At 46.7% G+C, this 60,948-nt stretch overlaps 2 protein-coding genes across 3 annotated transcripts; both read left to right on the top strand.

Moving 5' to 3' along the window:
- The first annotated feature begins 2,525 nt into the window (after window positions 1–2,525).
- Window positions 2,526–24,911, top strand: LOC137676464 (tetraspanin-36-like). Of its 2 annotated transcripts, XM_068423301.1 has the most exons (7): window positions 2,526–2,638; window positions 17,880–18,071; window positions 18,890–18,964; window positions 19,437–19,532; window positions 20,891–21,043; window positions 21,756–21,839; window positions 23,261–24,911. In XM_068423301.1, exons 1-7 carry the CDS (start codon window positions 2,579–2,581, stop codon window positions 23,345–23,347), a joined length of 747 nt encoding a protein of 248 aa, XP_068279402.1. In that variant the 5' UTR covers window positions 2,526–2,578; the 3' UTR covers window positions 23,348–24,911. The 2 variants fall into 2 exon arrangements, with proteins under 2 accessions (XP_068279402.1, XP_068279403.1); XM_068423302.1 differs by lacking the exon at window positions 18,890–18,964.
- A 1,156-nt stretch (window positions 24,912–26,067) lies between these two features.
- On the top strand, window positions 26,068–39,533 carry SKA1 (spindle and kinetochore associated complex subunit 1). The gene is made up of 6 exons (XM_068423735.1): window positions 26,068–26,161; window positions 27,129–27,253; window positions 27,974–28,065; window positions 30,999–31,136; window positions 35,508–35,677; window positions 39,385–39,533. Exons 1-6 carry the CDS (start codon window positions 26,074–26,076, stop codon window positions 39,531–39,533), a joined length of 762 nt encoding a protein of 253 aa, XP_068279836.1. The 5' UTR covers window positions 26,068–26,073.
- Window positions 39,534–60,948: the final 21,415 nt, after the last annotated feature.

Below are 60,948 nucleotides of genomic sequence, written 5' to 3'. Positions count from 1 at the left end.
CCAATTCATCCAGGGCAAAAGGTCCCAAGGCAGCAAGCAGCTCTGGAAACCGAGCCTCCTTCTAAGCTAACTTTCTGTTATTGTGAAATAATAATTTCCTTTATTCCCCACTCCTTTCCAACATTGACTGTGAAATTTCCAGCTTATTGCTTTTTTAAAAATCCCATGTTCAACAGGAATCTCTTGATTTTTAGACTAATTTGGTGGAGAATGGTGCAGAATATCATAACCGGGGCTGTCTGAGACGGTTGGGATACATCTCCACGGTCACATCCTTGTTCTGGCAAGTTACTTTCTAGGCCAACTTTAATAAAAAAACAGCCGTCGTTGATTTTAATAACATTTTGCTTTGAGAGAAACAGCGTACAGCTGGTAACATTTTGATTAACAGCTCTATTTCGTTCTCATTGTGAAACTACCTTTATTTTTAAATAAAATAAAGAAGTAACAAGCAACAGAAATGGAAACAATATTTTGATATTAAAGAAAGTTGGGGGTTGGTTGAAAAGGTGGTTTCTTTGTTTTTTTTTATTCCTTTAGATTTCATTTCAAATGAAACTTCAGAATTTGCCCTTTAATTCTAATTTAAAGCATTTCCCCCAGATTACCAGTCATTCCCATAAAATTCTGAAGATAAATGGTTTCCAGGCGATTTCCTTGCTTCATTAACACCTCAGCCTGTCACACTGCGAGGAAAAGTGAAAATGCTGACTTTTAAAAATTAAATACTCCATAATTATACACTCTGTTAATATTTATTGCCATAATAGAAATTATCACAGCAGAGACGGGCTTGCTGGCAGGAGGAGCTCTGTCAGCAGTCATTGGGCTCTGACTTAGCGCTGATCTTTGCTCTTAAAGGAATTTCATTGCGGAGATGGGCTTCACCCCGCTTTCTGCGTGGGGATTTTTGTGATTTCGGCACCCGGCACCGACCCTAGGGCTGCCTTTCAAAGCCGCAGTGGCTGTGCCTGGCTTAAATTCACAGGCTGCAGGCAGAGACTGTCTGTGATCTCCCTTTCCGTGATTTCCCACTGGAAATCTCGCTCAGCACAACCCCTCCGAAATCCGTATCTCCCAAAGGAAACTGGCTCATCTGTTTTTGCTGGGAAGGGGCAAAGACGGGAAAGTTGTTATTGCTGCATCCGAGAGGAGAGTTGGGTTCAGCTCAGTTCAGGTTTTGCAAAACAAACCTCTGGCTGCCGGCCCTACACCTTCGGCTTGTTTTCAACAGCGCAAGGCTCGACGGATGGCAATAAAGCAATGTTTTCATGCCCTTTGCAGTCACCAAATTCAAATCCCTCTCTCTGTGGCTGCTCAGCCTCACATTTCAGTGGTCAGGACGTGCTGTTGAGCATCCAAACCCGCGTTGTAGCTGTGTTCTCGCTATTCATGGTGTGTGTGTAGGGAAGATCGGCATGAGATGGTGCCAAACCAGAAGGGCTGAGAAGTGTTGGATGAAGGGAGACGCTCAGCTGTGGGTTAGCAATCCTGGAAGGCAGATTGGGTGGAAACCTTTTAGCCACAGCGATACCAGAGGGTTTAGTAAGAGTAGGCCTCAGTGTAGGCCCTAAAAGGCCTGCTCTGTGTTGCCTTTAGACAGAATCAACTCTCCTTTTAGTGATTTTCCTTTCAGCTAAAATAACTGCACTTTCTGAAGCTAACAGCATGTTTTGCAGACAGGGTCTGCTTCTGGGACTGATAACACTGAGTTATAGTTGTCACTGGCTCTTGCTTGTGCTTAGTCTTAGAGAATACAAGGTCTCTGTTAAATTCCTCACTAATTACAAAGAAGGGCCAAAGATAAACAAAACTGTGAACAACTTTATAGTGTCTAAATTAACTTGATTCACAAACTCTGGTGCCAGGAGCAAGAGATAAATCCTGTAACAGCCAGAACAGGATCTTTTCCTCGGAGCCACCTGCGTGTGCCAGCAGAAAGGCCTCGACCGCGCTCACGCAGAAGCAGGGTTATACAGCAGAACTATGGGGGATTACAACCCCCAGAGGCCCTTTCCCCAATTTAGTAAGCATACACAAAGACATTTACATAATATATTAACATATGCATAAGGTTTCTTGGAATAGACGGGCTTTTCGTGGGAATTGTATGAATATTCATCTTTCTGTAATGTATATAATGAGTGTGCTGTGCCTCGGTGGACATGTTAGGAGGAGAGATCCCCCATGCACCCAGCTGCAATAAACTGATGTCAGCTTTCTAAACTGTCTTTTGATTTGGATAGTTTTCTTGGGTACTATTTTCCGCTAACAACAGTGCGAGCTGTTCACAAAATCTCTGTTTAACCGAGCTTGAAAGTTGCAGAAGTTAAAAAAAAAAAATAAAAATAAACCACGCCGGAGTTAACGCTAATTTGCTTTGACGTTTGTTCCCGGCTCTTTTCAACCTCCTGCTTGGGAAACTGCTTTGTTGGCTACGGGGAAACAACTGCCCGCCCCGGCCGGGGGTGGGAAGGGACGGGGCGGGCTCGGGGGGCGGCTCCGGGGGCGGCCCCGGGCGGGACCCAAAGCCGGTCCCGGCTCAGCCACCCCAGAGCAGCTCCCTCCACCCTACGACATGGACTGTGGCGTGATCACCTCCAAAACCGTGCTGCTGCTGCTGAGCCTCGCCTTCTGGGTATCGCGATAGGGTGCTGGGACCTCGGGGGGTGCGGGTCGGGGGACGGGATCCCCCCGGAGCCGGGGGTTGCGGTCCCGGGTGTTGGGTACGATAAAGGGCTGTGGGAGAGCGAGGTGGTGCCGTGGGACATGGCCACGCTCTGTTTAAGTCTCATTTCCAGGGTTAAGCTGGCGTGTAGTTTGGGGTGTGTGACTGTCGTGTGTGCAGGTGACTCTCATGCATGTCCATAGCAAACCCTACATGTATATTTTTAAAGAACAAGAAGTTTGGTGTTTTTAAATTTCTGAGGAAAAAAAAAATGGTTGCTGGAGGTTTTTTTTTTTTCAGCGTTTTTAGTGTTGTAGCTTTTTTTAGTCGTGTTTTTAAAGGTGTGTCGCTAAAGTAGTGGGCGGCTGTTTGGCTGCAGTGGGGTGAGGGCATTACGCAGGGGCTGCCCTCCCAGTCTGGGCTGAGGAGTGTTTGGGGGGAGGAAAGCAGCGGAGAACTTCATTCCAACTATGTTTTGCTACAATTACGGCTTCCCAAATCGCTTCCTTAATAATTACATACAAGCAAGCAAAAAACCAAGGGTGGGGCTGTGTACTTTTTAGCCTAACCCCTGTTGGTTTGGGGTCTGGGCAGCTGGTGGCACGGCCACCTCGTGACAGCGGGGCCTGGGTTGCGTGGCCGCGCAGAAGACGTGGTGGTTATTCTGGTAACCAGTTTCGGGCTTTTCCTCTGCGTGGGGAAGTTTGTATAACACACACCCTCCACCCCCCCTTGTCATCAGCCAGGGACTTGTGTGCTGCCCTCAGAGAAGGGGCCCAGGTAAACCTTGTGTGTGATTTGTAGCGTGATGTGTGTAGCGTGATTTGGGCGTTCACGTCCACGTTGTAGCACTTGAGTATGTTCAAAGTAGTGTCTTACACAGGATGCTTTCAACGTGCCAGTGACAGCCCAGGTTAGGGCTCAGCACAGTGGCACCCCTCTGCTCTGCTCTTCTCCTAAAGCAAGGAAGAATTGAAGAGAAGGACCAGAGGTTTCCCAAAGAGAGAAGCTACGTGGGGGGAAAAAAAAATAGTTGAAATACTGCTTGAATTAAACCCTGAGATCTCGTGGGGTGTTGTGCCCTGTTTGGTAAATACGGGACTTGCTGCTGGTTGTAGTGAGGAGCTCGCCCCGCTCGTGCTGTGCCCCCTTTATGGGGGCTCTGCACAATTTATTGGTGTGAGTCACAATTTCAAGGTGACTTGTTATCGCTCTCCTGAACAGCGCAGGAGGCCAGGTTTGCTGCTGCGCGTTGAGTAACGTGATCTTGCCTTGTATGTTTGTCGTGGGGTGGTTTTTGGAAATACCTGCAGAGAAACACTGGAGACTCCCACTGTGTGTGTGGAAATCCCCTGAGCTTTGGCTCAGGTGTACCTCACATGAGCATCATTGCTTGGCTTTTTTAAAAATCAAACAACAGCCTTGTGTCCTCCTCGAAGGGCCTCTGGTACCTTTTCTTCTGCTGTAGGGGAACTCTCTAATTGTGATTGAAGCTATAGGGTCAGCTGGCTCCAGGGGTGATCAGTAATTATCCTTCTGCTTGTCTGCAGCCTCTGAATTTCAGGTGACCCAGACCAGCCCTTTGGGGTTTTCAATGCAGCCCCAAAGCCTGTGGCATTTCGACGCTGCCGCCACCATTTGAGTGTGGTAATCGCATTCCTGCAGCAGAACTGCAGAACCTGGAATTCAGGTTTTAGGAGGGTGGGGAAGGAGGAACTGGCTCTTTTATGCTCTTTCAGAACATTTCTAACAGTTGGGGCTCTACCAAGTACAAGGTTCTGATTGTTATTAAGACACGAGATTTGCAAAGAGCATTAGATTTCTTCGCTGAGGAGTAATTTGTGCTCAGACGTTGCATGCTGCAAATCTTGCCCAGCTTGGAAATGATTATGGAAAATAATTCACCACCTGCATATTCAGCAGCCGGTGCAGTTATGGTGCTTTGACAAAGGTTATTGCTTAGAAATGTCCTAAAAAGGCGATGAATTCTCTTTTGGATCTCTTGATGGTTATCGTTGTGCAGGAGTTGAAGACAGTCAGATTTTCCAGGATGACAAATAGGGGCTTCCTAAATGAGGTGAAAAAGCAACTTCTCTCTTACCCCTCAGGCTCAGCATTGTATCTGCAGGTCATTCTGCTGGGGAGGGCTGTAGGTGTGCAGAACCCCCTCAAACAAGACATTAATTGAAGCTGTTTTAACTACACGGTTACCAAGGGTGGTGCGTCAAGCTGTGGGAGATCTGCCCACCTCCAATTTTGCTTTTTAGCACCTACTAATTAGGTCCAAGTGTGTGGTTATTTTGGTAAGTGGGTGTTGGCCTGTTCTAGGAGAAGATGGGATGATGGTTTAACTCAGGTCACCTAAAAGAGGGAGAGGAAGGGTTAGAGGAGACTCTGATGTTCTTCGCAATGTCTTGTGAGGGGACTTGGCTGGGTGGGATGTGATGATGCTCCTGGGAGAGGTGAGATGCTGGCATTTACTTGCTGGTCTAAAGAAAGAAACTGGGAATCTTAAAACTAGATGGAAGTTTCATGCTCTGATATTTCTGTATAGTGGGATCTGCACACCCTCCCATGTTGCTTTTCTTCTAACCCCCCTTCTTTAACCCCAAAGCCGTGCTGCTGAATTCAGCCATTAGCACCTTGTCCCTGCTCACCTTCTCCAGCTTCCTTGTCGCTAAACAGACCCTTGCTTCCAGAGAGGGTTTGGCATCCACCAGGAATCCTGGGGCCTTCGTCACCGAAAGGCTACCTTCTGTGTTGCTGCAGTGAAAGCCCCGTTTTCCCAGGTTTCCCATTTGCTTTCTCTCAGAGGTGGGTACTTCCCCAGTGTTGCTTTGCTTACCCAACAGTAGAGAGAAGGATAAAGATACGTTATTGCCTGGGTGGTTTTAGCAGGACCAAGGGATTTGAGAGAGCAGAATTGGATCTGTTGACAGCAACAGGACTGTCCAAGGAGAAGCCCAGGAGAGTGATCCCAGTACTGGTCCCTGGCAGGGCGTGCTCTATCTGCAAGTGATGAAGCCAGAGTCAAGATTTCCCCAGCTGATCGCTGTCTCCCTCTGCACCCACACACACTCAGGGTGCATTTGAGCTGATTACAGGTTGTTCAGGAGCTTCGTTGACTCTTCAGAAAACCCAGCTGGGTTCTGCCTCTTTGCTAACAAGAGGTGTGAACTGCAGTTTCTGGGTTGGGATTTGACTCCACATGGTTGTGAGAGTCATCCATTGACTGGAAAATAGAGAGGGGCTTTGTATTCTCGTCTAGTCCATGTTGAGAATGACTTAGCACTGCAAAGCTCACATGGCTGGTTGTCCCCCATCTCCCTTCTCCACCCTACATCAGGTGGTTTTTACAAATATCTTTGTATTTGTGAGCCAGGAGTTTCCAAGGAGCATGAATCAAATGTGTTTTGGGGTAGTAGTGTCATCTCTTCTTTCAGGAGATACTCAAACTAGTCTGGGCATCCTGGAGTATTTGTTTGCTCTGTACTTAATCTATCTCCTTTGCCCTTGGTGCATCCAAGACTAAATCTCCTTGTTTTCAACCTTACAGTAGTTTGCTGAGTGATGTGGGAGGGTGCACTGGAAGCTCAAGCAATCACAATATTGCTGTGGTATCACTTTTAAATATTTTTTTAGTAATTGGAAGGGATAAACTCATCTGTTAAAAAAAGTTTCTGCATCTATGAATGGTTTGAAATTGCTCATGCCAGTGATGAGTGGTTTGGGAATACTTGCTCTGAGGCCTCAGTCAGAGAGAAATCAGGATAATTAAAAGAGAAATTAAAAAAAACAGTAAGGAGGAGAATTTTTAATCCCTCAATGAGATTAAAAATGTAGCGAGTAGCAAAGGTTACGTTGGAGATTATTGGTCCTAGAAACACATTTATTTTTGAGGATGGAGGTGTTCTCCAAAGAGTCATTAGAGGTCTGGGTGTCAGCAGCCCTGTGACCTGTTTCTCGCCTTTCCTCCATCTGTTCTTAGGCAAATCCTTAATCCTGCCTGTAGCTGCCTGCTGTGCGTGACAGTGGGGGACAGGCAGCTCGGCCGGGTTTTAACGCCCTGCGTGATACTTGACAGGAAGATGGGAGAGCGGCGGAAGCTCTCCTCCCCGCTCCGGGGCAGGGAAACGATGCTGGTCAGCCACGGGGTCAGTCTGACTCACAGCAGTGTCCGTGGTGGAAAAAGCTGCTTAACCAAGAGCTTTATTTAGAGGGGCTTCTTGTTTCTGCCCCTCTGATGGAGCCCTGGGACTGGCTGGGGTCCCCTGGGACCAACGGGGCGATGAGCCAGGGAGGACGGGGTGACATCTTGATGCAGGGTGAGGAGTGTTGGGTGGGAAGTGGGAAGTGGTGGGTTCATTTCTAGCTCTGCTGTGAACTCGTTGCTAAGCTATCCAGGGGGAAAACAGCTACGTGAGCTAGAGTGGTCACTGGTCAGGGCTGATGCCAGGGCTTGGTACAGGACTTGGGCACTTTGTCGTGATCCAGTTGAGCGTGCCTTGAAAGGGCAAAGTTCCTCCTCAGGAAGCAGAACTGACCTGACTTTCAGGAGGGGAGATTTAGATGAGATATTAGGAAGAAATTCTTCCCTGTGAGGGTGGTGAGACCCTGGCCCAGGTTGCCCAGAGAAGCTGTGGCTGCCCCCTCCCTGGCAGCGTTCAAGGCCAGGTTGGATGGGGCTTGGAGCAACCTGGTCTAGTGGAAAGGTGTCCCTGCCTCTGGCAGGGGGGTTGGAACTAGATGATCTTTAAGGTCCCTTCCAACCCAAACCATTCCGTGATTCTATGAAAATGCACTTTGCTGTACACGTAGGGGCCTCACAGACAAAACTAAAACTAAGATGTCGGTGCTGTGTGGTCAGGAAAGGGGAAGCATTCAGATGGTGATGCAGATATGGTGTGAGAAACTTTACCCTTTCCTGTGTTCTTCTAGGGAACAATCTTAATCTGGTTGTCCCCACTGGTCCCTAAGGCTGTGACAAGGCTGCTGTTGGATGGCCAGGCTATGGATCTGGCCCTAAACACCTTGGTCTCTTCACAGGTCTCAGTTTATAATAACTCTCTGAAACCAGAGGTCTGGTGTAGAATTGCCCCTGATAATTACAGCTGCTGAAGAGGTCCTATTTTGTTACCACTCTCCAAGAACTTCAGAGCTTGGGGACACTTTATCCAGGGGGAGCAGAAAGCGGCTCTTTCATGTAGTTGATGTATGAACTGGGCATTTCCTCCATTTTCCCCAAAAGTGTGGCACCGCCACGCTGCGTTTGCTTTACCGTGGAGCTGGCAGGATCCCTTTGCAGCAGGAGGATCCCATCCTGCGCCCTTCCTGACGGGAAGGGGCACACACCAGCTACGTGGCCCCGCCGCCCTGCCTCTCCCTTGCAGCTGGTGACACTTCAGGACAGATTAAAGAGGCATCTGCCCTGTTACCAGCTCCGAGAAGTTTCCCCAGGCTTTAGGATTAGCTCTGCTGTGGTTCAGGTGCACTTCTTTGCTGTTTGGTTTGTAGCTCATGAGATGGAAGTTGCTGAGCCAGGAACAGCATATTAAGGAACTAGGGTGGTTGTGAAGGCAAATATTGAACTAGAGGGTGTTTTGTGTCTGGCTGGCTGCTCAGATCAAAAACGGCTTGGCAGCAGCTGATAAATCCATCCGTGCTCAGCTGAAGTTGTACTCGCAGAAAGCTCTTGCCCTGCAGTCTGTGTAGCTGGGGAGAAGAAGAGTGAAAAGGGTGGTGCTGCTTTCTCCTAATAGTGGTCCTCTTGTCCTCAGAGGTGCGTGATACTCTGGGATTTTGATTAGCAGCAGCACACTGACCCCCTGGCAGAGGTTTAAGCACTAGAAGTTGGAGAGTTAGGCTGGGGAACAGAAGAAGACATGCTTGGACAACTCTAAGGAGAATATTTATCTAATCTAACTTGAAAACAAACCCACTAAACCCATAATCCCCTCTTGTGTGGGTTTGCAGCATGTAAAACTGTAAGTAGATGTTGGTCTAGGCTGGTTGTTTTTTTTTCTCTGTGAAAGAAAGCCACAGGTTTTCAGAGCCTTTTGGCTGCTGCTCATCGTTTTTTTCTGAGGAAGAAAATGAAAAAGCAAGCAATTCCCACCATACCCGCTGAGCAGCCCTGCGGTGTGTCCTGAAGGCAAGCTGAAACATGCCCCGTAGTTGTACGTTGCAGCTGAATATCTAGATCTAACGCACTTTGAAGAGTCTCCCATGGCTTTGTGTAAGTAGGCTCGGTTTTATTGGTTCAGTCCCAGCTCTGTACCTCGCAATGAGGAGACTGTGATTTACAGGTTTTAAAATTGTGGCTAATGACTGGCACGAGATCAGTGGTAAGTCTCTGCTGGGGCTATCGGTGCTGCTGGCAGTCGAGGACAACTTGATAGGGGCTCCTGTCCAAAGCCAGCTTGCTGCATTCAGTATTTTTTATTATTTTGTGAATCAGTGTTTTCACAACTTGAGAGTCTGAGGGAACACAGAAACATGTGGTGAGGTTTTTAAATTGCTGATTGCTTTTTTTTTTCCCCAGTAGAAAAAAAGTGAGGAAAAACTTGCAGCTATGGGCTTCCAAGTCCTCAGCAACTAAAGGAGCTGTGGGACGGGGGGGAGCAGAGCAGACCCATGTGTGTCCTGGAAAGCAGTGGCAGAAAAGGTCATGTGGGTCCTGGTGGGCACCAGGCTGACCATGAGCCAGCAATGTGCCCTTGCTGCAAGAAGGTGGAGGGTACGTTGGGCTGCAGCAGGAGAAGCATTGCCAGCAGCTGGAGGGAGGTGGTCCTTCCTCTGCTCAGCACTGGTGAGGCCACGTCTGGGGTGCTGGGCTCCCCAGTAGAAGAGATACAGACATATTGGAGAGAGGGCAATGAAGATGGTGAAAGGATTGGAGCATCTCTCCTGCGAGGAAAGGCTGAGAGAGCTGGGACTGTTCAGCCTGGAGAAGAGAAGGCTCAGGGGGATCTTACTGATGTCCATAAATACCTGAAGGGAGGGTGCCAAGAGGACGGGGACAGGCTTTTCTCAGTGGTGCTCAGTGACAGGACAACAGGCCATGGGCACAAACTGGAACACGGGAAATTCCTTCTGAACATCAGGAAACACTTTTTCACCATGAGAGTGACGGAGCACTGGCACAGGCTGTCCAGAAAGGTGTTGGACTCTCCATCCTTGGAGATATTCAAAAGCCATCTGGATGTGGTCCTGGGCAACCAGGTCTAGGTGGCCCTGCTAGAGCAGGTGGTTGGACCAGATGACTTCCAGAGGTTCCTTCCCACCTCAACCCTTCTGTGCTTCTGTCACCTCATACTGCATAGGTGCATGGCCAGCCTGTCCAGTAGTGGCCGTGAGCTATGCATGGCCTGGAGCTGCAGCAGATGGTGGGTACACCCCCTACGTAGCAGTCATTGCCTGTGTGGCTGTCTGATGGACATGCCAGAGCCTGCCCACTGCTCTGTGCTGCAGGTGGAGGCTCACAGCCTGTAAGGAGGGTCACACGCTGTCCTGGATGAAGCAGATCACACAAGTGCAGCAATAATTAGAATCACAGAATCGTTTTTGGTTGGAAAGGACCTTTAAGATCATCGAGTCCAACCATTAACCCAGCACTGCCAAGCCCACCACTAACCCATGTCCCTCAGCACCACATCTACACGGCTTTTAAATCCCTCCAGGGATGGTGACTCCACCACTGCCCTGGGCAGCCTGTGCCAGTGCTTGACAACCCTTTCCATAAAGAAATTGTTCCTGATCTCCAATCTAAACCTCCCCTGGCACAACTTGAGGCCGTTTCCTCTCATCCTATCGCTTGTTACCTGGGAGAAGAGACCGACCCCCACCTCGCTACACCCTCCTTTCAGGCAGTTGTAGAGAGCGAGAAGGTCTCCCCTCAGCCTCCTTTTCTCCAGACTAAACACCCCCAGGTCCCTCAGCCGCTCCTCATCACACTTGTGCTCCAGACCCTTCACCACCTTCGTTGCCCTTCTCTGGACTCGCTCCAGCACCTCAAGGTCTTTCTTGCAGTGAGGGGCCCAAAACTGCACACAGGATTCGAGGTGCGGCCTCACCAGTGCCCAGTACAGGGGGATGATCCCTGCCCTAGTCCTGCTGGCCACACTAGTGCTGGTACAAGCCAGGATGCTGGTGGCCTTCTTGGCCACCTGGGCACACTGATGGCTCATATCCAGCCGCCATCGACCAACACCCCCAGGTCCTTTTTCCACCAGGCACTTTCCAGCCACTCTTCCCCCAGCCTGTAGCGGTGCGTGGGGTTGTTGTGCCCCAAGTGCAGGACCCGGCACTGAGCCTTGCTGAACCTGAACTGGTTTATCGTTCAGAGAAATGAATACCCTAAGCTGGGTAAGAAATGGTAGCTGAAGCCTGGAGGTTCCTCCCAGCTGGTGGAGTTTTAAACCTGGGACAGGAAAAGGGAGAGGAACCTCTGCAAGTGGGATGGGAAGTGCTGAGCTAGGGTTGCCCTAATTGCTGGGGAAAAAACAGCTCTGCATGATCCATATGGGTTCAGTGGAGTTTTAAACAGGAGTTGTTGAGTCGTTCAAGCGAGCATAAAATGAAAAAGGCTTTCTTGGAAGTGCTCAGTGCTTTTTGTTTTTCCCTGAAGTCACTAGAAAACCTGTGGGCTCCATGGGAGTAACGCAGCAGCTAGGGAGGACTTGAAAATCTGGTGGCAAATGGGAAGAATAAAACTTGTAGTACAGTAAAGCAGCGAGGGAGCCAGGAAGAGTAATTCCCCTTGCCATGCATGCTGGCTGTTGGGTAATAAATTATTTATGGAGGAAGTGTTGTGCAAACCCTTTCAAGCAGAGGATTTACCTGTGAAGGTAAATCAAAAACCTTTTTTGTACACAAAAAAAACAAACCCCAAAGACAAGGAATGTCTTCTGCGTTAAGGAGGGGCTGTGCAGCTGTAATTAAGACCAGTGTTGCTGGGGCTTAATTCTAGATATGGGGGGCAGAGGGACAGTGCTGTAGTGGCAAACACCTGGCAAACTAATAATTGAAGATGATATCTTAATATATCCTCTGGCAAATTAAAACTGCTGAGAAGGTTTTAATCCCAGTGAACACGGTTGTTGGATGTGAAGGCAAGACATCGGCATCAGGTATTGTGTTCGGTGAGGTACTCTGACTTAAATCACTGCTGTGCAAAGATACCGGTGAAAAAAGTGCGTTTTAAACCTTAAAATTAACTAAAACACCTCTGTGAGCTGCTTGTCTGATGGAAGAACTAGAAGGGAATGGTTCAAAAAGTATTTGCGTGGGTAGTGGTAGATCTTCCAGTATGTGTTTGTAGTAGTCTGCTGCAGAAAACAAACACTATTACTCTTTAAAGATAAACAGTATTATTTACCGTATCTTTCTTTTTTTTTCCATAAAAAATTAAAGATATGGGACAAAAATCAGTCCAAGTATTGTGCTGTGGCAGATACTAGTGCAGGCCCTGGGAAGGCCCTGTCTGATGTGGGTGAAATGTGGTTTTTTAAGTCTGATTGTCTCAGCTCTTTTTCTCTGCTGAGGATGCATCTTGCTGAACACACTTGTTTGGTGAATTTGCAATTTACTCTGGTCTTACAGCTTTCCCTTTTAACACTATGGTTTTGTTACTCCGTATTTAACTGACCAGCCTTTTAAAAAGAAAATCCTATACTGGTCTACATTGACCAAATGATGAAATCAATACTCTGAAATGGGAGGATGCTGGGAAAAACCTTCAAAAAAAAAAAAAAACACCAAACCCCACAAACCCTCAAAACAACAAGCACCGCCTTTTAATTTCGTAGCTGGTAGTTTGGCTCTCTTACTGCATTGTAGTCAGATTTAGTGGGAGGAGGAGAGAAGCCTACTCTGATAAATGCAAATGAACACAAACTTCTCTTCCCAGCCATCACGTAAGGTCAACTTCTTAAATCAAAGAAAGGAAGGTGGAAAAGTATCTGTTCTGCCTGACTGATAGATGCAAATTGTCTGTATTTTTTTTTTCTTTTTCAGAGCAGTTTAGAGGGAAGTTTAAGGGGCCCCCTTCTATGGCTGTGACACTGATAGTGTCACAAAGTATTTGCATGGCCATAAGTCTCTCTAGAAGGGCAGGGGCTCATGGTCACCAGCATATTAAAAAAATCCCCTTCTGACAGTGGGACACAAGGTAAAAATCTTGCTGTATTTTAAAAAAAAAATACATAAAATCTACTGTTTTCCAACAGCAGTCCTCTCCTGCATCAGTGAGACAGCTCGGGCTCCTCGTAGCCATCCAGTCCTATCCCCTTCTGTTTCATGGGCAAGATTGAATATTCACGGTGCTGTGTGTGCATTATGTAGCTGGAGGGTTTCAGCTTGTTCCTACAGCAGAGCACCTCTGTATACCTGCCTCCCCGGCTCAGCCAGCTGGGCTAGGCATGGAAGAGGTAGGTGAAGTCAACTCAATGAGTAACCCTGCCCAGATCCTGCCCAAAGATCAGCCTAGGAAAACCCGGTTGTTACGGCTCAGCTTTTTTTCCCACTCAAGCCCAACAAGGAGTTTATTGTTCTCACTCCAGTTAAGATCTCTGCTTTCTGTCCAAGGCACAGGATATGAAAAAGCAAGTAATTCTGGCGTTAGGTCCTTGAACGACGCGAGCTGTGGTGGGTGAGACAGCAGAGACGGTCACGGCTTTGTCGCTCGGCTGTGAAAAGGGGCTTTCTCACAAAATTTCCATTTGCCTCATCTCTTCAGCTTGTCTTATGGGGATCATCAGCGTTGTAAGGAAATACCAGCAGCGTTTGAGTCAGCCGGGGATCTTTGGGGAGGCAGGGGTAAGGTTAGGGTGTTCTGCTTGCCGTGGCTGGTGGACCACAGCAACGTGCAGCCCCACGGACCAGGTGAGCTGGTTCTCCCGTATCAGCCTTGCGTCACTCCTTGGCTGCCTGCGCTGGGGTTTGTGCCAGCTGTGTTGGGCCAAGCCTCTCCGTGCATCGCGTGATCCTGTTCTGCGCTGAAGTTTTCTGAAAGCAAACTTCCAAGCAGGCGCCTAAAAAAAATGGTGAAGAAAAATAACAATTTCTAATATTAATTTCTCAGAATAATCTTGTGTATCATTTTGGACGTGTTTGAGAAGGTGTTTGACTAATCATGAAGAAGGAATTATTTGATCTCTTCCTCCCCAAAAGCAATTGCTTAAACTGGCCTTTGTTATTTGTGAAAGATTCTTCTTATTGAGATCCCAAAGAAACTTGTTTAATCAGGCGTACTTCACGCTTTTGACTTAAAGTCTGTCTTCAGCAGTGCAAAGGACATTTCTTGTACTTCTAGAGAAGTTTCATCTTGGATCTGGGAATGAGCTGAAGGTTTTGCAATGTTGAGAGAAAATCCCTCCACCTGATTTTGAACTTGCCTCAAGTACTGGGAAGGCTTAAGGGGAGAGCTCAGAGATTAATGTGCTGAAATATTTTTCATCTTCACTTTGGAAGTTTGGATCTGGGACTCATCTGCAAAAATAAAACAGGGAACAGATTGTTACCTGAAATGTCTTCTACTCACTGAGTGACTCTGCTCTTCAGGCTTCAAAGTCTTCACTTTGAATTAAAAACCATGGGTGAAATCGTGGCTGTTTCTCAGCTTGTGGGGAGAAATGTGAACTTCCTTTAAGCCAGATCTTTACCCAAGGTCTTTTATTTTTACTTCGTTATGCTTCCTTTTTCTGCTTGGAAGCAGAAGTTTGGACATTATAATAGGCCACTTGCTGGCTGGGTTTCGCCTCTGACCAGAACCCAGACAATCCTGAATGTCGCAACAAAACCTGCTATGAACATGCCAGTCTGTATTTGCATTGATAAACTTTGAGCAAGAATCTCCTTGAACTCAACACTGGACCCTCTGATGCTGGCTTACTGTCGTGGAGCTTTGCTAGTCCTGGCTTTATAGGGCTTCTGTGAGTTGGCTTCACAGTGGGTTTTTGAATTTGTGGTAGCCCTTTATTAGCAACAAGGTTTTTCGTGGTTTCCCCACAGTTGGTCCATCGTCAGCGTTTCCTGCGCGTGCTTCCTTGGCGTTGTGTGTTGAGCACGCTGAAAATAGGTAGAGAACTGGGCGTAGAGAGGAGAGACAAAGAACATGTCTGCTGTCTAAATCACCTGCAGAAGTATAGTGGAAATAGTGAGGGATTCTTCTGTGTAGAACATCCTATAGTAAGACTAAATTATGATGCAGATGGTCTTTTAGACTGTCTTTAGAGGTAAAGAACTGACAAAGGCTGGGACTAGAGTTATGCAAAAGAGCAGGGCTTTGCATTCCGTGAAGATGACAATTAACTTTGCACTTTGCACATTAACTTTTACACATTAACTAAGTCACAAGCCTGTTTTGTTGTGCACGTTTCGACATGATGTTGCTGCTGAATGCAGATGACTCATTTACTTGCCAAAAATATGGCTTACGCTTAATTTGTACCCTGGCTGTTCGCTCTCTGCTGCCTTTCCCATGGTGAAGTCACCCCTGCTCCGTTTCCCCAGGGATTGCCTTCCTCCATCACAAACCTTTCTGAGGTTCTTGCAGTCATTCTGGTTTTCTCTTGGAGCGGTGGACGCTCAGTTGCGGTGGGACACCCCAACCTGGGTGCTGAGCTGTACCAAAGGCTGATGGCCTCAGGAAAAACGTTCTCATGAGTTTTGAGAGATGCGAGTGCCTGGTTTAAAAGCGCACGTGGAGGAGGCTTCGTGCTGCTAGTGGCCGGCTCCACCTTTGGTTTGGAGTGACTACCTAGGGGTACTTTCTCTAGCCTAGAATTTGTAAAGCAATAACTCGTTTCTGCATTAGTTTTGGGGTGATGGCAGCAGCAGAGAGACCAAGGACGAGGTGATTTTTACAAGCATGCTGTCTGGGAGCATCGCAGTGTTGTGTCTGTATTCGTGACAGAGGATTGTGGCTTGGTACGTAGTGCACCTGCCTGAAATTTCCCCAAAACCTGAGAAACCAGAATACCGTTACTCTGCAGCCATATCTATGTTTACCAGGAAGGCTTTAAAACTCTGTTTTCCCTTGCAAACCTCTAAAGCCTTCCAGAGGGAGCTCTCCTGGAGGAAGGATACAGAAAGCTCCATCAGTTTGGCTTTGCTGCAGTAAGTTGCTTTTGCTTCTGGTTGTTCTAGGGATGGCAGTGGGAAGCAGAGTTTCCTTAGGGGTGTCTCTGAATCTCCCAAATTTCTCTGCTGTTCTAAAAACTGAACAAATAAAGCCTTGGCTGAAACTGACACTTTCAGGAAGATGCTACTGTATTGTGGAGTTTTTTTTCCTTAGAAATATTTTAACTTGAATGAATTCTCTCTATCTGGTTAACTCTTATAGGCATCTATTTCAAATAAACTACATCTTTTAGTCCAGCAAATGGAAAAGTGGCTTTTTCCTTCTTCCAGATGAAGAACATTGAGTTAAGATATGTATTTTAATGAGAAATTAAAAAGAAAAAACTAATTCTATTGTAGATTACCTTAAAACACTTTACAAACCCCATCTTAAACCTGGGAGCAGAGCTGTTTGTACTCTAGTGTTTTGAGCCTGGAAAAACCCCTTTAAAGTTCCTAGTAATTCTGCGCTGTTTTCATTGGGTTTGGGGCCAACGTGGCCAATCACAGTGCTTGGTAGTCCTAGAAAATATTAGAAATAAAGGCTGTATTGGGCAAATCCTGTCATCACATCCCATTTTCAGTACAAGAGCATAGTGTTGGAGGAGGAAGAGGTGATGTTCCTCACAGTGGTGAAGGGAAAAGGCAAGAAGTGGGCTACAGTGGTCTCATCCTTTCCCTGCATCCCTAAAAAGGGGTGGGAGGAAGAAGCCCTGATCATTGTGCACCTGCAGACAGGGAAATGGGAAAGAGATTTTTCTTCAATGAGAGGAAAAGTTAAAGGAAGTTTTAGGAACTGCTTTTAATCATTAGCACCACTTGAAAACCCAATGTGTGTGGAGAAGATATCTTGAGAATTGGTGATCCTATTCCTTTTCCTGGTATCTCACTTTGTAGAGGACCTGCCATATCAGAGCACCAGCACAGCAGGATCTTGCATGACGTGTGCTAAATGTCTGTAAGGGTTCATTTGATCCTGGTTTCATCACTTGGTGCATCTGACCCTGGTAATTTTGAGGTCCAGGCAGCATCCAGGAATGCGAGAGTGGTGTGGGCTGAGAGCTGTCTGAAATGAAGGATGTCCCTTGCACTTGGAGGTAATTGAAGGGCAGGCACCCAACCTGGCTGGAGGGGAAGGAGCCAAGCAAGGTAAAGGAATTAGCAAGTCCTAGCTCCGGTGTGAGGAGTGTTTGATTTAATTAAAATGTACAGCGTACAGCACTGGGGGAAGTAAACTGCTTATAAACTGCATGATGAAATCCAGCTGCAGTCTATTGAGAACAAACAGGCTGGTTTCCCTCGAGTTTCCAGAACGTGAGTACGGATGGTGCTTCGTTTTTAGAGGCGGATGAGCTGTTGTAACTCCTGAGAGAACTTTTTAATGCCATTGGTGAGGGATTGGCAGGGCATCGCTGAGTATTTCAGTGTTACTTCCAGGGCTGTACCCGGTTCTGTGGATGAAAGCCTTCGGTCTCCAGGGCTGCTAGTTGGGCAGCTGTCACTGGTGCACTGGATGTTGGCCTCAACTGGCAAAACATCCGTTTCGAGGAGAGTTTTATTTTAGAGGGTGCAGAAATGTGTTTCCTCCAGGAAAAGGAGGGACTGTGTTTTGCTGAGATTAGGAACGTTTGTGCCTTAGTGGTTAATGCTCTTGTGAGAGTGGAAAGGATGACTTTTTCTCAAAAAAAACCCAACAAACCCACCCCTGTGGTGATCGTCTTAGAAGTTATCCTTCCAGATGCAGCGTTGGGTGGGATGTAGGTGCTCTTGGGTAGGCAGCGTGAGCTTGGCCCTCTGCAGAGACAATGCCTGATGCACGTCAGTAGGCTCCAGTGTTTCAGCTCGGCTGAAGTGCTGCTTCGTTGGTAGAGGAGCGATTCATGGGAAGTGAATTCTGTCTTCTCTGTGTTAAAGTTTGAATGCGTAGCTAGTTTCAGATGCAGCATTTTTTGTTCTCTAGATCTTTGCAATCTGTACTCATTACTTCTAAAGTTGAAATGTTAATTGCACTGTTACAAAAAAGGTCCATATTTACTTTCCTGGGCAGATGCTTAATAAATAACTGCTAATAACTTTCTTGATTGCATTTCAGGCAGCAGCAGCTGGTCTCAGCTATGTTGGGGCCTACGTCATTAACACCTACAAGAGCTACGACAACTTTCTGCAGGACAAGTATGCTCTGTTGCCAGCCGTGATCATCATTTGCGTTGCTGTGGTAATGTTCATCATCGGGTTGATCGGCTGCTGTGCCACCTTCCGGGAGTCTCGAGTTGGTCTGGGGCTGGTGAGTGTCACACATTCTTGCGTGTCCTCTTCTTCACCCTGTTGCATGGTATGGGAGGTGCTGCACTAGACCTTCTCAGGATGCGCAGAACAGAAAGTAAAAGATTATTCTGAAATCTACTGCTGAAGCACTGATTGATAGTGAGTGAGGTGCAGGCTAAATTATTAGTTGCACTGCCTTGCACAGACAAATAGCCACAGCCATGGGCAGTCTTGTGGCTCTGCCTTGACTGGCTTGTTGGAGATGGGTGTGGAGAGTAGGAAGTTTTGAGAAGCAAGGTGGTGGTGAGGCAGCAGGAGGAGATGTGAATTTCCAAAGCAAGCACAAAAAAAAAAATTATATTTTTCTCCTGAATTTAGTTCTCTGAATCCTGAAATTACACCTCAACTTCTGGCATAACTTTTAAAGAGCCAGGAAGGTTCAAGTTGAGTAACTCTGGGCCCCCGTCTCATGCCTTGAAGGTGATGTGAGCTGAAGGAGCAGTGCCCAACATACATAACTCAGCTGCTGGCTTTTCTGTGCAGTGTCCTGTTTGACAGCCGCCTTGTGAAGTGTTTTGTGGGCTCTTCACACAGATCACATCATGGCAGTGTTCAGGAGACTGCCTACATTGGACACAGATCCTGTGGAACCACGGTCATAGTCCCAGCCATGCACAGTAATCTCCTATTCTAAGTTATTTTCTGGAAACTGTTTTGATTGGAGAGGCAATAACAGATAATGATAACTTAGCACTATAAATTAATGTGATGGGTAAGGTGCAATTGAATTCAAATGCTGTGGAATTCTTCCTTACAGTCTCTCCCTTTTAATTTCAGTTCTTGGCCATTATCCTGGTTATCTTTATTGCAGAAGTATCTGCTTTTGTCCTGGGATTTGTTTATAGGGAAAAGGTAAGCAAAGAATTAGCATCTCTGTAGTAACTTAAAAGTAAAGAATAGCTCTTGCACTGTTAGAGAATTCCAGTATATCCAGTCTTCTTGCACTTCATTCCCTTCCCTGCAATCTGCAGGGCAAGTGGGAATGGGGATGTCACCATCCGGTATGTGGATCAGTCTTTGTCGGGAGCATGGAGAACACGTAAAGTACCTGGCAGGCTTCGCAACAATCGTTAAATTGGATTAAATGGTTGTTGATGCTCACAAAAGAGGGCTCTTCCATCAGCAAGCTTCTATCCAGGAACGTGATTCTGGTTAAGTGCTACCTGCATTTTCTCTAAATCATCGCTTGATTTTTATTTTTTTGATTTTTAATTTTTTTTTCCCCCTGACTTAGTTGGGATACAGATCTTTTGCAGTTTTCACTACGTAAAACTCTTAGCTCTCACATTAAAACAATATGTATTTTATTTGCCTCTCTAAATAGGTAAAAACTGACGTGCAAGGCACAATGCGCTCGGTCTTTGAGAGGTATGATGGGAAAAATCCAGAGTCGACTGTTGTGGATTACTTGCAAGAACAGGTAAGAAAACATATAAATTGTCCTGACAATTATTTAGAAAAGAACGATTGGGTCCTAAACAAGGAATTTGGGAAGGGAGGGGGAGAGGGTCAGTATGGTTGTATCCTGGAACTCAGCTCTGCAGCAGTGTTTAGCATCTGCTTCTCCAAGGCAGTTGAGGGTGCTCCCCACTTTGCAGAGTTGGCCTTTTTGGTATGAAGTTCATGTAAATGAATGACCTTGTTGAGACGAGCGGCCTTTGGATCAGAGCAAATGAGTACATATGAATAACTGCTGCCAAGAATCTTGTACCGTAAAATTGAAAGATGACAGAAGAGGCTACCCTGCAGCCTGTCACTTTAACATTAGAGCTTTCACAAAGAATAAACCAATAAGGAAGTAATAATGTATGAAGGGAGCTTGATCTATTATATCTACGGCTGTTCTCCTGAAGTACTGCTGCTTGTAAATCCGCTGCATACTGAGGGCAGCTCATGCCCAAGAGAGATTTAACTCAACATAAGCATTCATGTTCATATATATTCATACATCCCTGTAATGGGATAGATGGGCTGAGACCAACGGCATGAAGTTCAACAAGAACAAGTGCTGGGTCTTACACTTGGGCCACAACAACCCCATGCAGCGCTCCAGGCTGGGGGAAGAGTGGTTAGAAAGCGGCCCGGCGGAAAGAGACCTGTGGGTGCTGATGGACAGGCAGCTAAACATGAGCCAGCAGCGTGCCCAGGTGGTCAAGAAGGCCAATGGCATCCTGACCTCTCTTAGGAATAGTGTAGCCAGCCAGTCTGGGGAAGTGATGGTCCCTCTGTACTGGGCACTGATGAGGCTGCACCTTGAATCCTGTGTCCAGTTGTGGGCCCCGCACTTCAAGAAAGATGTTGAGGTGTTGGAGCGAGTGCAGAGGAGGGCGACCAAGCTGGTGAAGGGTCTGGAGGGTCTGAGCTACGAGGAACAGCTGAGGGAGCTGGGGTTGTTTAGCCTGGAGAAGAGGAGGCTCAGAGGTGACCTTAGTGCAGTCTACCACTACCTGAAGGGAGGTTGTAGTGGAGTGGGAGTCGGCCTCTTCTCCCGGGCAACTAGCGATAGGACAAGAGGACACAGCCTCAAGCTTGGCCAGGGGAGGTTCAGGTTGGACATTAGGAAGCATTTCTTCTCAGCAAGGGTCATTAGCCATTGGAATGGGCTGCCCAGGGAGGTGGTGGAGTCCCCATCTCTGGAGGTGTTTAAGAAAAGCCTGGCCATGGCACTTAGTGCCCTGGTCTAGTTGCCATGGTGGTGTCAGGGCAATGGTTGGACTCGATGATCCCAGAGGTCTCTTCCAACCTGATTCATTCTGTGAACTGTCCTGTGTTTGGCAGCTTCATTGTTGCGGGGTAAGGAACTACAGTGACTGGACAACCACACAGTGGTTTAATTCCACCGGTAACAACAGTGTCCCTCTGAGCTGCTGCAGGGAAGAGATGAAGAACTGCACAGGACGTCTGGATCAGCCACAGGAACTGAATATGCGGGTGAGGATAAAGGACAGAGTTTCACAGCGGGGCCATGATTGTTCTCAGCCAGCCAGCACAAAGGAAAGCACTTCAGGCAGGGTTTAGGGATAACTTCATCCAATTCTTTTCAGCAATTTGTCCCCCAAACCGTTTTCTCCCCATGGTTTTCCTCTAGCTAACTTCCTTCTCATATAATTCTATAAAAGCTCCTAGATGACAAAGGAAGGGCACCAGTCTGGATGTTTCATCTTGTTTGTTTGCTGGTAACTCCACCATTTCGTGTTGCTACAGAAGCAACGTGACAAGGCCAAAGCACGTAGTTGTTCAAACAGATCTGGAGTAGGGGAAGAGACTCTTCTAGGATTGCCCATGAATCTGGAGAATTGCTTGCCAGCTCCTTCAGTCTGGGGCACAAGCCCTCAAGTTGAATTTTATAGATAGCACTGCTGGTCTTCCTGGCTCTGAGTTTTGGGCACCACTTTAAGTGACCTGAGCCAGAGGACATTCTGAGGAGCAGCGAATGTCAGTGCCTCTCCCCAAGCAAGAGGTGACCAACAAGGCATCAGGCTTGGAAGACAAGAATGGAAGCCCTCAGGTCTGCAGTGGTTGGTTAGACAGGCCTTAAAAGGTTCTGCTTCCTTTTAAGTGTTGGGGAGGGAAAAGAAAAGCCAAAAAACATCTAGCTGAATTACATCTTTTGACTTGTTTTCCCCTGTCTCTTTCATGGCAGGGCTGTGCACAGGAGCTGGAGTCTGGGCTGCAGAGTGTTATCAGCTATGCTATGCTTGTTATTCTGGGGTTTGCTATTGTAAAGGTAAATGTTTTCTCTCATCCCTCATGGAAAATAACACTGTTTATCCTTTGATCCCGAGGCTTTTTCTTCTACCATGGCTTATGAGCCTACAGCCTTTTTCTGGCTCTGAAGTAGACCCAGTCCTCTGTTCCTCGCTTGTTTTATTCCAACTTTCTCTGTTTTGTCTGCGTGATGATAAGGGGAGGGATCTGAAAAGGTAGTAGGGAATTTGGGATGGCAAGTCAGTGGAGAATCCATCTTGGTCCTTTGGTAGGAGGTACAAAAGCTGGGTGTGCTGAAGGGCCTGGATCTGTAAGTTTTTATTAAAACAACCAGCTTTTCTGTAATTAACTGGGATTTAAAAAATTGTTCATCGAGTTTGTTTTTAGATATAACCCCATGAATACTCCTCTGCCTGGAGACTTGGAATCAAAACGGACTAGAAATATGACTAGGAAGGAAAACAGCAAGGCTATTTATAGAATCATGAGATTTGAATTAAACAAAATGTGAAAACAGATCATCTTGTGGGTGAAAGCTAGATTTGAAAAGCCCTGACATAGAATTCCTTGCAGTTGGCGCGTCACAAAGTTGCGTAGGCATTTCTTCGAAGATTTGACCCGTAAATTTTAGCCTGGTGGTTTGTCATTGTTCCATGTACCTGTTCTCCGAGGTTAGTAGCCCATTCCTTGTTGACAGAGATTTGAACCATTTAAAAACAGCAAAGTATTTTTTCTTTGACTATTTGCTCTCTATAAAACAGTGCCTGTTAGGTGAGCTGTTGCAGAACACGTACTGTTTAATACCCAACTACTGAACTTCATGCAGAAGCAAAAGTCTGTCCAGATGTCATCTCAGGACTGGGGCTTGACTTAGTTCAACTTTGCTTTTCTTCATTTTGGCCCCAGCATTTGATCTTATGGGCTTAAATTGCTGAGCGAGGTAGTTTCCATCATTTCCCTTCCCTCTGTAAAAGTGATGAGTTCGACACTGCAATTACGTGTCCTGTTAGTGTTTGTGATGAACCCTCCCACCACGATCTCTCCTGTGATCATCTCCAAAGGTGGCCTTCGCATATTCTGCACTATCTGTATTTGTGTATTTTATATGCTTAAATATTTTGCAGAACTCATTTGAAGTCCGGAATAATCCCATTCTTTCACTGAAATTTTTCCCCACAGTAAGATAATTAGGAATTAATGTGGATTTTTAAATTAATGTGAGAAACCAGGCAGGAAAAAGTTGAGGTGGAACTATTATTGGAAATTGATATGCAAAAAGATCACTTTCTGTAGATGTATTTTCTAAGTGTTTTTTAATACAAAAAGAATGTCCTTACTATGATGAAAAAGTCTGAAGAACATATAGGTGTTGGGTCTGATGACTGTAACAAAATACAGCAGAACTAAATCTCTTGTGCATGCTCTCTCTCTCTTTTTCAGTTCTTTGGCATGCTGAGTGTCTGCGTGCTTACTTGCAAGAGAGAAGACAGCGGATATCAACCTCTTTACTCGGGGGTGTTTGCTTAATAAAATGCAAAGGTCACTTTTTTTTTTTTGCTTCCTGGTGATAAAATAGACTGGTAAAGCTGAACGCTAAAGGACAATCTATGACCTTCTTGATAAATATTTTATGTACATGAAACAGAACATTGTGTATTGACTTGGGAAAGTTTCTTGCGGGTGATGTGAAACAGCAATTTCGATATTCAGTGCCCTACAGTAATGTAGCCTGATCTTGCATACCACAGCTTTCTGTAAGGTTATTGTAGCTTTGGATTTGTGACTTTAGGTGGCACCAGATGTTGTAATAGACTCCAGAAAGAATCTTTCTTCTGCAGTTCTTTATCCTTGAAACTTGCAGAAGAAACATTATCTTTAATCACTAAACTGATTGAGACCGCAGGAGGGATTTCAGTTGTCTGCACAAACATCAGATCATTCCTGTGGTGTGGTTAAACAGCAGAAGAAACTTTTTGAATGCCAAGTTCAAATATTCTGCATAAGCACGGGGAGCTAGAATACATTTTCTCTATATCTGATGGTGTTTCTACTTTTCTTTTTTCCCTCCTTCTTACGGTCATATGTTGTAATTCAGTTTACTGCTGTGGTTATTAGTGCAAGACAACCCTGTGTTTAAAGACTAGAAAAGATATCTGAGTTGTTTTTTGAAGCAGCTAGCAAATGTGAACAATCCCAGGTGAGGAGGGGATGTGTCTTTTGAGCTTGGGACGTCTCTCTTTGGCTTGTTTTTTTTTTGTCTTTTTTTATTATTATTATTTGGCATTAAAAATTGCTTATGAAGCATGGCTTTTGAATTTTTTTTTTTCTCCTTTTACTGATGCTTTCATGGTTTGTCTAAAAGACAGACTATGTCTCGCCATTTAATGTAGAAGTTGCAAGAGTTACTGAGATGAATACAGGCTGGAAGATGGGAGTCACAGGACACGCTGGCTCGGTGTGGTTGTGCAGACAGGGCTGCTGGAGGGGTTAGTGCAGCCGTCCCTGCGTCACTAAAGGTCTGGCTGCTTTTCACCGCTAAAAATGTTAAGATGATGCATTTTTGTACCGAGCAATTTCAATAACCTATTGTCCAGCGGTGTCATGCGACTCCTTGTTTGCTAGTTTTCCTTTCTCCTTAAAGCTCTGCTGAATGCGGTCACTTCTTGGATGGCATCACTGCTTTAAAAGTGGTCCTTCCTGAACGCTTTTGTATGTTAATCTGTTAATAACTTCAGAGTTTTTGGTTGTTAGAGCTATGATGTGGCGAGGGAGGGAACTCCGAGCTCTTCTTTATTGGGGAATTGTGGAAAGGCAACTGTGTATTTGCTTAATTTTTTCTTGGGGGAGATAAGCACTCTAACTTTAGCAATAAACTTTTCTATCAGTAGCTAAGTAGAAGAAAAGGAGTTTGGGGGATATGTAAGTTGTTTATTTATCTCCCCCCCACCCCCGAGAAAAAAGCGGTGGGTGATGATGATGTTCTATAGGAGATATACCAGTATGAGTATGTACGTGTTGAAAAGCGACTTAATTTTTATTGAGGGCTTTGTCTTCTGTTGAATGCCGAAATAAACTGAATTTATATAACGAATTAACCAGTGCTGTGGGGTTGTTTTGTTGGCCGAATCGCGGTTCTTGCGGGGCGGCACCGGCGCGGGAGGCCCGTCCCCTCAGCACTTCCCGCCTTCCCCTCCCGCGCATGCGCCGCGCAGCCGCCTGCGCGCTCCAAGGGCCGCCCGAGCGCGGCGGGTTTGAACGGGCGCCGCCGCCCAGCACCGGGCCGGCGCCTTCCCCCCTCCCCGGGCAGCCGCTTTCCTCTTCACCGCCCCGAGAGAGCCGGCTCCGGTCATCGCTGCGGTGAGATGCGGGGCGCTGGGGGAGGAAATAGTCGTGTTGGGTCGGGACGTGAGGGGAAAGGGAGGGCGGGGGCTGCCGCGGCGGGTAACGGCCGCTCCTGAGGGACGGGAAGGGGGAATCGGCACATCTCTAGTAGCGAACCCGGCAGGCGTGCTAGCTCCTGGTGTTTTAAAACTAAGAGCGAAATAAAAGCTTCGTTTTCAGGGGTGAGGGAGCCGTGTGAGCGCTGTGAACACACGGACTGCCGGACAACAGCGTTACAGGGAGGTTTGTTACCCTGCCGCTGGGGAAGGGGCGTTGCAGCAGCGTCTTGTTTTCAATTCTTTTTTCTATAATACAGTTAATAAGTATGTTTACACAAGAGTAACCGATAAATAATGCTGCTTTTTGTGACTCTGTACTCTGCTAGCAAGCAAGTGCGCATTTTGTTTTGTTTAATTACTGTTATTTTTTAAAAAGAAAACCCTTTTTAAATCTTGATCATCTGATACAATCTCCCCGAGAGACCCTTATAGCACTGCTTTATATAAACCAGATATTTCTTCTTTGTTGCGTAAATTGCCATCTTCTTTAGTAGCAAACACCTTAATGTAATAAAGATTTATGCAGTTTAATGAGGAATCATTGTACTGATGTTACACTTCACTTATCTCCACAGTTCAGGGAAGTTGCTTTGTCTTGTCTAGTGTCAGTCACTTTGTGCTTCTTCTTCTGTTTCCAATTTAGTAAAATAAAAGGTAGTTACTACATTTACTGCTTCATTTAAGTTCCCTTTGCCTCTTTGACAGATCAGGGCCCTTTTTAAAATTCTACTTGCATGCTTAGTGTTTGCAACTTAGGTCTTTCTTGAATTACTGCGTTCTCTTTTATTTCCCCTCAGTATGATAACAGAGGATATGGCGTCCGCCGACCTGGAAGGTTTATGCTTTCACATCAACACAAAAATTTCAGCTATTAAAAAGACTCTTCAATTGAGAAACATAGGTAAAAGAAATTGAGAGGGTTTTGGTTTGCACCTCCTTGCGAGAAATGGGAATGCTCTAATTAGACATGGAAGGTAACATGAAGTGGAAATCAAGTAAAATGTAGAGAATAAGAACAATAACAAAAGTGAGCAAGGATGGCAAAATGGGAGCATTATCTGGGAACCAGGTGCCAAGCAGAGAACACAAGCTAAGTGAAAGTATATTCCTCTGAGGGACTTGGAGACTGGTGGTTAATGTACCCTATACTCTATATACTTTGACGGGGAAAGCTCCAGATGGGAGAAGAAAAAATATCTTGATGAATATGTTAGGCCTAATTACAAAAACATGCAAAGGCACAGATGGAGGTTTATACAGGTGTCTTGTCCTGGTGTTCCAGGAGTGCCTGGCTGTGAAGTAAACACACAGTGGGCAACAAACTTATTTAAACTGAGGTGCTGAAATTGATCTGAATGTTTTAGATTAATCCCTTATCCTTTCCTGGGTACAAATAGAGTTACACAGGATCATAGAAATGTTGGTTGGGAGGGTCACCTAGGCTAAGGTCCTGTTGGAAGAGGAACTATAACTGTTTCCAAAGAGGGCAGTAGCTTTCAAGCTCCCCTAAACGGAGATCATAAAGGAGAAGAGGGCGCTGCAGCCAAGCAGTTGTGAAAGCCAGGCTGTGTTTAGAAGCTGTGTCCTCCACCTGCAACCTGCAGTGGGAGTGGGTACAGCTTAGCGCTTTCCAGCATCGTGGTGGAGGGGGCCTTTGTTCATGCAGCAGCTTTGAGCTCTTGTTGGCTGTATGCAGTAGGAGGTTGTCTGTTTGACCAGCGAATATTGCTGCTTCTCCTGGGAAGATATGGTGGTCGGGGAGCGTAGAGTTAGTAGATAATCACTGCTTGTGAAGGGGAGGGAAATGGGATTTTGGTTTTGTGTCAAAGGTGTTTGGGCTTTTGGGCTTAATGTTCTCTCTTTGACAGGTCAGGAACCATCCCTCAAATCTATGCTCTGTAAAATAGGACATGAGATGGTTTTCTTGCATGATCTCCTGAATAAAATGGAAGCTGAAGTTCAAGAGCAAGAAAAACTGAAGAATTTGCTAAAAGTAATCTTTTTTTCCCTGTTCATAAAATACCAAAAGATTCAAAGGAATCTTTGAGTGCATAGTTGTTCTTTTCTAGATCCTCACTGATGTGTTTGGATGCGTGTGCTTACAAGAGAAACTGGGGCTTGGAACAGGCTTACTGATGGTTTATTAAGCAGCTCTCCAGTATAGTGCACATTAAAAATTTTAATTTTCAAGGTTTATATATTGAAAGCATGTCTTTTTCATAATAGATACTGTTGTCTAAAGAGCAGTTCTGTTTTTACATCCTTGCAATAGCTATGAAAAGTATTTAATTGGAATATTTATCTGTTGTTCTAATGTGTGTTTGCAGTGCTTTCACGTGTTAAGTCTTTTGTGAAAGTGTTGTTTGGGGAATGTAGGTGAGTTTCTTGTAGTATCTCTTCGTCACCACCAGCATTCCCCTGCTCAGACCTGCTAGGGTATATTGTTAAAGATTTACTTTTTGCCCATTCAAACTTCTGTGACATTTTGAGGGCAAGGACAGACCAGCTTATGTTTTCTCACTCTTAGCTTTGTTTTTCTGAGCTTTGCTAGTTGCTCTTGGGAAATTAGAGGGTAAAGAGGTAAGATGATGGGCAGAGAGCAAAGAATACCTCTTAAGTTAAGAATTATTTTAGCATCACCCTAATAATAAACTAATTTTACTTGCTTGACATTGAGTTTCAGATTTCTGATGAAGTCTAACGTTAATTTCAGGAGCTCCAGAAGTCTGCTGAGAGACAACAAAAGGAAGCACAGCACCTGCATGAAAACATTCCTCCCCATCTGCTGAAACGCACTCAGACCTGGTACGTGGTACAGGAGCCTGGAGGTGTCAGGCTGCTCCTGGCGGTATCAAGCTGCAGTATTGTACAGCTCTGCTCCTTTTACTGTATATTAACTGTGAACTTCTGGGAGCCAAAGTTGTTATATGTATTGATTCTGGAGTTTGCTCTTGACTGATCATTGCCAGGCCTGTGCTACCACCCTAATAAATCCCACAGGTAAAACTTATAAAATACCGAGTTGTTCAGATGGAAGCTCCCAGTGGCAGGTGTAACATTCTAGCAGAAAGGTAGTTCTTCAACAAATCTGAGCATTCCTTGCTTTAGAATTGCAAAAAACACTGACTTGATAGCTGCAGTGCCTCAGGATTGAAGGGTGGGTTAGTGATCCGAATGCTGGGTCACTAGAACTGCTGTTCAACACTGCTCTTCCAAATATAATTTAAAAGAAAATCCTCTAACTCAGTCATCCTTCTGCAGAGATTTGAATTATGGTTGTGGTATTTTTATTCTCCTTTTCCTGCCCTGAATCTATCAGCTTTACCTGGTCTTGCTCCTAATGCCAGACAAGCCCCAGGCTGAAAACATTACAGGCGTATTCCAGCAATGTAGAAGGTTAAGGATATGGAAACAGTGTTACAGGAGAGAAAAATGAACAGTAATTTCAGATAGTGTGTACCAATATTTTCACCTGTGTAGGGACTGCTTGTATTGAAACTTGGACTAGTCTTAGCTGGTAGAGAGATGACTTGTGCAGAAGCTTTTTTCTCAATGCAACCCTTTAGACACAACCCTTCAATTTAGGAAACAGCCTCCTAAAACATGCCTTGTTCCTTTTCAGTTTCCTATCCAGTTCGGATGTTGCAGAATTTTTTTGGGTGTGTGAAAGAATGGAAGTTCTTCAGAAATTGTCACTGGGGTTCTGCCTTCCTTTTGCAACTTAATTTAGGAAAAAGCTTTGTCTTAAGTTTACATTAGCTACTGGGAATTGTTTAGATGCAAATGAGGCTTGTTTAGGGATTGTGTCACCTCTGATATCAAAAAGATTCTTTGGGATGTTGGTTTCCCTGCCAGTCTTGTCCTGCTTTTGATCAAGAAGTTAATGGGTCTGTAGTCCTCTTCCCTAAACCCTCCTCCTCTGACCTACTGCATTTCTGTTCCTCTATGTCCAAAATGTTTGGGGAGCTGAGTACTAATTGTTGAGTGACTATCATGAGATAAGCAATGCAGAAAGCACGGCGAGCACTTGAACACAGGTGAGACAGGTCTTCGAAGCTCAGACAGAATGAAAACACCCACACAGATGGATTAAACAATTCATGGCTTTAGCTGTTGTTTCTCTCCTGTGTTCTTGGTTTTGGCGTTCGTATTTACCGGAGGATTCTCACTGAAATAAAAAGCAAGTTCAATGTATCTTAAGCCCTTTGTATTCCAGGTGTTTATTGAGAGAGCAGTTTCTTGCTACACCAAACCCGGATTTTGAGTACAAGCTTCAGTTCTCACTTGTGATGGTCCAGGTGGGCAGTGAGCTGTATGTGTACCATCTCACTGCAGCAATGTACGGGCGAGGTGGTGGGTGAGCACCCAAAGCAGAAGTACCTGGGGGTGAGGAATAACTTACAAAAGATTAGAGGTTTGTTGTGGTGAGGAGGATGGCAGGAGATGTACAGGAGGAGTGAAGTTTTGAGGTCTGCACTCACGCCTCCCTTGGTCCTTGTGTTTATCCCTCTCTTCCAAAGCCACCTGCAACACCACCAAAAATCCCCACCCTTCCCTTTCCCTCTTCCTTGCTGACATTCCCTGCGACTAGTGCTAGCTAGGATGCCAGGATTAGTTTTGTGCAGGGCCTCACCTTGTTTTTCAGATGTTTACATGTGAATCTGTTTAACTGGTGGTGTCCAGGATTTCAGAAGAGCTCTGTACTGTGGCGTGGCACAGAGCAGAGCTTCCCCTGTCACTGTGTCTCGGACCAGCCAGTTTGGAGTCCAGCAGGTGGCACTCGCTGTCCTCTGCACCGCAGTTTTCTCGGGGAAATGGGACACCGGGTTTGGGGATGTCACAGCAAGTGACACATCAAATCCCAGCCCTCAGGTCACCAGAGGCACTGCTGTGCGGTTCGCTGACTGTAGGGCCCCACGTCAACCAAAGATCTCTTCTTGTGGGAAGGTTAGATCAAAGAAGAGCATCCATTCTTTGTGACAGGTCAGCTTGGTGCTGCTTTAGTGATTTCTGTTGCCCATCACAGCCCAGTAATGTCCTTGTATTGAGATGACAGTGAATATGGCCAAGTGCATCCTCTCTGCTGTCCTCCTACCAACTAGTAGGAGAGCAGCTAGGTGGGTGGCTGGCAAATAACTCAGTGTTTGAGGCTCTAAGCTGAGGGTTTGGAGGAAGAGTGAATTTGTAAAAATAATGCTCTAATAATCATTCCTTGGCTTTGGGGATCTTGCCTAAAGAAAAAAAAAATATTTAAAAATCCCAGCCTGCTGGGTGGTGTTGAATTTCTTTGCCTCAAAAGATTAATGGATGAGTCAGGCTTCCCAAGGTTTGAACGTGTTTCAAAGAGCTGTGAAGTGTTTCACATCAGCCTGTTAGGCTGCAGCTCTGTGCTCTGGTTCATCTGATAGAAAAGGGAGGCCTCATGTTCTGTGAAATGTGATGGTACATGGAATTCGTAACTGCTCTGTGCTGCGTTTGGACTGCTTCCAATTCACCTGCTGGCAGCCTCTCTAGCAGAGAAATGAAGAGCTATAATGAAGTCAGCTGAAGTATGCAATTTGAAATGGAGTAGGCTTGCTTTATTTATTTTTCTTTCAGGGAAGATGGTGAATTATGTTCATCCAGCCTAACAGATGGGTTGGAGCTTAGGTCTGTGAGTAAGCAGACTTGACAATATAATGGTGTTCTCCTTACTACTGATCTGCTATTTATACACTTAATATTCATTCATTTTACAGCATCGCTGGGCTAGCTGCGAAATGTGAAGAACAAACAAAAGTTGTAGAACCCAAACGTGCAAAGAAACCTACCAAAGAGTCACAACCTATTAAAGAAGCACCCTTAATAACCGCAGAGGAATTTAAAAGTGTTCCTGCGTAAGTAAGCGTGGCTTTTCTTAGACCCTGTCGTACCAATTTGGGTGGCAAACGTGGGCTTGGGAAAGTGAGCTCGTGGAGAACTGAGGCTGACAGAGATGTTTTGACATTTTAAATGCTCCACGGGATGAAACATCATGATGATAGCTCCAAATAGTTTATATGCAATAGCAGCAAACCTGAAAATGAAATTAATAGAGCTAATTAGATTCTTTTTATTGGGAAGATCAGAGCTTATCGGTTAAAACCCAACCCTCTTATCTCAAAAGTCACTTTAATTGTATGAACAGAAATATATTAGCTAATAATTGGGTTCTTTTCTTGTTTTGAGAACTGACTTTAAAAAAGAAAAAGCTGCCATCTCATAAGATAAAGGCAAAAATAATGATAAATGCTGGTTTTATTTGACCCAACTATTGGTTTCTGAAAACAAGTCTTGAATTATCAATTTGTTTTGAGATGGGAAAAGAAAACAGACTTGTTAAATGCAAAAACGCCTCCCGCTGAAATATCCCAAATTTCTGGAATAAAAAGCGTGGGTTTTTCCCCCTGCTATCCCCCTAATCAGGACCTGATTAATGGATATCATTGTATGAAGTCTGTCATGTAAGAATAACTTTTCTTAAATGTCATTTTGGGGCCAATGGCAAATATTTCTGCAAAAAGGAGAAAATTTTCTTGATGCTTAAGGCTAAATTGTTACCTAGGCTCTAGATTCAGTGTGTTCCCTGGCAACACTTGTTTCAATAAGATTTTTTTTTTTGAGTCTGTGTTTTACTTGAGGCTTTCAAATCATCTTTCCTATAGCTTTCAAAATTTTCAGGTGAGCAATGTTCATTTTCTTCCACCAAATACCTCAGTCCAGAAAATGCAGGAGCCTGAATATTGAGCATTAGCTCAATAAAGGACTCTCTTGGTTACCTCTTAAAAGTGTGTGCACATGGTATTTTTATCCTGCAGATCATCTCTAGTATCTGGTGGATTTACTCCTTTAGATACAACTCTCCTGATAAAATTTTGGAAAGGTAAAGCTGGAGCATGGGAATTTTTGGTCTTTATCTCTGCTAAGGCAAAAGAAGTCGGCGTAGACCGTTCCATCCAAATGTTGTTTCAACTTCCAGTTCAAGCTACAGTTTTCCACGTAACCTCTTGAGGTGTTTCATTATCCTTGAAAGCAGAAGGTTTTCCACTGCTGTTGGCAGGTGGGGAGGGTGGGGGCAGAGCCAGACGGATACTCTGATATTCATTGCTGGTTTATAGAAAGGTTGTGTGTTAGACTGTGCTTATGAGGCTGTAGAAATATTTTTATTCAGGTGGGAAAAGCATGTTTGTTTTGTGAAGGAAGATTTATGTGACTTTAAATAGATTTATTAATCTACCAGTTTTTTGCTGTTGCCTGGCAGCGTTGTAAGACAAGATTGGGGGGAGCCCACTAAGCTTTCAATTTCACGTCCTGTATTATCAAATCTAGGCAGCAAATGTTTGTGACCCGAATTTTCTCACACCTAACACATTCTCCTAGAAGAATGAGAATTAGGATCATATCCCAGTTCTCTAGGTCAGCCCTGGTTGTGATGTGGGATCTCTTTACACCTGCTGGCAATAGTAACGAGGGATCCTACTGCATTTTTACCTAGCTCTGGCCTGGAGCCGCATGGCTGTGCTAGCACAGGACTGTGGCTGTGCTAAACCAGTCTGAGGGACTTCATAAAGCCCAACTGTGCATGTGCATCACATATGTGTCTAAATCCCACACCAGCTGGGTAGCATGGGTTTTGCATCTGCCAAGAGTCTGGTTCCTCTCTCCCTTCCTCCCACAGCTGTGGTAGATTGTAACTGAAAAATCTAGGTGGTTTTTCACCCCCTTTGTGCTGGAAGCGAAGGAAAATCTATCCCTGACATCATTTGGGCACTAAAAGGGAAGTATAATCTTCAGTGACTTCATATTTTTAGAACTCTGCAGCAGGTATTTAACAAAGGTACGTGCTGTGTTAGGTGCAGGTATGGAGCACCTTGATCAAACAGAATCCTCTCGCCCAGTGAGAAACTTGCAAATTATCTTAGCCTTCAAATCTGTTGGAGACAGATGCTTTTTGGAGGAAGAAAAAGAAAATTGCACACTAGATGTCTCAGTTAACATTGAATTCAAGGCAAAGGAAAATGCTGGCTTTATTCAGTGTCTAAAATTCTTACCACTTAAGATATTTTTAGAACCTGCACATTTGTTATAACTCTCTGAAGTCTCAGAAAATGGTAACTTGGGGGAATATATGTTTCTTTTAGCCTAAACATTTCTGAGGAAGCAGGGGCTGGCCATTAGGAGGTTTATCTCTTTTTCCAGTGGTGTATATATATAATATATTGATGATGTTCTCTTTGAAGAGCATAGCACTTTGCTTTGGTTTTCATACCTATGGAAAAAAAGTAATTTTGTGTTTTGAATGGTGCTCCTGTGGATTAAAAAAAGAAATCGGGTCACTAGTTTTTTAAAAAAAAAAGTTCTGAATGTTTTTGCTTGTGGTGGAGTGAAGCAGATTTTAAAGTTATTTAAAATCTAAATTAAATGGATTAATGTGGAACTTCTCAACTTTGTAATTTTATATTAGGGTATGGACTGAAATAAATGTCAGCATTTATGGGTTTGCTAGCCATGGCTGGATAGAAACCTGAGAAGACTGGAACAGCTGGAGTTTTTATGATCCTTACAATTATTAAGTGTATTCACTCTATTGATAGCAGAGCATAGGAACTTAAATATAGGTATTTTATACCTCTGGCCTTAATCTTCATAGCTCTGCGCATTCCCCTGTGACTTTATAAACAGGCTGAGGGATGCAGGTAGAGCAATAAATAGCAGTTAATGTATACAGGCAAAGCCCTTCTGTGGTTATAGGCTGTGTTACTCAGTGCAGGGTATGACTCTGTTTCAGGGGGTGGTGGTGCTGCTTTTATTTGAAAATATGTTCTGTGTGCAGGGTAGAGTGCTTTTATAAAAATGGCTGCACCTCCAACATTGAATCTGGATTAATCAAAGTATCAATAAAGTTGAAAACCGGCTGCAAATAACTCAGTAGCAATTCAGTCTGAAATTAGAGCAATTCCTTTGATTTCAGGAGTCTTTAAACACCCCGTGCAGACCTGTCTTCCTGGCAGGAACTGGCTATTATTAAAATCTACAGCAAGCACTTATTTTTAGTTGGCTTTAGTGCTTTAAATTCTTTGTATGTTTTCCAAAGATTGAGTTTTTCTGTTCAGATAAAAATGAGGGAAGAATTTCCTGCTCATTGATCTTTTCACTCTGATTGTCCTACAGCTTTTAGCCACCTGATACACTGCCCTAAAGAACCTCATTCATGCTTAAAATGAATTGTAACACTCTTCTCAGCAGAAGCTTTCTGATTCCACGCGTCTGCAAACTGATACTGAACACACACAAACGGCCAAGTTTGGTTTGTGGTAGCAACTGAACGGTGATCACAGGATAACTCAAGTTGCAAGGCTGCCCTGGCTCTTACTGCAGTGTTTTCTGGGGTTTTGTTTTCTATTTAGCTTACTGCTTGTCATATGAGTTTCAGATTTCATTTTTATATAATGGCTTCTCAGTTTGTAGCATGTTTCCTTTTCCTTGAAGGCATGCCTTTACATCTATAAATACTGAATAGCCTTGCTTGCAGATATTCCAGTGTTCTAATATTTCCACATCACTTTGTTTTTTATCTTCTCTGCTTCCTGTACCTCTAGGCTGTTATCAAGAGAACTTACTGTTTTAGTGCTAGTTTTATGAAATGCTTGGAAAGTTCAGAAGCGGATGTTGGTAGCGCAAAACTGTCTGTGTAGCTCAGTAGGCTGCACAATAAAATATAGAAAACAACACAAAACTGGTATTTTTTAAAAACAAAACCAAAGGAATGGCTGTAAGATCAAACACAGGTTATTTATGATTATAATATGAAACAAATTGCACTCTTAGGCAGAAACATTTAATTTCAGTTTTGGCTCATGTTGGATTTTCTGCAAAGTTTCTTGCTTTTTCTGCATTTGTAGTGTAAGTGGCACGCTATAAAAGCAACCTCCATTCCATTTTGAATGCTCCTTACAGCTTAAGCACTAGATATTTTTTGCTTCTCAGTTTAGCTTTCTAATGTTTCGTCTTTCTGGTTTAGGTTTTATCATGGCTTTTTTAACTTTCAAGATTATTAACTAATCAAGGAAATGAACAAAATTAACTACGACATTTATTCATTAACACAAAGCAGAAGAAACTGCCTCGAACTAGGAAGAGCATGTTCAATTAAGGCTGATGAAAGAGAAAAATAAACACGGAACTTCGTTTGTGACTTTCTGGTTACTGTTTTTTATTTTTCTTTGTAGGTATATGAAGGGTCGTTTAACATGTGATCAGGTTAATGCAGTTGTTCAAGATATGAACAAGGCTGTGGTGGCCAAGTACAAGATCATGCATCAGCCTTTGAAATCTATGAATGCAGCAGTCAGAAATCTCTACCACAGGTTCCTGGAAGAAGAAACTAAGGATACAAAAGGTATTTTCTTTTTCCCTTTGTTAGTACCAAACTCATAGCACTTGGCTATTGCAGCACAAGTATAAAAATACTTGGACAAAATATTGAATGACTAATGACAGCACGTGCTCTTTATGTTATAGTGTAACTTATAGTGTCTTATTCTCAGAAAATAGTCCATCCAGGCGCTCTGGTAGATGGAGTGGGAGTGTTTAAAACCATCAGTCCTGAAAAATTTTAGAAAACCTGCTATTGCTTATTCCCAGATGGAGAACAGGAGAAAAAAGAAATAATCTGTAGACTTAGGAGGGCTTTTCCTCCCTTCCTAGCACGGGGTGCCCCACGCTGAATCAGATTTGGCCCCGAAGAATTCCTGTCCACGTCAGGACGATCAATGCTTTGACAGTCTGGAGCAAAGAAAGTTCTGCTTCTCCCTTGATATCAGGGAGGAGAACAGAAATGAGATTCATCTCCAGATCACATTCTAGACCATAAGGAAAATAAATGTCTTCTTACCATACAGAACTGGGTAGTCGGTATAAAATCCAGTCACCTCTTGTGGGTAAAGTCACATAGTGTAGCAACAAGGGTTATTGTTTTGACTGGAGAGTTTTCCCATTTGGTTACTTTTTATATGTTTTTACTGAAAATATGTCACTCTCATGGCATGTTGCAGCAAAAACTTTTAGAGTGCACAAAGATTTAATTTGGAATCACTACAGGTTTTGGAACCTCCCATCTTGATAACCAAACTGCAGAAACCACGTTTTCAGTTTTTAAGCTAGAATGGACGTGAACTATTAAAAAATTTGTTGTGAAGTTGGGAAATCTGGGTAATCAGATTGTTTGTTTTTTCTCTAGACAAGTTTTGCTCCAGTCTAACAACGGCTTACATTAATCTGGGATTTCTTAAAATACTTGCTTTATCATTTTTAACTTACAGTATTTTTTTTTTTTTGGTGTAAGTGTTACTGTCCTACAGAAAGTATTTTTTTTTTAAGTCTGAAAAATTGAGGCTTTTAATTTCTTCAAGTACCTGAGAGCCAGTTTTTGTTTTCTTGTTTATGTTGGAAAGTTCAGTTAGGAAACTAGGACATTCAGCATCTGAGAGAGTGTGTGTGTGTGTGTGGTAGGTTGTTTTGTTTTGTTTTTGTTTGTTGCAACTAATCATCTAGAAAATCTAGAGGGACGGTCTGGCAGGCTGTCCGATGGTTCTTAATCTGGCCAGCACAAAATGATTAAATGTCTTTATCCATTGCATTTTTCAGGATGAGGTTGGGCATTGATTGATTTGTTTGCTTAAATTTCTGCTATGAGTGTCTCTCTGCTTAGGATTCCCACCGTTTCTCAGCCTGGGCTGGTTGCCAACTGATCTCTTCCTCTGAATTTCAAGATGAGAAACGATGCTGCCTGGTTTATCAGGGCAACTTCCCCAGGCAGTAAGGTGATTCTCTTAGTTTAGCTAGTTATTTAGTGCATGGCGCTACTGTTTCAAACCAAACCACCGCCCTTTAGCCAGCTCTGGTTTCTTCATAAACAAGATCCTGCTGTGCTGAATGTTGCTGCCCTGAATGCCGGGCAAATACAAGAAGAAATCATATTCTGCACAGATTCAAGACATTCTGATGTTGCCTGAGATATAACAGACAGGGAAACCGGTGTGCAGATTAGCCCTGGGTTCATAACACTATTTAGGTGTATTGCCCTATTTTACTGGAAATTGCAAATGGTCTCTACCCAACTGTAGTTACATTTTAAGCACTTATGCAAGTTTTTTCTCTTCCTGGTAAATAAACTTTCCACTTCTCATCTGTATGTGTATTTGGCAGTGTTGCAAGCTCTGAGATTCCAGCATAGTTCCCATCTAGGGGAAGACCTCCAGCTTTTGACAGTTATTGTCTCTGGAAGATTCTATTTCCTATTAGACACCTGTGTCACTGACTCTCAAGGTGGCCCAGTCTGTGAGAAAACACGATCTGTTATTCTTCAGCTCTGGCTCAGCAATGTTTTAGGGAACACTACGCTTGTAAACGGCACTCTGGGACCTCAGCTCTAATGGCTGCCACATCCTTGGATGCACCTTCAGAGTGGAGTGCATGTCCTGTTGTATCACTCATGAGATTAAATTTAAAGCTGAAATGTTGACAGAAAAACACAGATTTGCCTGTGTGAAGCTACGTTGTACTTGTTTAATAAATAAATAAAAGCTTTCCTGGCCGCTTTGGCTTTCCAGCTACATCAGCTACTTTCTCCTCAGTGAAACTGCAATTACTCTCCAATAACTTAATAGAAAGAAGAGATGCTCCATCTTATCTAACATGCTGCTGCCTCTGCCTTACTTTAAGGGTGAGAGGAGGAGGGAAAATGCTATCCTCTTCTTCCAAGCTAGAACACCCTGAGCCTTGCTGACTTCTTTCTTATAAGACTTGGAAGCATGACACTACAGAGGAATATGTTATTTCTTTCTACTTCCTCTCCTTAAAGATAATTGGACGCGTCTTTCTTATACCTTAATTAACATGTTCCTGCTTTCAGATTGCTTTTCTTTCTTACAGTTTTGTGAAGATGCGTAGTTAAAACCTTCTGCAGTGTTACAGGAAGTATTAAATATACAGTCATTTTACTAGATCTGTAATTATCTTCTGAGCAGCTTATAAAGACTGAATTCACAGCTAGTGAATATAGCTATGGAGTGCTTAGAATAACTCCTTCCTTCCTCGTGTCTACCTGTTTGTGGGGACTTTCTCTTGGGGTTCTGTTGCAGGCATTTTAAATGCTTTAACTCCAGTCAAGGTCTTGGTTTCTTACAAGCACTCGATGATGAGAATTTCCTTTTAGAAGTTGTTAATCAACTGCAAGAACGGGTGGGCTGCCAGCCCTGAGGCAGGACCTCCCTATGCTGTTTTGTTAGAGACACAGGGAAGATGCTGTTCCAAGTGGTTAGTCTTTTTCCTTGCATTTTCGTAATTAAATTCTTTTCCAAAGCTGATGGCAGTCAAAGGAATGGTGGGCTGCATGGCTCTGATGTGTGCAGGGCTCCGTCCTTTTGTTTGCAAAGGGCCAATTACAGGACTCGAGTGCTTGCTGAGAGAATGTCATCAGGCCGCTGCTTATTCAGACATTGCAGAGCAATTACTTGGGACTCCAATTACGCTGCTACTCAACTGTGTTCCATGATTGAAATGCTGAAGCCAGATGCCTTTCTCCGTAAAGCTGTGCTATGATCTTTAAGCAGGCCCTGAGCCTGGTTTTGCTCAGGTCAGTGCTTTGGGTGTCACTAAGAGCAGAACACCTATGAGCAAGGCCTCAAAGAGAAGTTTACTGTTAGGCATCACAGCTGTTCTAGGTGTGCAGTCAGTTGACTTTTCACTATCCACATCCTCTGGCACATGTGTGGAACATCTTTTATCTGGCCCTGGGTGGTGTTTGGGACTGCTGCAGACTTTATACCCTGATAGAGGAGCATGGATGGTTTGACAGAGCTCATGGAACGGGACTTGGGGACAATGCAGGGTAGTTGAACTTAATGGGAAGGTTGGTAATTCTTCTTTCTCATGACAAATTTATGAAGTGGAACAAAGTTCCTGAGACAGCATGAGGCCATCCTACTGCTGATTGTATTTTTTTCATCAGTGTGTGGAATTGTTAAAAAGTGGTTGTATTGTTGTGAAATAAGTGTATCCTACAACATAGTCATTGTTATAGCAAAGTCATTATTTGTTTTCCAGGTCAATTTTTTGTTGTGGAGGCTGATATCAAAGAATTCACTCCACTGAAGGTGGATAAGCGCTTCCATAGCATCCTCAATATCCTGCGCCACTGCCAGAGAGTGAGAGAAGTTCGTGGCTCAGGACTTGTCCGCTACGCCATCTGCTAATGAGCTTTCCATATTCTGCTGACCCAAGATGGAGAAGGTAGAAGTATTTTGAGATGCAGAGAGGTTTTGTTGCTTGCAGCGCGATTCTGTGTGTGGCCATTCCTATCCAGCTCTCTGATTTTCTAAAAGGCAGTAGTGAGGACCAAGAAGTGGGTTTTTATTCAGGCATCTCTCCTAAATTAGGAGTGGCAATATCAAATGGCCTCGAAGTATTTGAGGTTTGTTTTGAAACCTTGAGAGGAACTACTGTCTTTTGGCAAATTACAAATAAAAGCCAGATAGGCAATTGGCCCACCTGTGGTTACAGGCGGTTTTAATCACATTTTCAGGTCAGTGCTTGAAAGTGAAATTCTCTGCATGTTAATAACGTTCCTCTTATGTTTATGAGTTGGAGACTGTGTTTAAGACTCTGTAGCTACTCAAAGGAACCATTTGATTCTTGTTTTTCTTAAACCCCTCAAACCGATTTCCAGATTTCCTTTTCTTAATCTTTTTCTTCTTATCCTAATTGTATGTTTTGGAGTTTCCTGCATGGCTTGAACAGGAAGATCTGAGGTGGTTTAAACATTTCCAGACTGACGATCCGTAGTTCTGTTAACCATATGGTTTTCAGACTTCATCATGCAGCCAGATTTTTTTCCCCTCAGACCAACTCATTAGACTGAAACAGTAGAGCAGTGGGGGTTTTTTAAGTGAAAATGTTGACTTTTACTTTGAAAATACTCGTCAAACTCGTTAGTTTTTATTACAGAAGATTGCTTTTAAAGGACCTGTTAGTGTAATAAGTTCCGGAGTAGAATTATTGTTACAAATATCAACTCTGCAAGTAATCAAAACTGTTTTGATAAGAAAAGCTATGGTCTTTTTTCTTCCATGAGCGTGTATCCTCATGTCTACTCTAAAATACCTCCTCTTGTACCCTGTCGGTGTTAAAATGATGACTTAATGAGCAAAAGACCCTGAATAAATGTTGAAATTTGTCAATAAAGAGATCCTGGTGAGTACTATACAATCTTAGATTCCCATTTTTGTGTGTGTGGGGTGGTTGGTTTTGGGGGATTTTATGGTCTTTTGCTCTGGGATGTTGAGATCCAAGGTGAGGCCTCTACTCTGCGTCGTCCTGGAATATATTTCATGTTCAGATTAACCCACAGCACAGGAGAATGTGCAAAATCCATTTCCATAAGTGTTAGGTGAGTCCATCTGTTTCTTTTGACGTTAAATAAAGTGTAGAGGTTTGGGTCCACAGATCATCAGGTCCTTTTTTTTGTTTTTCCCTCCTCTGTTTTGCCCAGCTTCATGTATTCTTGACTCTTTCAAGATTCAAGACTTGCAATCTTGTATTTAATAAAAAGAAATCTCGTAAAGCAGTTTCACTGCTTTGCCCTTTAGTTCACGTTTGGTTTGGACATTTCCAGGTGACTGGCTCCAGACTGCCCAACAGCCTAACTTTGGTTTTCTTCTGCTCTCCTCCGACCATCTGACCCAACAGCTCTCCAGCCTACGCCAGGAGATCCCGTTGCGTAGGAGTCCCTAGAGGGAAGTTGGCCTGTTGGACATGGGGCTATTTCAGTAATTTACAGCATGTTTCTCTGCAATTTACTTTGTGGTTATAGAGCTGTAACTTGAAAAGTGTGGAGAAGAAGCAAAAAGAGCCCCAAATGGACCCTGAAGAACCATGTGCAAGTGAAAACTTCACTGTAAGGAGAGGTCTGAATATATGGGATAATTTTAGCAGGCTTAAAAACGAACTCGATGGGCAAACGAGACTGAGACAGACGTGTCTAATATTTCAATTATTATTATAATCAGGGAAATATGAGACTCATTCTTAACAATTAAAAGTTGCTGTTCTCAAAATGTTTGATTCCTCACTGACACAAGGTGTCATCACTGTGGTGCTTTTTTTGGTCTTTTTTTTCTTAGTACTTATTTCGGTCTGGGTGAACTTGGTTGCTGCATTTTTCTCCTGCTTGTAATTCTTTTTAAAGTTTTGTTGTGGGGATTGCAGTTTGTGATTAATTCGATGTTGGTTAACAGCTTTTGATCTGTTACTATGGAGTTTTTTAATTTTCTGAACTATTTTCCCTCAGGCAGATTCTCACAAATGTGCTCATTAATTTTAATCCCTTATCCTCACATTTCTGTTTTCTTTCTTTTACTTCTCACGAGCAAGTCTAGCCGTGGATTGTGGTCACTCTACTGTACCCTTCCACCTTTCTTCCTCAAAAGGTTCACGCCGACTTGCAAGCTGGAAATGCCCCGGTGTCCCAGGTGCTCGGCGAGTTCCTGTCTCTTCTCTTGAATGAGTTTTTGGTGTTTCCAAAGTGGTTTTGGGGACAAAATATTTGTCTCCAGGAGCTGGCTCAAAAGATGACTATCTTCTGCTCTATGTTTATTTATTTCTTGCTAGTGCTGCCCGTAGTTTCCATCAGCGTACAACTGGCAATAGCGCTAGATATCAGTCAGTGCTTCTGCCAGATGGCTTAATTTAATCCTCCTCCAAAATACAGCTGCACTCTTCCAAATGCCAGCTCTTCTGATACTTTACCTGCTGAAAACAAGGAAATAAAACTGAGGTAACACAAATGTAATGACCTGATATATGAGAGAGGATTTGTGATCTTCTCACAGCCTTGGTCTGTTCTCCTCAGGACGTGGCGTGGATCATGCTTTCACATCCATTTCTTTCTACCTCCCAGACATAGCGTGAGCCGTAAGGAGCAGGAGAAGTGGCTGATGGATACATATTTGATGAGCAAAGTTACCTCCTCGGGCTGGTCTAGACAAAATATGGAACATAATGTTTGTGATGATCTGATAGGGTGTGGTGAATGCCTTGGGCAGAGGCAGGAATTCTGGCCTTGATGGTCAGAAATCAAACTGAATCCTGTTGCTCTGTGCGTGGTGACAGGGTTTGGAGGACTGAAAGAAGCCATCTGAGAACGAGAAAGCAGCGTTGCCCAAGCCTGGAACAGCACTGTCGACCTGCCCGACCGTGCTGGGCGCTCCCCAACTGGGTGAGTTGGGTTTGGTGCCTGTTGGGGACCCACGAGCACATTGAAAAGGCTGGGAGAAAACCAAGTTGCTTTTTAAAACCCTCTTTGTTCCTGTCGCTTTGCTGTTGTGCCGGTTAAACGAAAACACGTTTTTTTTGTTTTCCTTAACTCCTCTTTTGAAGAGGCACTAATGGAAATAATTATCTGTGGAAACCGACGCTCAGAGCGCTCTTCCCCGTGAGCATTAGCCGCGTGTTGTTTCGGGAGGCAGCGATTTCCATCTGTGGGAGCACATGTTCCCTTTCACGGTGCCCACGAGGAGGAAGAGAAACCGAGCGTTTTGTGTCGTTCATGCTGGATCTGTGCTTACAGGGCGTTAACACTGAACAAAACCGGTGAGTAACTGTGTGAGGGAATAAGATAATTGAGATCGAGGACTTTTTGGAACCTGTGTGGGTGATGATAGCCAGGAGAATATATATTTAAGCAGCTACAAAGCTTAATATCATCATAATTAGGCTTATTTTGCACAGTAAAGTCGAACTAAATGGTGCTTTTGTTATTTTTTTTTTTAATCTAACATGTCACAGGGAATTTCTGGGGAATTGGGCTGCAATTAAAATGCAGAAAAACTTGTTTAAATGAAACCACTTTAACCGTGCTGGCGTTTTATGTATAGGCAGAAACACTTATACATCTTATATGTATAAACAGAAACATAGAACAAGTTTATTCCTACATTTGTTGCTTTCAAAGCTGAATAAAAACAAGTACTTTGGAAAGCTGTGATCAAAGCTGATATATTTGTACTCTTGATGTGTTAGGTCGTAGCCTCTGCTTCTCAGATTGAGAATTGCCCTTGGGGAAAACAGGGTTTCCCACTTCCTCAATCCTTCATGGATTTACTGAACGCAAGTGAAGTAGTGGGGTATCAGAGCGGTGAATAGCAACGCAACGGCTTTGAAGTGTTTTCTGTTCCAGTTTCATAGTGCTGCTTATTTAATTGATGTGAGATTAATAAGTGATAAGCCCGGGCCTTTAAGTCACATTGTGAACTCGAGCTGCTTGGAATCTCTTGGCAATGTTTTAAGGCTGTCTTGTGTTCAGGAAAAGTCTTGTGAATTGAGCCGTTCTGAAGTTTGCCTTTTTTTTATTATTATTTTTTTAATTTCCAGGGGAATTTGTTCGTGGGAGCGGCTCAGCCCCCCTCCCCATGTTTGTCACCGCACTGACCAGCCTTGTCTCGCTCCTCCCTGCTGACCCAGCTTCCCTTGCCGTGTGCTGAGCAGCAGCATTTCAATTACAAGCTCATGTTTTAGGTTTGATATTTATGCAGCCGCTGAGAAACCTAAATAATTAAATTTCCCCGTGGCCCGAGCAGGCCGGGAGTCGGACGAGCTTCTTCGTGGACGCGAGCTGTGCTGGCTTAAAAGATGTGCTGGCGTAATGGTTGCTGCTCGTACGCTCTCTAATCATTCATAATTCAGCTGTGGCTCAGAAAATCAGATTAACGTTTGGGAACGCACCGAGGTGGCTTTTCTGTGTGTCCTTCGTTTTCAAAGGAGAAAAATTTAGAGCAGGGAAGAAACCTGCAACTTGCTTCTGGATGGTTCATTTGGGGGAGGCGGCAGGGAGTAAACGTGACTTTTCAAGTCAGTTGTTGTGTAAGTCTGAGGTTTATTCAAACATTTGATTTTAACAATCCATATTTTCTTATTTGTTTTAATAGTCTGCTTTTTTATGGGATGCTTTCAGCTGTGCCATCTCCACAGGGATCTCAGGAAGACTTGCAGGGTCGTTGTGATTGTGTCATGCCTGCCATGGGAGCATACGGATGTTAAATCTCTGTCTGGTATCTCCTTGCTTACTTCTCCAGGGAGAAGTCATCTCTGGGCGTCCCTTTCTCTTCAGTTACAGCTGTGAATTATCCAGAAGTTTAAGGTGCTGGGTTGGTGAATTTTGTTAAAATCTGATTTCTGGATAATTCTGCTTCCCTAGCTCGTGTGTCTAACGGGGCCGGACAGTGCTGCCTCACCTTCTCCTCTGTCACGTCTCAGTGACAGACAGAGATACCCATGGGAAGGAGAAATCGAGGCAGGGCGAGCAGCTGTATGTTGGAGGAGACCTGATGATCACAACGGAGCACAGATTAAAGTAGGAATCAGTTACGTGGTGGCTATTGAATGACAGAATCAACCAGGTCGGAAGAGCCCTCAGGGATCATCGAGTCCAACCATTGCCCTGACACCACCATGGCAACTAGACCAGGGCACTAAGTGCCATGTCCAGTCTTTTCTTAAACACCTCCAGAGATGGGGACTCCACCACCTCCCTGGGCAGCCCCTTCCAATGGCTAATGACCCTTGCTGAGAAGAAATGCTTCCTAATGTCCAACCTGTTCCTCCCTTGTAGTGGCAGCAGCTCTCCAGGTGTCCTGCCATTCCCTCTGCACGATCTCAGGAATAACTGCAAAGGGAGAAAAAGACCCATTAACCTTTACCGTCTGTCTCTTCTCTGTGTAATCCACTTGGTGTTTGTCTTGATGGCGATAATTACTCAGAAGTACGTAATTGCAAGACAAATGTTTAATTAAGAGCGGGTTTATCGCTAGTCTCTTGTCTGCTTCCATCTGGAAAGAGCATGGTTGTGTCGGTTGCCTTGGCAGCTTGGATCGAAGGTCTGATGCCCTAATTCTGCACCCTCACAAAAAAAGTAAGGAAATAAATTAAATTAAAATACTAATGGGTCCTTTTGTTCCCTGCTGCTGCCGTGGGAACCCCTAATTTCTAAATAAGACTTTGCCCAAGATCCGTATCTTCTGATGACACCCGCTGTGGATAAACCAGGTTTGCCTTCAAATGGATCCATAATTTGGGACGGTGTCCTCTACCTGGTCAGAGCTCCAGCTGCCTTGTCAGGAAAATTGCTCTTCTAGACCATGCAGTTATTTGCTTCCAGATGAGCTTAAGTCAAAAATTTTCTAGCTCTTTAGCAATGCCTGGTAATGTATTCCTGCAACATCCTAGAAGTCAGAAGGCTTTTAAAACACTTACACATAGTGTAAAGGCTTCTCATTTTAATGTCTCCAAGTAAATAGGCTGTAAATTACCAGCTCCTGCAACCTCCTGGGAAGACTCAACAGAGTGAAGGTGGCCTTGTAACCTGGCTGCATGGGGAATTAGAATTAAAAATATTCCTCTTCTCATCACTCTGAGGTGCAGTGGGTCTCCAGGGCAGATCCGCCTCCTTGCCTTACAATAGCTGCAGCGAGCATCAGCTGCCAGAGTAATTTAAATATGTTTTTCCCCTCTGGGAAATCACACTGATCTTAATGGTTTTTTTTTTAATTAAATAATATGCTGAGTGTTAAAAGCTGGAAATATGTTGATTTTTGTGTTTTATTCTTCGCAGCAGCGTTTCCTTCTGGTTGTCGCTCAGTTGCTTAAGGAGAGAAAGGTTCAGGATTGCTCCCCTCTAGGAAACAGCCCTGGGACCCCACACACAGGCTGCACCCGGGAGGATACGATATATGGGACTATATATAGGAGCAACTGGGGAAGTGCTGACCCTACAGCTGAGTAGTTGTAGGGTCTCGTCCTGGGGTTCACCCCAAACCTGGCGCTGGGGCTCTCCTGGTGAACCAGCCCCGCTGAGCTCCTCGCTCCTTCCCCTCCCAGCAACTGGGAAATATGGTAATGGCTGGAGTTTCAGCATTTCTTTCCCCCTGCTGATAATGAAGTGGGTAATTAGGCAGAACAGCGGCAATTTCACTGATTCTTTAAAGCCACATGGATGTTAAAAACGGCCTGTTTTTCCCCGGCGCTGGCGCAGCCCGGCTGTGAACCCCCCACTCTCTCTCATCAGCGCCGAGTGTGAATAATCCTTCAGCCGAACGCCGGCGCTTTGGGCCCGGGGCTGGGAGATGCCATGGCAACATCTCAGACAGGAGCTGGTTGGGTATGAACATATATGCACACGGCAATTAAAATTTAAACAGCCTCCGATGCGGAGAGCGACTGGGACCCCTGGTTTATTAATAAAGGATAAGAGCATCGAAGGGATGTCTCTGTGCTGGTGGGTGCCCAGCTCCGGGGCTCCTCCATCCTTGCCTGACCCCATGACTGCTTGTCCCTCCCTCCTGGAGCTCTTGCCTTGGAAATCCCTTTCTGAGGAGCAACGCTTTTGGCTCGTTGACTTGCCAAGCTCTGCGTTAAATCCACTTGGCTTCACCTTTGCCCCTTCGACTTGGGGAGTCTGGATCTTTCTGCCTTAACAGAAAGAAACTTCTCCCAATATCCAGCTTAAATCCAGCCACGGCTGAGAAAAACCTCTTGTCCTTGTGCCCAGCCTTGAGGCTGCTTGGTGCAAGCCATGGCCCCGTGTTTCACCCTCTTCTCTAAGCCAGAACCACTCTCCTTCCCTGTCCCGGCATCACCTTGGCCGGGGAAACTGCTGCCAGAAATGGGCAGGAATCTGCCTCCTCCTTCGCTCTGCAGGGTTTGGTGACACCATTAGTAGGGCCAAACGTTACAGACTAAACTCCTGGTCCTTCAGGACGCCAGGCTGAAGGCAGTGACTCTTCCCCCGGCATCGCTCGATTAGCAGTCACAGAATCACAGAATCAATCAGGTTGGAAGAGCCCTCTGGGATCATCAAGACCAACCATTGCCCTGACACCACCATGACAACTAGACCAGGGCACTAAGTGCCATGTCCAGGCTTTTCTTAAACCCCTCCAGAGATGGTGACTCCACCACCTCCCTGGGCAGCCCCTTCCAATGTCTAATTGTTTGCATCTTTTAATTTGGGTCCTTATTTGAGCACGTGGGATGTGCATTTTCTCTGATTCTGGGTTTTTCTCCATGTTCCAACACTTCTCCTGGTTACGGTTGACCGAGGCTTTGAGGTGTCTGTGCCCAGAAGCAGGGAAGAAATGAGAAATGATGCTTTTCCAGTGCACCATCTCTGCAGCTCCCCATCTCCGAATCCCGTGCAGATGGTGCTGCAGGAGCCCTTCCCCACCTGAAGCCACACGCATCCGTGTTTCTCCCACCTGCACTTGAAATTTGCTCCCTTGCATGGTTTTTTTCAGTCCCGTGACCATGTTATTTATTAACCTTGGGGAGCTCACCTGGAAACAGAGAGCGTGGGAGAGATGCTCTGCAAAATAGCATCAGAAGCATCAGAAAACGCAGCAAAACGCCCTTTCGTTCAAAGCTGGAGGCACGGTGTGTGAAGGTGGCTTTGCAGAGATGACTTTCGGAGCAGATCAAGATTAAAACGCGGGTTTTTGAAGGCTTTGCTCAGCTCGCTGCTGCTGTGATGGTAGTGCAGCTCTTTTGATGCTGGTTTCAATCTTTCCCTTCATCTGCCTTCGGCTGGGATATTTTCATCCTGTCAAAGCTGAGGCCCCAGCTCTTTGGCAGCCTGGGGAGAAGACATCCTTCCTTGCATGAAGGGTGGGGAGCCCAGGCAGGGAGATCTTGCCTCCGTGGCTGGGGAAGATACTTACTATTTTTTCCAGCTCTACGAAATGCCACTTCAAGGTACAAAGAGCATGGAGGGAGGTGACAGAGGGACCATACAATGGCTTGAGCACCATCTCTTATCCTTTGCTTTCTGCTGGTTTTATTTCCTATCAACTAACTCTGGGGCAATACAAAAGCTCTACTAAAGTTCTCACCCCAAAAGCACCAGCGAGGGAACGGGCTGAAATGCTGGTTCCTCTCTGCACCCACATCTGAGGGACACTCGGAAGGGGACCCGGGTGGTGGCAGTGGCACTGGCTGCAGAGGGGTTTCTTGCAAAAGTGCTTCAAAGATGGTGAATCGCAACTTATTCCTGTTTTCTGAACACAGACACAGGCAAGCGAATCCCCAACAACCAGAAAAAGGGTGCTTGGAAGTCTCCACCCCAACCATTTCATTTTCTTAACTGGGCTGATGGGATGTGCTGTTGCACCAAACTTCACCCAGGTCCGGCCACTGAAGGGTGTTTCTTGCTCGGTGTGGCCACCACATCACACAGAATCACAGAATCAATCAGGTTGGAAGAGCCCTCTGGGATCATCGAGTCCAACCATTGCCCTGACACCACCATGGCAACTAGACCAGGGCACTAAGTGCCATGTCCAGGCTTTTCTTAAACACCTCCAGAGATGGTGACTCCACCACCTCCCTGGGCAGCCCCTTCCAATGGCTAATGACCCCTGCTGAGAAGAAATGCTTCCTAATGTCCAACCTGAACCTTCCCTGGCCAAGCTTGAGGCTGTGTCCTCTTGTCCTGTGGCTGGTTGCCTGGGAGAAGAGGCCGACTCCCACTGCGCTACAACCTCCCTTCAGGTAGTTGTAGACTGCACTTAGGTCACCTCTGAGCCTCCTCTTCTCCAGGCTAAACACCCTCAGCTCCCTCAGCCGTTCCTCGTAGGTCAGACCCTGCAGACCCTTCACCAGCTTGGTCGCCCTCCTCTGCACTCGCTCCAACACCTCAACATCTCTCTTGAAGTGCAGGGCCACAGAAATCCTCTGTGCTCTGACTCAAAAGCGTGTCCTGGGCTTCCAGACCCTCGGTCCCTCTGGCTTTCTGGCTCCGTACACATGCCTACGGCAGCCATCAGAAATCCGGTCTGGGTTTTCAAGACACTTCTTCATTCTTCTAAAGCCTTAATTATTTTGCTCTGGCTCTTCTTGCTGGGCCTAATATCACTTGAACGGCTCACTTGTCTGAATTAGCTTGATTAATGCCAGAGCCCAGACACAAAGCTCAAGTTCAGCACAAAGTTCAAGTCATCTCTTCCATTTATAATCTTCTATTCTCTTTTGCTACAGCCAAGCTGTTGTCTCAGCTGTTAGGTGGGAGCACACAACCCACAAGGACATAGATGACGTACAAATAGGGCACAGAGTTCTTCAAATGATGAGATAAACAAAATTTCCCTGGCTGAAAACATCAAATTACAGATTAATCCATTGCACGTATCTTAGAGGCCTCCTCTGAAACCCTGCAGCACCTTCCTCCTCCTCCTCCTCCGCGTGCCTTGTCATTGACACTGGTGGGCCTTAGCAACAGCAATGCCAAGGTTTGATGCTTGATGGCTTCTCTGCCTTCTGCAGGTTGTCCTGCCTTTTCAAATGGGGTTTCCAGCTTCATTTTTCTTTTCTTCTGTTGCAGCGTGACCTCCAGCATCACCTTCCCTGCGCTCTCCTTCCTCCCCTCCCCAGCCCACATCTGTGCCACAACAGGGCAGGGTTCCAGAAAAGGTCTCCGTGATGCCATGGCTCTTCGGTGGAGGAAAGGAGGTAGGATGAGGCAGCTTGACTCCACATGCCAGTGGTGAATGTAATTCAGATGGGAGTTTTCTGTCTATATCATGCAAAAAGAACCCACCGTGCCTTGCCTGGGGGCTGCAGGAGCAGCAGGTCATGTGCTAGGGTTGAGATGCATCTCTGGATGTGCAGATGGAGCTGGGGCTACCTCGACCTTCCCAAGACAAGACCTCGAGCAGAGGTTAGTAGGTGAATGGGGCAGCTGATCCAGAGCTTCCTTGGATTTGAGTGAAACCCGCTCCTGGCCTCTGAGCTCACACCAGGCATCGCAGAAAGGCAGGTGGAGGAATAAAGTCCTCCAGGCAGGTGTGAGGAGCAGGGTTGGTCAATGCTGGAGGACAAGCTTCCAGAGCTGCTGATGGAGCTGGGATGGAGGCTGGGCACGAGGAGCTGTGTGCACATTGCCACACTTCACCCCACGCCTCCGGGAAGAGAAATCGCCCTAGAAATCAGCTCCATTTTTACAGTAAGTAATGCTGCTGGCTTTTTACCCAGCACTGATAGAGGAGGAGGTTGATTTTTCTCCACCCAGCCATCTGTTTGGGAATTACTCTACAAGGGAGCCACATGAATCCTCCTCGGAGCCACCACGACTCAGCCCAGAGCAGGTTTTGCCTCATCTGCTGCTGTTACCCTGCCCAAAGGAATCACTTTCATAGAAGCTGTCTGGCAGCTGGAGTCTTCTCCAGACCAAAGGCACCGGTTGGCACTGGTGACCCAGCTGGTTATTCTGGTTTTGTTCTTCAGCTGGAAACAGCTTCCCCGTCTTGCAAACTTGGGAGCAGCAGGGAGGTCAAACCAGCAGTGGGAATACCTTCAGGGCTCTGCGTGGCCGTGTGAGCCGGGGCTGATGCTTCCTTTGACTCATGTAAAAGCAGCCCGAGCTGATCCAGACCCTTTCCTGGTGATGAACCATGGTGTGCGTCACAAAACAGCCATCCCGGTGAAATCACACCGCCTTTGCCTTTTGTTGGGGGCCACCGAGAGGAAAAACACGGGCATGGGAGCTACAGGCTGAGGGGTAGAGCCCTAAGCTCTGCTTTCCACCCCGGCACCGTGAAACCTTTGCCTGCAGCCACCTAGCAAAGGAGAGGATGGGAGAGATGGTCCATGCGTCACCACCAGCAACAGCCGATGTCCCACGCAGCGGTGGGATGACCCCCTGGTCGGTGAGGACACGCAAGGCTTGCTGGCTAATTCCAGGCACAAAAGCCAACGGGGAGAAGGCAGCAGGGAGATGTGTGTAGGGGGAGCGAGCAGTTACCTCCATATCCCTTTTGGACAACAACTCCAGCAAAATCCAACCCTGGGGAACTGGGAGGAAGGGGGTGATGAGGACAGCTGGGGACCCTCAGCTATCCTGCCCTGCCCCACCTACCAGGCCTGAGTTGGGGGCTCGAGCCCTGCCTGCACACCTCCAGCGATGGCTGGGGCTTGCCAGACTTGTCCAGCACTGCATGGTCAGAGGAGACCTGGCTGGTGGGGAAGAGCCAAGCTCACAGCTCTGTCATCATTAGCACCTCGTCGGCAGCCAAATTTTCCCGCGCTGCTGGTGACCTGGAGCCTGTGATGCCGCGTCACGGTGCCAGCAAAGCCTCAGCATCTCTTCCCACCTCCCATCCTCGTGCTGCCCGCGGGCCGCTGCCGGAGCCACGCTGAAATCTGGAGCATCGCAGACCGTGGGCGATAACATGGGTGCCGTCAGAGGGAGGGTTTAAATAATCTTGGGCTAAATGAGCGTGGTTTTAGCTATTCTTCCCCAAACAGCCATGCAGCCATCATGAGCACATCAGATGCAGGGTACTTTGCATCTTCTCAGCTTGGGTTGGAAGAGAGCAGCTCAGCATCGCTGCTGACCTTGCCCTGCTGAACTCCCAGCTAAGAGCTTCTAGAAAAGGCACAGTAGTATTAATTAAAAGCTCGTTTTCCGAACTATGCCTTCCAAAACACCTTTTTAAGCTTAAAGACACTATTTACAATTAGAATGACAACACAAGGAAATGGCCAGACTTGGGAAAACAAGAATTATCTTGCAGTTATTTCTCACGTTGAAATATTCCCCAGACGTCGGATCTAAAAGACAAAGGGCTGGGTGATGCCTCAGCTGGGTTGTTCTCAGAGGAGATAGCATCTCCTGGCGCAGCTTTCCCAAACCAGGCTGCTTAAGGTCATTTGAGAGCTTCTCACGCACATGTTCAAACAGCTCCTTCATTATCATCCGTCAATCCCTCCGTCCTCGGCTACTCACTGCGTCTGGTGCAAAGCCGTCCCACCTAATTGGGACCTCAGGGAAGCTGTGCCCATTTTGGAGCCTGCTCTGCTTTAATTAATGGATAAAATAATCTATGAACAGAAAGACCTTGACTAACTCTCATTTTTATATCCCTTCTGCTTCCTCGGGCTTCTCCCAGGTAATTTGGAGCAATGCTTTGTGAAGGTCCACGCAAAAGAGGACCTGGCTGCTTGTTTTCTGCAGGCTCAGTCCTGCAAACGAGCAGGGATGCAAATGCTGGGAGCTGGTAAAACAACACCCACGTGAGCAGGCGAGTTGTTCCTGGGGTAGCTCCTGTGCTTAAAACCAAGCCTGGATCCAAGTCCTGCAAGGGATTTGCCCCGAAGGGTGAGGAAACAGCAGCTTTGAGGTGACGCTGTTTAATCTGGACATCGTCTGGATTTGGCGTGCTGGGGACAGACGTGGCAAAAGCTTGTCCAGGGGAGGTTCAGGTTGGACATTAGGAAGCATTTCTTCTCAGCAAGGGTCATTAGCCATTGGAAGGGGCTGCCCAGGGAGGTGGGGGAGTCACCATCTCTGGAGGTGTTGAAGAAAAGCCTGGACATGGCACTTAGTGCCATGGTCTAGTTGCCATGGTGGTGTCAGGGCAATGGTTGGACTCGCTGATCCCAGAGGGCTCTTCCAACCTGATTGATTCTGTGATTCTGTGATTCTTCTTCGAGCCGGTCACTCCGTGCTGTCCTCTGCCGCATTATCCAACCCTGGATTCAGTGCGGCTCCGAAGTATCTCAGACTCTTTCTCCTCCGTTTCATTCTCCATCCCTCGCAGAGCACTGGAGGAGCTGGCAGGGTCTGGGGCTGATGCTTCACTTGGGCCTGGTTGATAGATCTTGTCCTCTGACATCTCCTCCCTTGATGCATCCCTGTTTCAAAGAGGCAGGCTCTGTTACGAGCAGTTTCCTTCGCAGACGACTCATGAGCTCATCTTGGCTGATGTTCAGGCTTCCAGCGATGATCTGTGCCCAAAGCCAGGGTCTCGCTGCCACTGTGGGCAGGGTGGGGTGGGCAACAGGCAGCTTCGTGCCTTCTCACTAGCTTTGCTCCGCGAGGATAACGCTGAGCCAGGGCTTCAGTAGCGTCTCTTTCCTTCTGAGAGATATAAATTAAAATCCTTGACCTGTCCTTGGTGTTTTAAAGGTAGGGAAAAAAAGAGGAAGGTGCAATGCTTGTGCCAAAGAGCTTGTGTTGGTGTTGTTGATGTCCTCAGTCGTGGTGGGAAGGGCACCGTGCGCCGACAGTGGTGTTGGAGCATCGCGATGCGATGGGAGCAGGCAAGGCGAGCAGCGTGGAGGGCTGCTTCTCTCCACCCACGCGTCCCCACCAGCCGGGACTCACCTGCCCAGCTGCTTTGTAGACCCCGACATTTAAGTATCTACTTGATTTATGACACTTTAGGGAGAAATCAGAGAAATTAGGGTTCAGGAGCAAACAATGCACGTGATGAGTTAGAGTGGTTTAATTTCCCCAGCTTGACACTCGTAGCACTTTCCCATCCCGCCGTTTTTAATTTCCACTTTATTTTTGTGCATTAATACTACTCGGGGGCAACAGATCACACATTACTGTCACACACCCCACTGGGAAATACATCTCTTCCTCATAGTGCAAACACAGAGTAATGGAGTCAGCGTTGCTGCCATGCACAGCTCGAGCTGTGCCTTACACCAGTGTTTGTATCACCACCGAAGCTGCACGGGACCTCTCCTAAGCAATGAGGGAAAAGAAAGCATCTGCACTATTAAATGGCATTTTTTTTTCTCCTCCCAGCCCAATTAATGTGTGCTGGAAATATAAACTGACCTTTACGAAGGCAAACTTAGTTTGAATAGGAAACACGGACGTGGGAGAATAGTTCTGGCCCCACCATTAATCAGCCTCTCCTCCTTTGGTATTTTTGTGTGTCCTTTTTCTGCATGAAAGCTTAGGAAGTCAAAGAGCTTCTTAAATATTTTATATTGTCCTTTTTTTTCAGCCTCTCTTTAGAGAGCTACTCACTTAGCACAGTTTGGGGTCGAGGTGATGGCAAAGGCAAGTGCAGTACCTGGCTCTCTGGGTAGTTCTGCGTGGCTGAAATCCCGGGGTTTGGGTTCACCCGCCCCAGTTGAGCACATCAAGAGGCACCTTGGGTACAAAGCAGGAGGGAGTTGGTCTTGTAGGTGTGTTTCCTACCCCGGGGTCTGTACAGAGCCTGTCCAGATGAACGCTCCAGTAGTTATCTCCATCTGCTGACAAGGTTGGTCCAGCCTGGACCAGGTCATTCTCCATGGGCTCCCACAGCACTCGCAGCTCCCCTTGCTCTGCTGCGCTCGTTGCGTGCTTCTCCTGGAAAGCTGGGGTTTGTTTACTCTGTGCCAATTTATTTTCTTTTCAGTTTAAAATACAAAAAGGACGTGGGTTATAGCAACATAATTTTCAGCCTGCTGATTAATAATCCAGCTGATGGAACGAAACTGGGCTGCAAGCTCGAAGTGCTGAGGAAAGCTAAAAGCAGGTGAGCAGCGTGTACGTGTGGCGTAGGCAGCCTGGAGCCTGGAGAGAAGGGGAGGCTGCCGGGGCAAGAAACACTGTTTTCTTTTTTGCTGCCTCACACACAAAACCTGATTCTGTTAAATCCCCTTCACCCTACCCGGTCGTACAGCCTCCCATCCTTGGAGATGTCAAGACTTGACTGGAAGACTCTGCAAGGAACCTAATCTGTGGAGACGTGCTCCGAGTGGCGCAGGGCTGGACTAGGTGACTCCGGAGGTCCCTTCCCACATAAATTATCCTTCAGTTCCCTACAAGAACATGAAACCAACTGTGAAATGGGAAATTCTTATAGCACAGAGCAATTCCTAACAATATTCCCCATCTATGATGGGTGACAAGAAGCTCACCACGAGCCGGCAATGTGCGCTTACAGCCCAGAAAGCCAACCGTGTCCTGGGCTGCATCCCCAGCAGCGTGGCCAGCAGGGCGAGGGAGGGGATTCTGCCCCTCTGCTCCGCTCTCGTGAGACCCCCCCTGCAGTGCTGCATCCAGCTCTGGGGCCCCAACAGAAGAAGGACATGGAGCTGTTGGAGCGAGTCCAGAGGAGGCCACGAAGATGCTCAGAGGGCTGGAGCCCCCCTGCTGTGGAGACAGGCTGAGAGAGTTGGGGTTGTTCAGCCTGGAGAAGAGAAGGCTCTGGGGAGACCTTCTAGCACCTTCCAGTACCTGAAGGGGCTACAGGAAAGCTGGAGAGGGGCTTTTTACAAGGGTGTGGAGTGACAGGACGAGGGGGAACGGTTTTAAACTGAAAGAGGGGAGATTGAGATGAGCTATTAGGAAGAAATTCTTTGCTGTGAGGGTGGTGAGACCCTGGCCCAGGTTGCCCAGAGAAGCTGTGGCTGCCCCCTTCCTGGCAGTGTTCAAGGCCAGGTTGGATGGGGCTTGGAGCAACCTGGTCTAGTGGAAGGTGTCCCTGCCCATGGCAGGGGGTTGGAACTAGATGGTCTTTAAGGTCCCTTCCAACCCAAACCAGTGTGTGATTCTGTGATCTAGGTAGAGAGAAGGCAACCTACAAAGTGTTGATGAATCCATGGGTCCTGAGGTGCCCCCAAAGCCCAGCAGCCGGTCTTAACACCTCTGAAAATGTGGCTACTTTTACACCAGTTCTTCATTTTATGGAATTTGGTATGAAAAAAAGAGTGTTTATTCTCTGCCTGTTGTGTCTGGACCTGTGAAAGCATTAGTGATTCACCCCAGGGCGTGCTACTGCGGGTCACTCACAGACAGGGCAACTACTGATGTTTTGCATCTTGTTCCAAGGGCTGATAAAACATCGGGGATGTGTCTGGAAAAGGCGGCGTTACGTGTGTCAGAAAAGGATGTGCTGAATGTACTGTATCCACTGGGAAACGACAGCGCCGGGCTGACTCGCGTCACTTCACTGACGCCGCCGAGTTGAGACCTGGCAGGGGATTTCTGAACCTCATCCGTGCTGTGGGTGCTCAGGTCCTGTTTATTTCATCAGCTAACGATTTAACTTCCTAAATGTGTTGGATGATCCCTGTAACTAGAGACGGAATAATATTCTGCAAGATAAACATTTTGCAGTGGGTGTAACACCATCATTATGCAACCGGGGTGAAATCTACACCTGGACGTGGTACAAGCCCCTCAGAACGTCACCCCTGTGGGTTTGGCTTCTTTGCCTGTGGAAGGGGTGAATTTCAGGCTCCGAATAAAACACTGCACATGCTGTGATTATACAATAAAAATGCCCCTTCTCTCAATGAAAATAAGAAGCATTGGAAAAGGAGATGGCAGAGAAAAGCACCTTGTTCCTGAATCACAGAATCCCAGACTGGTTGGGGTTGGAAGGGACCTCTGGAGATCATCCAGTCCAACCCCCTGCCAAAGCAGGGTCACCCACAGCACGTTGCACAGGGTTGTGTCCAGGAGGGTTTTGAATATCTCCAGAGAAGGAGACTCCCCACCCTCCCTGGGCAGCCTGTGCCAGGGCTCTGGCACCCTCAAAGGAAAGAAGTTCCTCCTCATATTCAGATGGAACTTCCCATGTTTCAGTTTGTGCCCGTTGCCCCTTGTCCTGTCATTGGGCACCACTGAGAAGAGTCTGGTCCCCTTCTCTTGACACCCACCCCTAAGGTATTTGTAAGTGTTGATAAGATCCCCCCCTCAGTCTTCTCCAAGCTGCACAGCCCCAGCTCCCTCAGCCTCTCCTCATAAGAGAGATGCTCCAGTCCTCTGACCATCTTTGTAGCCCTTCGCTGGACTGTCTCCAGTAATTCCTTATCTTTCTTGAACTGGGGGGCCCAGAACTGGACACAGTTACTCCAGATGTGGCCTCACCAAGGCCGTGTAGAGGGGCAGTTTAACCTCCCTTGACCTGTTGGCCACTCTCTTCCTCACACACCCCAGGACACCATTGGCCTTTGGCCCCAAGGGCACCCAAGAGTCCCAGCCTGCAAGCAGGAAGGTTGAATTGCCAGGTTTCAGGCAGAAAAAAAAAAAAGAGATTCTTATAACTCCCATTATTGGCACAGGCTTCAGGCAACAGCGCTGCCTGCTTTGATCAAGTGCTCTGGGTCCGTCCCCACCAATCGCCGGGAAATTGATGCAAACACTCTGGCAGGTTTTTGAGAGCTTTGCTTCTCACCACTTAAAAAGCAACACAATCCTTCGTGCCTGAAGATGCAGCGCAGACTTGTGATTACCTAGTCAGGCTCCATAGCGCTTAATTAAGTCACTTATCGTGTTATCATCCCAGCTCTCTTCATCCTGCTTGGAGACGCGTACCCTTGCACATATCTCATGCCGGAGAGCAGCAGCTCCTGTCTGTGTGTGCTCTGGTTTTCTGAAGCGCCGGCAACAGCCAGCCTCTTCACCAAAACCAAACCCACAAAACAAAACAGCTCAGTGCACGGCAGTGCCATAAACCAAAGGGTTCGAGCTGCAGAAGAAAAGTCCTCAAACCCCGGATGACCCAGCCAGCACGGACGCAGAGCACGCTCCCACAGCAGAGGGTTTGTGTGCGTCAGCCTCACCCCACGGCCGGGATGGTAATTTATTTTCCTGTTCCCACACGGCACTTGGCACTCAAGCTAACAGCCGCTCTGATGATGGAAACCTCTCTGCTGAATGCTGGGCCAGGACCGTCGAGCCAGGACCGATGGTACCACCGCACAGTTCACTGTAATAAAACCTTGAAGCAAGGTGCCAGCCAACAGCCACATTTCAATCAATCAATCAGGTTGGAAGAGCCCTCTGGGATCATCAAATCCAACCATTGCCCTGACACCACCATGGCAACTAGACCATGGCACTAAGTGCCACATCCAGTCTTTTCTTAAACCCCTCCAGAGATGGTGACTCCACCACCTCCCTGGACAGCCCCTTCCAATGGCTAATGACCCTTGCTGAGAAGAAATGCTTCCTAATGTCCAACCTGAACCTCCCCTGGCCAAGCTTGAGGCTGTGTCCTCTTGTCCTAGCGCTAGTTGCCTGGGAGAAGAGGCCGACTCCCACTTCACTACACCCTCCCTTCAGGTAGTTGTAGACTGCACTAAGGTCACCTCTGAGCCTCCTCTTCTCCAGGCTAAACACCCCCAGCTCCCTCAGCCGTTCCTCGCAGGTCAGACCCTCCAGACCCTTCACCAGCTTGGTCGCCCTCCTCTGCACTCACTCCAACACCTCAACATCTCTCTTGAAGTGCGGGGCCCACAACTGGACACAGGATTCAAGGTGCGGCCTCACCAGTGCCCAGTACAGAGGGACCATCACTTCCCTAAACCGGCTGGCTACACTATTCCTAATAGAGGCCAGGATGCCACTGGCCTTCTTGGCCACCTGGGCCACTGCTAGATGTTTGAGAACATCTTTGCCCAAACAACACCCCCATCGAGCTCTTCCCCGGAGGGCACCAGGATGCCCTTTGCTCTCCCTGACTATGTGTTTATCACCTGGGTCAACCAGGGGAATAACCTCCACGCTTGGCTTCGAAAGGCACTGGGAAGTGGCACCTAAGCTCACGGTGATGCGGGGCACACGAAAGCCGTTTCCCTGCGAGGGAAACCTGGGAGGTTTGAACAACAGCTATTGCTTCTATCCCTCTTTCTTCTCCATGATTATTCCCCTTTGCATTCACGGGCACAAGCACCAGTTCAATACCTTCCTGCTCACGGGGTAACAGGATGGGAACGTTCATTTTAATCTTACACGGCGAACAGCGGGGTGGTGTTGTTCCAGATCATCATACCACCAAAAATTGCTTATACACCTGCGTTTCCTCCTGGGAGTAATTCCCTGGGAGTTCAATTTACCATTTTCTCTTTTATTTTTTCTCACCGTTTCCCCCGCAGAAGAGGGGAGCAGAAGAGCTCTAACAAAGCAGCACGCTTGTCTGGAGGGGATCAATAACTATCGAACTATCGCGCTTCCTCCACTTAAGGCTGTTGAAGCAGCTTCCTCTAATTGTTCTCTCACACTGTAAATACAGCGTACGGTGAATTTTTTTTCAGTTAAGGCTGCTCATGGAGGGGGAAAGACCTCAGCTGCCTCACGTGTAAGAGCCCTCAGCCCCTCGGGGCACTACCCAAAATCGGTTACACCTTCTCTCCTCGGGAAAGGCCCCGCTTCAGCAGGGACAGACCTCAGGAGCGGACAGACAGAGGGAAGGACACTGCCGTGCTCCAGGGCTCCCCGGGGCCAAAGCAGGCCGGGGGGGGAACGCCTTGAGGGGGGGGGACGGGCGGGATCCCCCCTCGGTGGCTCCTCACGGGGGCTATGGCGGGGTGGGGGGAAACAGATCCCCCCGGGAGGCTCCTCCCGGAGACGGTGAGGGGGGGACACCGGATCCCCTCAGGCGGCTCCTCACAGGGGCTGGGGGGGGGACACACCGGATCCCCCCCGGGATGGTGAGGGAGGGGACACCGGATCCCCCGGGGACGGTGAGGGGGAAACACCGCATCCCTCCGGGCGGTCCCTCTGGGGGACGGTGAGGGAGGGGACACCGGATCCCGCCGGGGACGGTGAGGGGACACCGGATCCCCCCGGGGCCGGTGAGGGGGGGACACACCGGATCCCCTCGGGACGGTGGGGGGACACACACCGGATCCCGCCGGCGGCCCCTCCCCGGTCTCGCCCCCGCCCCTCCCCCGGCAGGTGGCCCCCGCGCGGCGGCGGAGGCCGGTGGGTGACGTCAGCGGCGGGGGCGGGCGCGCGGTGCCGGTGCACCGAGCCGAGCCGAGCCGGGCCATGGCGGAGCGGAGCGGCCGCGGTAAGTGCTGCGCCCGCCTCGTCCACCCCCGCGCCGAGCCGGTGCCGCGGGGCTGAGGGGGTTTGCGGGGGGGGGGTGTGCGGGGTGAGGCGGCCGGAGGGGCGGCGGTTCCGGCGGGGCTCGGTGAGCGGGACCGCTCACCCCGGGACGCCGGGGCCGGTAGCGGGGAGCCAGCCCGAGGAGCCGCCGCCGGGGGTGTCGGTGTCGCCTCATCCATCCCCGGGGCTCAGCCCAGCCCAGCCTGGCACGGCCCCGCTGCTACCGCCGGGCCTGCCCGAGACCCCCGCTCCGGGGCACGGTGGGGCTGCACCTCCCTCAGACGGTGGTTCGCTGCCCGGGAGGGTGAGCGGATCATGTGCGTGTGCTTCTTGCCGGTTTTACACGGGCTGTGTGTACATATACGTGCTTCGTGTGTCTGCACATCCAGCCCCGGGGGCTCGCACAGCTACATCTCCTCACAACCGAGCTGGCGGCAGCGTGCCCGGCCCCCTTCCCCATGTCCGGAGAGGAAAACCTCCTTTTCTCCCTCTCACCCCCTCCAAGGCAAGGTTTGTTCTCGGTCTTACTTATTTACTCCCAGCCTGAACCGGACCCTGGGGTCCCAGAGCGTGCGCTGGAGGTGGCAGGTGGCGATGGTCCAGGCTTTAATGGCATCAAACGTGCTCAACGTGTGGTGAACGCGCCTTGGCTGCCGCGCCGGGAGGCACCGGCGCCTCGGGAGGATTCATGCGGGCTGGGGTGGTGTGAGTACCAGAAACGGGGGGGAAAACCCGACCCCGATGTCCCGGCGGGTCTGACGGGTTGTTCCTGCACAGTGGTTTGCCCGGCTGCATCCTTCAGCCCCGAGGCATGAGGGTGGGTTAGGGGAGAGAGGTCCCTTGGGGTCTGGTGTGCATCCAGGCTTCAGCCTTTTCTGGATGTCGGAGGCATTTGGGTACCTCTGCTACATGTCATAGAATCACAGACTGGTTTGGGTTGGAAGGGACCTTAAAGACCATCTAGTTCCAACCCCCTGCCACGGGCAGGGACACCTTCCACT

This window comes from Nyctibius grandis, chromosome Z (assembly GCF_013368605.1).
Source record: "Nyctibius grandis isolate bNycGra1 chromosome Z, bNycGra1.pri, whole genome shotgun sequence".
Lineage (NCBI taxonomy): Eukaryota > Metazoa > Chordata > Aves > Nyctibiiformes > Nyctibiidae > Nyctibius > Nyctibius grandis.
Note: the sequence above shows the minus strand (reverse complement) of the source record. Positions and strands in the feature narration are given on the sequence as shown.

Coding starts and splice junctions, on each gene's coding strand:
- LOC137676464 (XM_068423301.1), top strand. CDS start 2,579: ATGGACTGTGGCGTGATCACCTCCAAAACCGTGCTGCTGCTGCTGAGC. Junction 18,965..19,436: donor GATTTGTTTATAGGGAAAAG/GTAAGCAAAGAA, acceptor CTCTCTAAATAG/GTAAAAACTGACGTGCAAGG. Junction 19,533..20,890: donor TGGATTACTTGCAAGAACAG/GTAAGAAAACAT, acceptor TGTGTTTGGCAG/CTTCATTGTTGCGGGGTAAG.
- SKA1 (XM_068423735.1), top strand. CDS start 26,074: ATGGCGTCCGCCGACCTGGAAGGTTTATGCTTTCACATCAACACAAAA. Junction 28,066..30,998: donor CTGAAACGCACTCAGACCTG/GTACGTGGTACA, acceptor TTCATTTTACAG/CATCGCTGGGCTAGCTGCGA. Junction 31,137..35,507: donor GAATTTAAAAGTGTTCCTGC/GTAAGTAAGCGT, acceptor TTTTCTTTGTAG/GTATATGAAGGGTCGTTTAA.